Source organism: Alexandromys fortis, unplaced genomic scaffold (genome assembly GCF_014885135.2).
Source record: "Alexandromys fortis isolate MF-2015 unplaced genomic scaffold, M_Fortis_MF-2015_v1.1 scaffold_0, whole genome shotgun sequence".
Taxonomy (NCBI): domain Eukaryota; kingdom Metazoa; phylum Chordata; class Mammalia; order Rodentia; family Cricetidae; genus Alexandromys; species Alexandromys fortis.
Window position 1 is genome coordinate 39,392,822 of NW_026067949.1, and position 72,089 is coordinate 39,464,910.

At 36.7% G+C, this 72,089-nt stretch overlaps 1 protein-coding gene across 1 annotated transcript; it reads right to left on the bottom strand.

Annotated features, from left to right (window-relative positions):
- Positions 1-7,279: 7,279 nt before the first annotated feature.
- LOC126506467 (transmembrane protease serine 11F) lies at positions 7,280-52,491 on the bottom strand. The gene is made up of 10 exons (XM_050150084.1): positions 52,307-52,491; positions 34,010-34,164; positions 31,114-31,232; positions 22,329-22,396; positions 20,897-21,060; positions 17,940-17,978; positions 16,093-16,294; positions 12,697-12,956; positions 11,756-11,898; positions 7,280-9,583 (listed from the first exon to the last, which is right to left on the bottom strand). Exons 1-10 carry the CDS (start codon positions 52,315-52,317, stop codon positions 9,425-9,427), a joined length of 1,320 nt encoding a protein of 439 aa, XP_050006041.1. The 5' UTR covers positions 52,318-52,491; the 3' UTR covers positions 7,280-9,424.
- Between the last annotated feature and the right edge of the window lie 19,598 nt (positions 52,492-72,089).

The window sequence follows — 72,089 nt, forward strand, 5'->3', positions numbered from 1 at the left end:
ACTTGGCTATATCAGCATAAACTTTCTTTGATACTTCTGTGTTTTCATCTCCCTGACACAAACCCTTTTCTTCCAGTGACTCCTTTTCCTGCATAGGGATAATATCTCTTCCTTTTTCTTTTGCTACAATTCACTTAAATTTCACTCACTGTCAGAGTAATCTAATTAGAGCCTGTCTACATGATATCTATGGACTCTGTCATCCTGAACTTCCTCCAGGACAGTCATTCCTGGTATCTTCAGCTCCACCTGATCTAAATAACTGTCCCTCCCCAAGTAAGCATCTAGAGTTAATTTTGTGTGCTCTCAGACTTCTAGGCTACTTCTGATAACAAAGCTCAGAAGGTTAAAACTGTGCTGTATTTCACTGTGCTAAGGAGTCCCTATGTGAGCACCAAGGCATTTAATATTCATTGACCCCTCTTTATTTCAGACAATAATATTCAACACCCATATTTATTTTCTATTCCTTCTTTCATTGTAGAAAAACCAATCTTTGTTTGAATAAGATTGTCCTCTACAGGCTCATATATTTTAATGCTTGTTACTCAGTTGGTGGAACGTATTTGGGAAGGATTGGAAGGTACAGCCTTTTGGAGGTGTATCATGCCATGCAGGGGAGCTTAGAGGTTTCAAAAGCCCATACCATTCCAGTTAGCTCTCTCTTGTTGCCTTGTACTTGCTGTTTCTACCTGTGAGCTCGCACATATTGCTCCAGCTCCATGCCTTTCTGCTTGCTGCTATGCTCCCTGCCATAATGGTGATAAACTAAACCTTTGAAACTGTAAGCATGTTCTCAATAAGTTCTTTTAGCTGGGTGGTGGTGGCACATGCCTTTAATCCTAGCACCTGAGAGGCGGAGGCATGCTCTGTGAGTTAAGGATAGCCTGGTCCAAAGAACAAGTTCCAGGACAGCCAAGGTTACACTGAGAAACCCTGTCTCAAGCAAGGCAAAACAAAGAAATCCTGTCTTGAAAAACAAAGCAAATTCTTCCTATTATAAGTTTTCTTGGTCATGATGTCTCTTCATAGCAGTAGAAGAAAAACTAAGTCACTATAATAAATTGGAAGACAATTAGTTAGAATTAGCATAAAGGCAAATGTTCAAACTGAGACAAAAGCTTCAGAATATTATCAACTTTATATTGCCATGTAACAAGTTATATAAACTTAACTGCTAAAATAGTAACTCTTAGCCATTTGGACTGGTATAAGATGGTATCTCTGAGTCATTTTGATTTGCATTTCCCTGATGGTTAAGGATGTTAAACATTTCCTAAAGTGTCTTTCGGCCATTTGATATTCTTCTGTTGAGAACTCTCTGTTTATTTCTGTAACCAATCTTTTAATTGGATTATTTGGAATTTTAATGTCTAATTTCTTGAATTCGTTATATATTTTGGAGATCAGTCCTCTGTCTGATGTTGGGTGGGTGAAGATCATTTCCCATTCAGTAGGCTGCCTTTTTGCCTTATTGATTGTGTCCTTTAATTTACAGAAGCTTCTCAGTTTCCGGTGCCATTTGTTTATTGTTGCTCTCAGTGTCTGTGCTACTGGTGTTATATTTAGGAAGTGGTCTGCTGTGCCCACGCATTGAAGGCTACTTACCACTTTCTCTTCTATCAGGTTCAATGTGGTCAGATTTATATTGAGGTCTTTAATCCACTTAGCCTTGAGTTTTGTGCATGGAGATAGATATGAATCTATTTTTATTCTTCTACATGTTGTCATCCAGTTATGCCATCACCATTTGTTGAAGATGCTTTCTTTTTTCAATTGCATAATTTTAGCTTCTTTGTCAAAAATCAGGTGTTCATAGGTGTGTGGATTAATATCTAAGTCTTCAATTCTATTCCATTGATCAACCTGTCTGTTTTTATGCCAATATAAGCTGATTTCATTACTGTAGTTCTATAGTAGAGCACAATGTCAGGGATGGTGATACCTCCGGAAGTTCCTTTATTATACAGGATTGTTTTGGCTATCCTGTTTTTTTTTCTTTGAAGCTGATTATTGTTTTTTCAAGGTCTGTGAAGAATTGTGTTGGGATTTTGATGTGGATTGCATAGGATCTACAGATTGATCTTGTTAAGATTGTCATTTATATTATGTTGATCCTACCCAAGAGCATAGGAAGTCTTTTCATTTTCTGGCATCTTTTTCAATTTCTTTCTTCAAAGTCTTAAATTTCTTGTTGAACGGGTCTTTCACTTCTTTGATTAGTACTCCTCCAAGATATTTTGTTATTTGTGGCTATTGTAAAGGGTGATATTTCTCTGATTTTTTTAGCTTCTTTATCACTTGCATATTGGAGAGCTACTTATTTTTTGAGTTGATCTTATATCCTGCCACATTACTGAAGGTATTTATCAGCTGGAGAAGTTCCCTAATAGAGTTTTTTGGGTCATTTATGTATACTATCATATCATCTGTAAATAGCGAAAGTTAGACTTTTTCCTTTCCAATTCGATTCCCATTAATCTCCTTTTGTTGTCTTGTTGCTCTAACAAGAACTTCAAGACTTATGTTGAATAGATATGGAGAGAGTGGACAGCCTTGTCTTGTTCCTAATTTTAGTGGAATCACTTTGAGTTTCTCTCCATTTAATTTTATATTGACTGTCGGCTTGTTGTATTTTTCTTTTATTAAGTTTAGATATGTTCCTTGTATCCCTGATCTCTTCAAAACGTTTATCATGAAGTGGTGTTGGATTTTATCAAATGATTTTAAGCATCGAATAAGATGCCAGTCTACCTCAGGATCCAGCAAGACCACTCTTGGGGGTACACTCAAAAGATGTTCAATCATGCTATAAAGACATTTGTTCAACTATGTTCATAGCAACATTATTTGTAATACCCAGAACCTGGAAACAACCTAGATGCCCCTCAACTGAAGAATGGATAAAGATAATGTGGCACATTTACACATTAGAGCACTACTCAGTGGTTAAAAAAAATGACATCCTGAAATTTGTGTACAAATGGATGAAACTAGAAAAAAAAAACATTTTGAGTAAGGTAACCCAGAAAGATAAATATGGTATGTACTCACTCATAAGTGGATATTATCTGTAAATGAAGGATGTTGAGCCTATAGTTCATGATCCTAAAGAAGCTAAGTAGCAAGGTGTATCCTAAGAAAAACATACACCTGGAAAGGGGAAATAGGCAAAATTGCCTGACAAAATTGGGTGTTGGGGGTGGGGGAAGAAGGGAAGGTGGAAGGGGAGGAGAAGGAGAGAAGAAGAGAAGGGACCAGAACTTGAGGAAATGGGATAGTCGAGATGGAGTAATGACAGAGATGAGATCAAGGAAAGAGATATTTTGATTGAGGGAGCCATTATGGGGCTAGCAAGAAACCTGACACTAGAGAAATTCCCAGGAATCCCCAAAATCCACCCCAGCTAAGACACTAAGCAATAGAGGAGCGGGTGCCTGAACTGGCCTTGCCCTGTAATCAGACTGATGAATATCACCATAGAACCTTCATCTAGTAACAGATAGAAACAGAAGCAGAGACCAGCATCAGAGCACTGAACTGGGCTCCCAAAGTCCAGGTGAAAAGTGAAGGAGTGAGAAAATAAGCAAAAGAGGTCAAGACTATGATGGGGACACACTGAAAGTTTACCAGAGCTAATGGGAACTCACCAACTCCAGCCAGACAAGAAAGGAACCAGCTTAGGTCCAAACTAGACTCTCTGAATGTTGGTGACAGATGTTTGGCTGGGGTAGACTGCGGGGCCACTGGCAGTTGAGACAAGGGTTTAGCCCTACTGTTTGCACTGACTTCTTGGGAAACCATTGTCTTTGGATTGATACCTTGCTCAGTCTAAATATAGTTGGGAGTGCCTTGAACTTTCCCAAAGCAATGTGCCTTACTAAGTAGTGGGTTGAGGAGGGGTGGGAGGTAGGTGGAAGGAATGGGAGGTGGGAACTGGGATTGTTATGTGAAATGAAAAAAGATAGTTTGTTTTCTTTTTTAAAAAAAATAAAATAAATTAAAAAATAAAATAGAAGGAAGTAATGGAAAGGTTACAATTTTCTTAGTAATTCAGAAATTCAGGCAGACTTATGACAATCTATGGCTGTGCTCAATAGGCTCTTGCCTAATTTTAATTTTAAGATATTATGTTTGATGTGGGATGCCTCTTTGTATTCTGTAAATACGTTTTATTACCATTGGTTAATAAGGAAGATGCTTTGGAAAAATAATAACTCTTTATTACATTCTTTTATTCTACAGGCCGAGGTCTAGATGGACTCAACTTTGCTGTAGAAGAGGTAGAATTCTCGATACGTTTACTTCTAACATATTACACTGTGTCCAAAGTGCAACATTTCTTTCTATTATTTCAAAGTCACAGATTAGTGATCACTAAGGTCTGAATCCTTATGTTCTTCAGAGATCCCTATCCTGGAAACCTATCCTGTAAAGTGATGGCATCAGGGATTGTCATAAGCAGTGGATCCACCCAAGGGATGGAGTCCATAAAAGAGCAACCCAGAGAAGTAGTTTAGACATTTCACCATGTGAAGGTCCAATCAAAGGAGCTGTTCAGATACTATATGTGTTGATATGTAAATCTGTTCAGCCTCTAGAACTGTGAGGAAAAATATTTGTTGTTTATAACTCATAATACTCTATTTTCATTATATCAGTCTTCAAATACAAAAAATAAATACCTTTACTAACATCTGAAAAATGTATTTTATGAAGAAATAAGACACAATCATTGTTTTATATATATATCATATATCACATATATACATACACATGTACACACACACATACTCACAGTAGGATTAGGCAAGAAAGTCTTTGCTGACCATTTTAGAATTCTGTTTATCATAATGTCAAAACAAAATGTTACTTTTATTCTCTAAGTGATGTTGTAATCATATATATATATAGTTTAATTTGATGTGTACATATTGTACATGTACTATAAATTGCTTCAGTAATAAGGAAGGAGAGTACCCATACATAAGATGAGGTGGTGCAGGACATATCATCATTTGCTTGACCCTGAAGATGCTTTTTGTAAGAAACCACAATAACTTTGTGTGGCACTCTGGAAGAAAAGTGGCAAGAGAGAAAGAAAGATGACACTCAAAATAGAAAGCAATAAGGGGATGATAATAAGATTTTGTATATCAAGAAATTAGTTTTCTTTTATTACATGTGACAGAGTCTTGATCTCTTTTTGTGCCGTATATGAGGCTATGTTTGGTATCCTAACAAGACTGATAAAGACCATGTATATCTTTGATGATAATGTTTTTAGATGCATAAATAGACTATATAAAATTATAAAGAGGCTCATATATTAATATATTTTGTGAAATTATAATAGTGTTTAATATAATAGGAAATAGGACTTTAATAATTTACAAAATCGGAATTGTGATAGAGTTTGTGTTTATGGAACCATTACTAAACCAAATTTAAAACATCTTTCTTGTGATTGACAACTTCTGCTACTGATTGTCTGCGTATGAGAATCATTTTATAATTGAAAGAAAAACCAAATATCAAATTTCTGTTAAAATAATGCCAATTTATCTTTGAGGTTAAACATTTTTGTTTTAGGAGATAAAAGGTACTTCTGTCTGTTTTATATTGCTTTAACAATAATATAGAATGAACAAGTTATTTTAAAAATTGTATTTATGTCATTATTCTGGAAGTTCTGAAGTCAAATGGGATCAAAGGGGACAGTGTTGGTGTCTATTTAGCATCTGTTGAGGGATTTCTTGCTGCCCTCCCAGTGATGGAAGGTGATAAGAAAAGCAAGACTGTGCAGAAGATGAAACAGCAGGGCTCGGACTTGTCACCACAAGACAATCTACCCTTTTCTTGTGCTAGCATTTATTCATGAACTCTCTACCATGTTGACCTAATAACCCCTTACTAAGCCCCCCCCCTCCAACCACTGATTATTAGGGGATACATTCAAGCTATAGCTGAATAGCTAATGCTATTTGAGATAGAGAGATAGGAGGATAAAGTAGAAGGAGCTCAAGAATGGAGAAGAAAATTCAGAACAGTAACAACAGGAAAGTACAGGAGAGTTTTGGGGATTATCCTCACAGAATTTACTGAGAGCAGCCAGGAAGAGAGCCAAGCCTAATCTAATGCCAAGACCTGTTGGTTAAGGATACAGGCTCTGGAGATACTACTTCCCTCTCCCTTCTTTCCTTTTTTGTATGATGAATGTTGAAAATGTTTAGCAAGTACAGGAAGAAAAGAAGGGAAAGAGAAAGGGCAATGAAAGTGGAATAGAAGGAAGAGGGGAAAAAAGGAAAAAAAGACAGATATAAAGAGAGAGAGAGAGAGAGAGAGAGAGAGAGAGAGAGAGAGAGAGAGAGAGAGAGAGAGAGAGAGAGAGAGAGAAAAGAGAAAAGGGGAGAGAAGGTGGGTAATGAACCTATTTTGTGAGAAGCAGAGACAGTTGAAAAAGCTGGGTTGAACACTAGTGTTTGTCAAAATGTTGCCATGTTGGAACAACCATTAAGAAGATTGTAGCATGGATTTTCAAGAGAAAAGTAAATGACTGTCCAGCATCATTAATGGTTCATCAATGGTACAACTGACATGGGATAGCCTAAATTTCTTTTTGGTGGTGTTACAATGCCTTCTTCCCTGTTGACTTTTTCCTCCTCCTCTTTTCTTCCTCCTCCTCCTCCTCTTTTTCCTCTTTCTCTTCTTTTTTCTTTTCCTCCTTCTCTTCCTCTTCTTATTCACTATATAGGGTTTAATAGGTTCTTTTTCAAGGAAGTAAAAAAAGCGTAATTTGAGCACCTATCAGACTTTTGCTTTTTTCAATAAAAAGTATACTAAAATTACCGTAGTGTTAATACACAGACGGAAAGACCATTTTCTTTTTTGTGTTAGTCATTTTTTTATGTTTTTCAAATAAACAAAGCAATAGAAACCCAACCTTGCAAAGAACGAACACATATTTATAATCTTAATGCATTTTCTGTATCATCTATATTGATGTCTTTTAAAAATAGTATACTTTGTATTTTTGAGATTTTAGATGCTCTTCAACTTTGCAACTTTATTATTTTTCAACACTGCCTCACAGTAACTCCCTGAGCTAGACAGCATAGTAACCCGTATGTCAGATGGAAAACACGAAGTAGATCACTTGACTTCTACGTCATTCAGTCAATAAGTCAGTTATCAAACTTGAAATAAGAAATACAAACACTGCTAAAAAAATGTTTTCCAATTTTTTTAGAATTCTTGTGTTTTTATGTTTATTCTTATTTGCATTAAGTTATTATTAAATTCAATAGAACTAAACTTGGAAATATTTAAATCAGTATACACGGTTTCACAGATACTTATACACAAAAAGTCATCACAGTATTATGCAATATAAATAAAATTACATACAACAAATCTGTTGTTACAGAATTTACAAAGGAAAGAATGAAAATTTTCTGGTAGGCAGATTTGCTTTCACATATCTACCAAAAGAGGAGCTTATCTTAATTTAAAAGAAAAATCCAACATCAATCAAGCCCGACTTTAAGCTTTTACTCTGCATTTTCTGATGTTGTCCCATTAGCCCATAAGGCATGACCTTCTTGCGCTTTTAGCTCATTGAGATGCAAGTTAGAGCAACTCAGAATCTTTGAAAGTTGTGTTTGTCTTGGATACATATGTGGCATATAAACACAGTTATATGTAAACTTAAACCCAGAGCAAGTTTTAGCCGTAATAGGGTGGCTATGCCACAGCTTCTGTCTGCTAAGTCAGAGTAACATATGCAGGTCTCACAGTTGATAGCTGGAGGTGAATACAGATGTATGGCTGGAGTTCTAAGCACGGTGATCATCATCCTATAACCACTTGTCTGCAGCAGACACAGTTCAAATTAAATCCAAGAAATAACATAAAAGCGATTTTGAAAATCTGATACTTCATCTGTTTTTTTAACAATGCAATTTAAAGGATTTTGACATTATTTGTATTTCTTCAAAGAAGTAGGGGCATTTAAAAACATAAATATTGTGTTTTTAAAAGTCCAAAGAACATTAATATTGATAGTAGCTTATTCGTCCTGAGAATTTACTCTGTGCAGTTGCTATTGCAAAAACTTTACCTGTATTAATGCATGTAATCCTCAAAAAATAAAACCATGAGGTAGAATTTTATTCACACTATACAGATGAAAGAGCTAACTGAGAGATATTGGGACATTTGCATAAAATCATATAATTTGCATGTGGCAAAGTACAATGTTCATGATACATTGGTCTATCTCAACCTGTGTTCACTAATACTGTGCCCACCACTAGGCTTTGAACTATAGGTAAACCCCTTTGTTGGGGAATTCACTTACTGTTATTAGTGCTCAGTATATAGTAAGCACTATCCTTCTTTTCATGAGGCCCTCCTCCTCTGACATTTTGATAGACATATAACTTGGCAATGAGTGATGATTTACAAAAGCATTGGTAACCATATGCTCATGTTTGTATTTCAAAATAAGTATTTGGATAATACACTCTATCAAAAGTGCAGTGTGCCCTGCTACTAAACATCTCTTAACTACTTCTGATTTCATCTGCTTCTTTATACTAGTGGGAAAATCCTTATAATGGTTTTATTTTTCTCTTTTCTGGGCTGATTACGATTGATTTGTGGATGGCAAGATTCTGCTAAAGAGTAAGCCAGAAATGCTTCTTAACAATGCAAAATGCTCCCTGAAGCCAGTGCTTTGAGGGTATTCATGGTGTTATGGCAAGTTCATATGCATTTAAATAATGACAATTCCTGTGGTTGAGAATAATGCTCTGCTCTGTCATATACAAACCCAGGTTACAGTTCAAGTTTTACTGCAGGTTCAACGCTCCTTCATTCTAGCAATTGAATGTCCAGTCACGAGTTTTAAAATGCTGACGTCTTAAATTCCCAGCGAAGGTGTTGACTGATGTTTGTAAGATGAATCCTGGGGCTCGATGTATCATTTGAGGTAAGGTTGTAGCAGCCTGGCAGCTTTTATATCCTGAGGGAAGTCATTTGTAAGTGTTTGTCACCTTGAGGAGTCACCCTTATGAGTGAGGCATTGGTGCTACCTGTCATTAGCCATGTCTTCTTCCTTCTTGGTAGAAAGTTTATGTACATAAAAGCCACCTCATGGTATCAGTTAGTCTAGGTCTGACGAGTTCCTTGACATCGGCAGAAGCATTGTTTTAACCCCATGATTCTAAGTAATAATGGACAGTCTGCAGGCATCCTGCTCCATGGGCCGTGACTATATAGCTCACAACACTCAGTAATAATGTACAATGTGCAGGCATTTTGCTCCGTGTACTGTCACTATAACTCACGACTCTAAGAGATAATAGACAATCTGCAGTCATCTTGCTCTGTGAGCCATGGCTATAACTCACAAGAGTCCATTCTAGATGCCAGTCTTGGAGGTTATCCAGTCTCGGTACTTAGTCACTCTTGTGTAGACTCCAGGCTTGTTTGGAAGAGCACAAGATTGTCCCCAACTTACTATGCCCACAATGTACCAGATGTCCCGATTGTCATAAACCAGAGGTCCACCAGAATCACCCTGGAATAGAAACAAGTGTTCCAATTCAAGATAATAATAACCATCTCTTTTCCACAGACCTTGCCTACACACACACACACACACACACACACACACAAATGAAAAATTGTTATATGGATCACAGAAACAGACTGTGAATAGATTTTATGCATCTTTCAATTGAGCTAAAATTTTGTTCTAAACCTTAAAGTATATTTTCTTTTTTAGTAGAAAACAAATATATCTTTCATATATAATGTTTACATTATTTATGGCTTATCATCCTTGTATTTTATTTCTTTAATTAGACAATGTCCTGAATATATGTTATTATAAGACAACATTTTATGCACATAAAATGTCAAATATGAGACTGTTAGTTATAATAGTAAAGAGAAATTTTAAAGGTCACTTGGAAACACTATTGACCTGTTTTGTTACCTGCTCTTGGTCTCCTTTTCTTTTTCTCATCTATTCTAATTTATATTTTCTTAGTGAATTATAAAGGCTCCTTTACCTCTTTTATATGATGAGAGAGATTAAGTAGGCAGATACACTTACAGATGTTGAAATGCCTCAGTTTCAAGCCCAGCTCTGTCAATTATGAGTGACCCTGAGCAAAATATTTTAACTTTCTCTGCTTCTCTCACCTCATTCTTCTATTACTCAACTTACAAAGGTTTATTTGTGTGTGTGTATGTGTGTGTGAAAGAGAGAGAGAGAGAGAGAGAGAGAGAGAGAGAGAGAGAGAGAGAGAGAGAGAGAGAGAGAGAGAGAGAGAGAGAGAGGGAGGGAGGGAGGGAGGGAGAGGGAGAGAACGACACACCTGTGAGTTTGCTCACAGAGCTTGAAGTGTAGATTAAATGGGCTGATATTTAAATAAGTCCCAAACAAAGACTAATCACAACTATGGTAAATGACAGAGGAGCTAGAATAAGAACATTTGATTGGTCAGGATGTACTCTCACAGTACATCCCTTGGAGATGCAATGATGTTGACATGAGAAGGTGGAGCGGTTGGTTGTGCATCAGACAGTGGTGCATAGACTAGTATTGCATTCTAGACAGAGGGAAAAGTTTTGAAAATGCTCTGTGGTGTGAAGGAATCTGGCATATGCAAGGATAAAAAGATGGAGCTAGAGAGGGAAAAAGTATCAGGAGAAGTAGGTCAGAGGTATGGGATAAGACGGGCAAATGGCTCAGGGATTACTGTGAATCCCTGTGAATCCCTGTGGACCTTGCTTAGAATGCTTTGTTTTGTATTTTTAAGAACAAAACGCAGGTGCTGAAATATTTTAAAGAGGTCTTTGACATAACTAGAATAGCATATTACAAATATTGCTAATGTTTATCTGGCAAATGCACTAAAGAAGTACAAGAGAAAAAAAATGGGATGAGGAGCTGAAAGCTATGAGGTGAGAGAAAAGAAGAAAAGAGAGGGAAGAAAATATAGAACTGGTGAAACAGGAGTTATAAAAAGATAAAAAAAATCGAACAGATTCATTCAGCAACTTGATATGGGGTATGAAGAGGAAAACATTCTGGAAATCATTAAAGAATCAAGAGAAGACAATGTTTCAATAAAAGGGGGTAGTAAGCATTAGTAATGCTGTTATGGGCTTTAAAGAAAAGAGCAACATCAAAGATGTCTGCTAGAATTTAACATTGCTGTCACTGGTGAGTCATTAAGGGGAACTATTTGGAGAAAATAATGGGGAAAACCCAATAGTGATGGCTGACAGTGTTAAAGGAAGTGAGAAATAGAGACAATAGGCATAGACATTCTTTCCAAATATTTTATAGCAAAACCACAAAGTAGGGTTCTAGCTGGAGGTATCCATCTAGAGATTTCCCCACAAGACTTTTGAATAACAATAATAAAATGAAATCAGTTGCAAAGTAAATGTTTACTGTAAGTAAGAGACTCAGTCTGTGCTAATGTGAACTTCCCCCCAAAGGCCAGTGAAGACAGGAACTTGAATGGAGAAGGGGGGGATGGAGGGATGGGCCATAGAGAAGAGGTGTTTATATATAAACAACAATTAATAAAATAATAAAAACATTATAGTAAAGGTGCTTTGCTTTGGGTTTGTGAACATTAAGCACTCAGGACAGTTGTTCTATTCTATGCTAATCTCAGAAATTGCTAAGAGAAACTTCCCTCTGAAAGATTGACCTTGGCTTTCAACCTACCTTACATGCATCTACTTTTCCTTCCATGAATCCAGCGCACAGCATGCCCGGAGTTATCAGGCCGTCATACACTTCCTTTCTGTTACACACATCAGTGCCTATGGTTTCCACCCTGGCTTGCCGGAGTTTATTTTGTGTAGGCCCTATTACACAGCACAAATAAACAAAAAAATAATGTGCTTTTGAAATATGGTTGTACCCCTAATACAGACTAGAGCCAAAGCACAAAGTATTTTATGTATATTGGTTTATACTAAATTGTATTTTCTCTAACCCTACTGTCTCCATGAAAGAAATCAACCATACAAGCCTCAGAACTGTATCATATTGGTGGTTCCTCTACAGTATCTTTTAAAACTGCACACAGATGCTAAATGTATACAAGGCTTTTCATGCTAACACACACTGCGGTCTTCACTGAATGCTCAGAGAGTTCAACCACACTAATCTAGTCCAAGTTGCATGACAAATTCACTATTTTTTCCAGCTAATATTAAAGTAGAAATCAGGACACAACACAGAGAATCATTCTTCCTGGTGTCACTTATAGTGTATTCTTTTGGGCGGTGGGGGTGTTGAAACAGGGTTTCTCTGTAGCTTTGGAGCCTGTCCTGGACTTAGCTCTTGTATACCAGGCTGGCCTTGCTGTCCTGGAACTCACTCTTGTTGACCAGGCAGGCCTCAAACTCACAGAGATATGCCTGCCTTCAATCACTGTCACCTAATTTTTTGAGCCATTATTTAAATGTTAGGTCTCTCACTAAATCTGAATTAATTAATTACAGGTGTGAGCCCCACAGTTGGCTTTCATGTGGGTGCTGGGGACCCTAACTCATATCCTTTTGCTAGCACAACACTTTGTCAACTAAGTCTCAGCCCCTGCACCATTATTTTTTTAAAAAAAATATTTTTGTATAAAAAAATAGGATGAAACTACTCACCATCATCTACAATAGACCCGAACCCTGTGACAAACACACTTGTTTTCGGTGGCAGTTTCATAGATGCATCTGGGAGACAGACTCTTTGAACCACGTTTGAAAACTCTACGCGGGTAGTGAGCTGGGCTAGAGCAATGTCATTTTCATTGCTTTCTCTGTGGTAATCTTCATGAATGATAATCTTGCCAACACTTCGCTTCACGGCCGGTGGTGTTATAGTTGTACCAAAAGTAGCAATCCATTTACTTGGGTCTCTGTTTCTACAGAAAATTAAAGGATAAGGTTTGTGATGGTTCATGTTGCTTTCTTTAATAAAAAAGGTCAAAATTATATTTCTGCCTAGCTTTTAGAATGGAGCTCTTGAAAAGTTCCTGTGGTGAGAGAATTGATAGTTGGTGGCACTGTGAAAAAGAGTTTTCCTATGGTTAAAGCAAATAATTGCACATAAGTTATTTAATCATCAGTTTCCATATTTTAAGTTTGTGCCTTGTTAGAGTTCTTTGCATTCCCATTCTTTTCTTTCAAAGAATTGTTCAGGCATTCATTTCCTTTCTTCTAGACAATGAGCACCCTAGTAGGCAAATTCCCTCTCCACCAAAACACCCATCTTGATTTGACAACATGCTTGTTGGCTCTTGTTTACTGTGATCTTTGAAGCTAAGTGGAATGTGTCTAATGTGAAGTTCCTCACACGCACAAAGGTTTTCCTCCACCCATGCCCACACCCCTTCCTGACATTCAAAGGTTAAGCTGCCCTTACTGGAAGCAAGTCTCACACAGTCCTTTGCTGTAGTCTGTTCAGCCTCCCACTTAACCAACTCTCCTTTCACATAGCTGCTTTACTTCCCCGGGGTTACGTCACAAATTACGTCCAGCGCAACCAACTCTTACCTGCTATAATTTTTTTCTCCAAAGTCCATTTCAGTCCCTTTAGAATTATTCATATTACGAATGATTAGACATATACAGAAACCAGATATTGTCTGGATGAAGGGAAATTAGGTAGAAGGAAGTCACAGGTGAGAATTTTAAAAAGGAATTTCCTCGTTTATAAGGGATTACCATGTTGGTCAATCATCAACTCTCTTTTTCTTTTTGAAAATGTTTTTTTTTTATTTGTGAGTTGGAGATTACATGTACATGAGTATAGGTGTCAGTGGGGGCAAGACACATCTGATCTGTTGGAATTTGGGGTGCACGCAGTTGTCCCATACTTAATGTGTCTCCTGGGAATGGAACTTGTGTCTTCTTTGAGAACAGAATGCTTTCTTAACCACAGGGCTATCTCACCGGTCTGTGAACGTTATGTTCATCCTACCTGCTCTGAAGTCAGGGCTCTTCCTTCCTTTCTTCCTTCCTTCCTTCCTTCCTTCCTTCCTTCCTTCCTTCCTTCCTTTCTTTTTTTTTAAGAAAAAGTGTTTCATTTATATTTTGAGATTATAATTACATCATTCCCCCTTCTCTAAATCATCAACTTTTAAGAGTAGTAAAAGGTCATGCATTTTCAAAGTGCACTAGATTGTCCAGGGATGACAAGACAGAATAAGAGCAGAAAAAGAGTTCTTCCCTCATCTGTTTATTCATTGTTTGTTTGTTTGTTTGTTTATGGAACGTTTGTTCAATGTAGACTCATTAGGACTGGGACCATCATTTGGTACCTAGACATTCACTACTAGAATTCTAAGAGTGATAATGACTAACACGATTCCAGGAGTTAAGGAGATTACAAACAATTTGGGATAGCAAAATAGAATGACCATCCCTTTGTGCATCATCAAAGATTCATAACAGGCTCAAACATGCTGCTTTGTGAACAGAGACACTAAGAGATACTCAGACCTTGCTACATCTTGTCTTCCTACATCTTGTCAAAAACTTTTCCTGACTCACATGGTTTCTTAAGACTGAAGCAAACTATGAAAGAAGACTTTCATGAACATGGAATGCTGGGATTGTACTGAAATGCCATTTTTAAATATGCTATTTCTATGCAAAAATTCATTTATTAAAATAGGAATGTTATTTGGATAACTTCTATATTATCTTCAATATATCACTTTATTCCCTTTTTAATAAATGAGCAGTCTCCGTTTACAAGTACCAAATATGCTGCTACATTTGCAATATTAAAAAAATCTTTCTTTGACATTAACTTTCAAATTTCTCTGGCATCTCTCATTTATACACTCCTTTAAAGTAGTTTTAAAGCTACTGCACTTGTTCCTTCAATTATCTTTTAAATACATTCCCATTCTTATCACACTATGGAAAGTTACCTTCTTAAGGTCAATAGTAATTTTTACTTTATCAGCTTCAACATCCAATTTTTATGTATCTCTGTCCATCCCCAGACAGCTCACTGGTCTCATTGAAAGGAGTGTTTATATCATTAATGATATTAAGCTGACATTCTGGTTATTATTTCTATTTTATAAATACTTTCACAAACACATAAAAACAAATTTGGGGTGACTGTAAGGACATGAACATGCCAGAAAGTCTTAGTAAGTAAGTGTTCATCATGAACATGGTACTAGTTACTTTGGGATTCATAGATATGAAATTGTGAGTTTCTTCATCATTGAAAGAGGAAGAGATAACTTCAAATTTATTAGGTCTTTCTCGTTATACTTTGTCTGCAAAGAGACCGCTTAAGTGTCTTAGAATCATTCTGTTTACGTCCTAAAAAAAAAAAAAAAGGATAAAAGGCCTCCAATAGTACCAAGGAAAAGCTGCTTTAGGAGCACACATAGACTGTGTCACTGAGCAAGCAAAGAACTTTCATTTAGAGCCCATCCTGTTTCTTGAGATTCTCTCTGTGCTAATGGCAATCCCCAAGGGAGAAAAGACCAAGTCCCTTAATCTCCAGGCTCTCTAAAGAGCCTATGAATAACTGAGTTTTGAGAGAAACAACCCTGAAAGCCAAGCTGAGAACCTGGACTCTGCTATACAGGACCAAAATATCATGCTACAAGGGCAGAGTGACACCTCTAAAAGCCTTCTGAAACTTCCATGGAGTTTCCTTGAAAATACAGTGAGAAGAGAATGCTCCAAAACAAATTTCAAAGCCTTTTCCCTCATTGTAATGAAATAATCCTGGATATTGATGGTGGGAAATCAATTAATTAACCGGTGGGGAAGCGGGAGAGAAGTGATTAACTTTTCTCTTTGAGGATGTAGAAGACAAGTATATCAGTCTTTATGGTGAATAACTTGTAATATAAGGAAGATAGCACTAGAATCAAACTACACAAACCAAACAGGTATATACCCTATAGAGTGCAGAGAAGGTGCAGACTGGAGGACAAGCTGGTAAGACTGAGCTGTTCCTTTGCATTAAATCAATGGCAAGAGAGGACTAAGGAAACCAAAGCTCCCCATTCCCAGTGAACTTACTTCCAGAAGCAGTGAGCTGCTGTCAGGAGCCATGTGTTGCTAATGAGGGTGGCTCCACACTGATGGCCAGCCCCTATGAGCTGGAGGCTGGCCTGCCATGGCCATTCTCCTTCCATAGCTGTTTCCCTTCCTTGGACAATTCGCTCAGTAGTAGAGGATGCTGGCAATGGCATGTTTGAAGATGACATCCTTATCCCACATCCTGACAAAGAAACACGTAGTAGTTTGTTCTCATTACAAAAGAGGGAAATATCATGACTTGTATTTAGGGAAGTCACTAATAAAATCTTTTTTGCTTCATCAACTCTTTATGCCATTCTTAGCAGTTAATCACTGGTGTGTGTGTGTGTGTGTGTGTGTGTGTGTGTGTGTGTGTATAGTGTTTATTACTCTAAAGTTCAGAAGAAATGAAGAAATACCAATATGCTTAGGCATTTCGTTCTAAAATCAGCTTGTTTCTCTCTATAAAACATTGACACATATTTCTAATCCCAGCATTTGGGATGCCTATACAAAAATTGTCTGTTGCAAACAAACAATATAAACCAATAATATAAATTGAAAATAATAAGTGAGCTTAAATAGAAGCAAAAACAGAAACAACTTTATTGGGTTCAGAATAGATTTGAAAGTTGGAAAGTGCAGTCAGCTAGACATACCACATGTTCTGCCAAGGGAGGGTGGCTTTGGGCTTTTACATCAAGCGTGAGTGTAATAACATGGCATCCTTTGAGGGAGAGAGATGAGATTGGGAAAAGTTCACAGACTACAAACTAATGCAAACTCTGGTGATCATAAATTCTGCAATTCTCTTGGAATGTCTAAGTCAAGGAATAAGCAATAAACTGACCAGTCTTGTGTGCCACATACGTGGTAAGATACAATTAGTCTGGGGAATTCATTCTCTATGATGGATTGAGTTCCTGATAGGAGATATCTTTGTGGTAACTTGCCTATGTCAGCAAGTAATTAAAGTATAGAAAAATATTTGTGTTCTCCTATTGACCATCCTAGAGTCATTCTGTCATTTATTTTTATCAATACATAGGTTATTACTAAACATCAAATTGGCTATATATTCATATGTATGTATGTATGTATGTATGTATGTATGTATGTGTGTGTGTGTATATGCATGCCTTGGAGAGGAACACAAATTGCTGTACATAACCTAGCTAGTGAGTGACGCAGTGGTATATAACATTAGGATAATCCACATCTAAATCAATAGAACTTTACTGTTGAGTGACAACCCATCAGTGAATATAGGTCATGATTTATCCTCCATGTGACAAGTAGAATCAATTTATTATCTTTGATATATTTTACTAATTTTATGCAAATTTTTATTTTCTAAAATATAAGAATAGTTTAGAAAAATTCTTATTTGCTGCTGTCAAATCTTCAACTGATCTAACTTCAAATCAACCTTTGAAAAGCCTTGCAAGTGTTCTTACAGCATCGATAGTAGGCACACATTTACCTACAAGACTCAGAATATATTCAGGTGTGATGAGTGAAGCAGAGAGAAAACCTCAAACACTTGAAAAATGAAAACTTCAACTTGGTCCTCTCTTAAATCATGAGAGAATATTAAAATACTTTAAGAATATTAATATAACATCTAAAATATTACACAACATACATAAAGGATAGAAAATAAAATCACATTGATATATATACCTAATATGTGACATATTAAAAACAGAAATGGAAAGACTAAGTATTTGATTTATGAAGATATAAAAAGAAATAGAAAATCTTGTGATCTGTACAAACATTTTTGTGATTCTTATCCATTCTCTTTATTAAGAAATAAATGGTTAATTGTGGACTTTGGGACTTACGACTATTGAGGAGATTTCTCATCTTTTTGCTGTCAATAGCTGTAAGAAGAGAACACAAGTTAGTTGACATGACAGCACAGTCTCTTTCCTGTGTTATTTTGCTCAAAAGTTTATGAATAGTAATGTTAATTATTTAAAGTATCCATAATTCAGGAAGACATTGAACTTTTCATAGCCAAGTAATATACAACAATCATCTGACTCAATCATTGATTCAAATAATAGAATTTCATTTGATAATCAACTCAGAGCATCTTATTTTATGATTTTTCCTTCAAAAACATGTAAAACAGGAATGAAGGAGCAAGGGTAAATGTGCTGGTAGCTTTTTTTTTTTTTTTTTTTTTTTTTTTTTTTTTTTTTTTTTTTTTNTTTTTTTTTTTTTTTTTTTTTTTTTTTTTTTTTTTTTTTTTTTTTACAGGGCTGTAGCCAAAGTCAAAGAAGTGAGTCTCCAATTTCCATCACGTGGTCAATGATGAAGGCAGACTCTCGGGGCCCAGTTTCAAGGTCCTAATCTAACAAGAACTGGGAATTCTGTCCATGGATCTTGCCGACTTTTCCCTGAGATCCTCTCATATTGAAGTGCCTGAAAAGTTAGTGACTTGACACTAAGAGAAGAGCATGAAGTTCCTTCACTTAAAACCTGTCCAAAAACTCTGTTCATTCACAGTTCTTATCCCACAGTTATGCCCTGTGGAGAGGTAGTTGGAGACTAGCTAGTGGTCCAGTGTGAGCAGATCCTGTCTTATCAGTCTTTTTTTATCCCTGCGATTAGCTTCCCTTCTTCCCCAAACATGGCTGCTCAGGAAAGAAGGTCTTGGGATCTACTGTTGAGTAGTGTTAGAGAATTCATCTATGACCCTTTCTTCACAGAAAGGTAGGTGGTCTCAGACTCCCAGTACCTGGTTTGGAAAAGAGGGATCTAGTTGCTATACCTTCAAGCAGAAGAGAGAAAAGTAAGGAGAGCAAGATCCAGAAAGAAATGTCTTTGAAGGCCCTTAGATTTACTTTAGTTCAAAACACTCCATGCCCAACAACGTATTTTAGGTTATTCTATTGTGTTGCAAAAGTCCAAATAGGCATGTAAGCCCCAGTCTTTACTAGGAATTTCACATACATGTTTTTAATGAATGGTGTGTATGTGATGGAAAATATATGTAAATGAATTTGTTATCAAGTATTGTCTTGGGATATTCTCATTTTGATATAAAAACAGCCTGTATTATAAAAATGTCATTGTATAGGCCAAAAATACTGTTGACAACTGTAAGAAATTCTATAACTATAATATGCAGTGAACTCTGATCATTTACATTTTCCTTTAAGTCTGTGATCATGACTTGAAAATAGCTACATTATCAATAGCCAGGATTTTCTCTGAGGATCCTCTCTACAGAGTGATAAATAGGTTCTAGTTTCTCTTGGAGCAAAATGTTTTAACAATAAAAATAATACATAGTAAATAGCATGATCATCATGTCTAACTACCTATGTAATATACAGTCTAATTTGACTTAAAGATGTCCACGAAGATTCTGAAAGTCTCTTCTCTCATTTATAAGAAATCAAAAGTAACTAAACTTAGAAATTCATGAGCTACAGTGAAGGAGCTGGAAGGCCTACTGGCCTGAGATGTAGACAACTATAAAAGGTACTAAGGAAGTAAATGAAAAAGAGACCAGTCCAATCCTTTCATCATTTAAGACAGTATTTTATTTAAAAAAATATTTTATTCCCTAATTGCATTTTTTCATAGAACAAAAGAATCCCTCCAGATTTCTAATTAGCTCTAAGGGACTTTCCATTTTAATCTCATAAACTATTTGAACTTAATTTTCTTCTCTCTTCTACTTTGGAGAAAACAAGGACTTTACTAATAATTTTTCTTTCTTTTGGAAGTAACAGGGAAATAATGAAAATATTTTGACTAGAAATGTCAGAGGGCCTCTTCATAGTTTATGCCTCTCTTATTTCAGAATCATTCTTTATACACATGATTGTTTCTTTGATATAAAAATTAACTCCAAGGATGTAAAGATGGTTCAGGAATTAAGAGGATTTATTGTTCTTGCAGAAGACTTGGGGGATCTTAGCATCCACACCTGCCTGTAATCCCAACACCAAAGGATCAGGCATCGTCTTCAGGCCTCCATTAGCATCTCCACACACATGCACCTGAAGTTAAACAGGCACACACACACACACACACACTCACTCACACTCACACTCACACAAATAGGGAAAAATTATATAAGACAAACAAACAAACAAACAAACAAAAACTCTCTAAAATGTACCTATAAAATGATTCTGAGATTCATAATATTTCTGTTTAATTTTGGCTACTTTTGCTGATTCTTGTTTCAGGGCCTTGTTTATTGTCCAGCTCCCCACGTAAAATGTTGAAAATAATGTCCACCCTTTGATGGATCTTAAAATATCCAATAAATTTGGTTAAAAAAACTTAGAAACTTCGTCAAAAGTCTCATAAGTATAGAAAAAAGTATAATTCCAAATTTTACCTCACAGTGAGTTTTTATTTTAGGTTTTCTCAATGCTGATATGTTTTCATTTATTTAGTGTGTGTGTGTGTGTGTGTGTGTGTGTTGTATTGAGTTTGTGTGTGTGTGAGTACACACTCATGTGTGAGCATGCACATGCATGCACACACTATGTACATACAGGAGTTCGAGGATATCAGAAGGGTGTCAACTACATTGGAACTTGGAATGCAGGTAACTGTGCACTGGCATGTGGATGCTGCGAAGTGAACCTGAGCTCTTTGCATGAACAGAAAGTGTTCTTAAATTCTGACTCATCTCTCCAGGCCCATTGATATATTTACTAGTGGTGAGTTTGTGAAATGGGAAGATACACGAACCAGATTCCTAAGACAACTGCAGGCGATTGCAATCAAAGGGAATTGGGAAAATGGCAAACAGCAACAAAATACTTACGTGTGAGGCTAAATGATGGTTTATTTATAGTCAGAGGCAGCTGTTTGATCTTCAGACCTTGGTATAAGGTCCTTTCAATTTTTTTCTTGATTCGTTCAGCACTATCAGTAGATGGGTATCGAAACATCAGCACCATAAGAATGTTCACGCCCTGTTCATCTGGACTGGAGCAAAACAGAAAAATGATTCCATCTCTGCACTCTCCATCAACTTAAAGAAACATTGTGGATGATATCTGTGCACACGAGACTTAACATTGCATCCAGATAAGGGAGCAAGATGGAATGCATGACAATAATGAGTGCTGCAAACACTGCAGAAGAGAAAGCAACATAATGCAAACAAGAAGAGTGTTCTCCGTCTTTCCTCAGTTTGGAGAGCTCTGAGAGGGGCCCATGAAACCGTACTTTGTGTTCACTTGAACAGGTTGCTTTTAAAGGCATCTTGAATAAAAGCAGTAAGGTGGCTGAAGTCATTATTCTCCAGCGAAATGTGGCAGAGACAATGTGTGTGCATCACGTCCATTCTTCTTTGCCTTCTGAGCATAGAACTACTGCATTTCTAGCCCCTCTTGGAGTTTACTGAAATGCTCTCCTGAATTCTTCCCTTACTGCCAAGTCTTGTGCTTTTTTTGTATCAGGCAGAAGTGGAAGATCACGTGACAAGGAAATACTGTAATGCCTACTGGCACCCAATCTTTTGCCCCCACTTTTGACTCTTTGAGTTGAGTCGCAATGGATATTGTATTAAAACACTGATATTCTGGCATTTGGCATAAATGTAATCAACAAATTTCTATAGGAAGTAATTTATAAAGATAGAATAATTTGACCAATGATTCAAATACAGAAACGTATGTCATGATTAAGGGATGGAAAGCCTGTAGTAGACTTTAGAGAGTGAATTTATTTAGAAAGGGAAATAAAAGAAGAAAGGGGGACGCACAAAGGAAAAGGCATAAAAAGACTAATTACCACTAAGAAATTAGTCATATATATCCTTCCTATCAGCCACCTGTCTATCATCTCTCTCAGCCACCTATTATCCCCTCTATCTTTTTATCATCTATCTATTTATTTGTATATATATATGTATCATCTATCAATTATCTATCTCATCTACCTATTATCTACTAGATAATAGACTACCTATTTGCCATCTCTATATATCTCTATCATCTATCTAATTATCAAAATAATCAATCACTTCTGTATGTATCTGTCTATCAACTATCTAATTATCACCGATCTGTCATCTCTCCAGCTATCTCAGTGTGAAATCTAGGGCTTTTAAACATCATATTAAAACATACATAGGAGCTCGTGCGATGGCTCAGCAGGGAAGGGTGCTTTCTGCCAAGCCTGATGACTTGAGTTTCATCCCTGGAATCCACATGGTGGAAGCAAAGAACTGACTCCTATAAGTTACATACCTTATCTTGATAACGTGGGACTTGATAAATCGACCCACTCCAGAAGAACGTCGGAATATCCTAGACATCTGATAAGAAAAATAAATAAAAGTGTTAGTCCTGAGAAACATATTATTTTTATTTATCAAGAAATTTTTGGTAAAGAACAGGTTTTTAGTTGATTTTCATGATACATAGTGGCTTTCAACAGTGAGCAGACTAAATCTGTGTTCAAATCCTTATAGGACTGAACAACTTTTTCAAAATGGTCAAATTTACTGAACCTCTGTAAAATGGAAGTGACTGTGATCTGCCTTACAGAGCTGATTTGTGAAATACAATTGGAAGCTGGAAAGGTGGATCAGTGGCTAAGAATCCTTTCCTGAAATCATAAGTATACAGATATGCATCCCAGTACCTGTGAGATAACCCAGGCTTCCTTCTAGAAATTCCAGCTCTTGGGGGCTGCAGAAAGTTGCTGCTTTTAGCCTAGCCCCAAAAACAAGCATCCTGGGTCCAAGGAAAAATGGTGGCTCAAAGAAACAGGTGAAAAATGATATACATAAGAGGATATGTGATATGCTCTCCTGGCTTTGTATATTCACAGAAAGGTGTGCACGTGCACTTACATACATCCCCCCAAACACACACATACGCAGACAAATAGAATTTTAAAAAGTAAATGAAATTACATTATATGTTTGATATCTAGCAAACTACTTATGTAATAATTTCAGTCTTAATTATCAATTCAATTAGAGTGTGGGTTGTTTTTAAGACATCAACCTCCGTTGTAAAAAAAAGCCCAGCATCCTGTTTGCTACACTCTATGGCATCTTTGTCAGTGATTACTGTATCACTTGACCATTTGAATGACGATAACAGCTCTGACACCTCACTGTCTCACTGTGAGTCATTGCTCTGAGGCATGCAGAGCCTAACACCCATGGCACCACACTGTATATCATGAGCGTGACGTTCCTCAATCTTTCCAAACTGAAGCTGTGAAGGACTGGGATGTTCAGAGAACTTATTTCCTAAAGAGCCCTGATTCCCTAAAAGGAGGCATGCTGAAACTTACCCTCAAAGAGCACTGGACTGACCATCAAAGGGAGAAGACACAGGTCTATGTTAACTGAACCAAAGAATACTTATGAGCTAAGTCTCACACTCCAACCCCCAGATACTACACACTTTGGGAACAAGGGGTTCTGTGTTCCTGCTCTATATACTTTCTTCCTCTCCTGGAATCTGCAGAACCAGTACAACACTCAGAAGATTCTACGTTTTAAATAGTGAACCCATTTTCCTTGTTTTAGCCTAGTGGGGGACTATTGTCATCTTCTTAGAACCCTGTGTTATATGATCCTTTTTGTTCCTGCAGTTTACCCCCACAGTGCAAGCAAAACTGACACCTATTAAATAGAAAGATGCATCTATTAAGCTCTTGCTTCCAGACAGTATCTCCCTCAGTGTAAGTGGTATTAGCTTTCTTCTTTGTTGGTCCCATCATCACTCTGCCTTCACTTCAGGCCCACCTCTGTCTGTCTGTGGTTTTATAAAAGATAATATGAACATGTAGACCAATTCCATAAATTGGTTACCATGAGGTATCTATCAGTAAATGAATGAACAAAAAATATGTTGTGGTATAAATGCATAATGGATTTTAAGCCATATGGAAGAATGAAGTTATGTTATTTTTCAAGATAATAAATGGAACTAGAAAGAGCAGAGTAAGAAAAATAAGTTAGACTCAGAAAGACAAATACCATATTCTTTCTCATATGTGAATCCTTGATCTTATGTATAAAATACCTTAAACATATTAAAGTGTGTATTAGTATTAGTATAAGAATCTGAGAAAAGAAAGAGGGTAGGGAAGGTGGGAGGGAGATAAAGGAGACTGTCTTAGAAGTTAATATGTTTAAAGTTCAGGATAAATGTAAATGAAAATATATTTCTAAAATCAATCATTGTGTACATGAATATACAAACAAAATGTTTTCTTTTATTGTAAAGGTACTAGAGAGATGGTATGATTCGGGCATTAAAGGTTAGGCTCACAATAAAAACACCAATTTTTTTTAAAACTTTGTGTGGATTTACCCAGGATACAACTCAAAAAGTCAGTTAGTATAAACTAATAAGTTTCTGAGAAAAAATGAAATAAAGATTGTCATTTATTTTATAGAAAAATTAACTATTTTCTTAGAAGTGATTGTTGTAGTCATTTTTTGAAGAAATTGAATTTTTATTGGTATACTTCCATTGAGAACTCAAAAATATGATATCTAGTATAAACTAATTCATTCAATCTTTAAGTTTTTATGGTTCAACTCTAAACGTAGTTATGGTAATGATTATTTCACTTAAAAATTTTATGTCTAAACAGATGCTAAAATTATTCATTCATCTTAAAACACATCTTTATTGTCTTCCTTGGATTTAATTCCAGCACTAAAAAAGTAAAGTACACTTGAAACAGTGTGTAGGCTCATGGCTGCTCAGTTACTATTTGGATTTTTAATCTTTGTCCTCAGGCAAGCAGCTGTACAAAGACTAAGTTCTTGAGAAAGATCAACTACTCCTGTATAACAAGAGATACCGATGGAGAATTCTTTTTGATGTCTACCTATGAAAATAAGGCAAGTTGCACAGGTATTCTTCTACTATAAAGGTGGCTATAGACCAGTAGAGGGAGAGTACACTGATAGAACGGGCCGCTCCAGAAAAGCCTTCTATGGATTCCACAAGTTTCCTTCCTCTGATCTCCAAAATCCTGATCACTCAAATCACACAATTAGCAGTTATGTACCGAGGTGAAAGCTCTCAGACTGCTCCATTCTGTCATTACTTAATTTTAATTTTGATTTTATTCTTTTCCATGAATTATCTTCCATTAATAATCAAGAGTATAATTTCTTTGCCAGAAGGGACTGTGCTGACCTTGGCATCATTTATAGCTTTGCAGAAAGTATATGTGATTGAGTAATTACATATTCATTAATAATTGACTATCTATAGTAATGGCTCAGCTTAATCAGCATTGTAAAGACAAAACAAAACAAAAAACCCAGATCTTATACTGGATTTTGACTCTTATTATTGCTGTCTTTTTCTTTTATATCACTGAATTATTCATTCAGAACAAACGTAAGTCCCCTGTGTTCAAGGCATTGTAGTAGACACTGGATAAACAGTCCTGAACAAAAATGGTGCCAAGCTTAAATTAAAAATACGGTTAGATAGTAATAAAACAGACATTGATTATCAACACCTGAGAGACTGTAAGAGAAGGGATCTCTAAGTAGATGAGGCTTAAGTGGTATTTCAGATGATGCTGAGATAGTCTTCTATGGGGAAGGAACAGAATGTGCAAAGAATCCGAAAGAAGGCCAATACGGGCAAAGCAAAGTGAGCAAGGCAGAGTGTAGAGAGGGAGCAGTTAGAGCTGAGGCAGGCGAGCAGTTGGGAACTTGGGTGAAGAGCTTAGGTTTTATTTTAAGAATATTTAGAAGCCGTTAAGAAAATGTAAGAAAACAAATACAATATTTCATTTTCAAAAGGTCGTTCTGATTTCTTTGTATATGTGAGATGGATCCTGAGTGGAAGCAGTGATAATTGATGTGAATATGTGAGCTCTTATCCTGGCTAGTCTAGAATGGAGATTATAGATTAGAGGTAGGTAGAGATGTGCCTTGTGACTAGAATAGGCGTGTGGATAATGGAAGTGTAGGTGCTCTGGCAATGAGGTAGACACAATTGTTCATTGAAAATTCATGGTGAAAAAGCACTAGTGGGCACGGTCTTTAAAAAGGGCATTTAAACTAGATAAAATTGAGATGCCTTCAAGTATAAACACTAGGTAGACTATTGAATGAGGGTGAAGCTTTATCTATATAGTTCAAATGGAGCTAAACTTATCTCCTTGACTCACAAGATTGGCAGAATTTAAACATCTTGACTATTCTTTAATTCTAAATTTGGCCAACCAAATATGACTGCTTCTTGAAGCATCCATCTAAGGATGGTCATGGGGAAATGCCCCACTGCTTCAGTTACTAACTTGGAAAAGTACATTAAGCTGGCATTAGCTGTATTTTTCAATGTGAAATAAAATAAGGAACAACACTAGCCCAACCAAGTGAGTCTGTACTTTTTCCCACTGTCTTCATTTTATTTATCTATGTTTTAACTTATGCTTGTTTAATGCGATTTAACCCCGAATGTGTTCTAATGTCAACAGAGGAGAACAGCACTAACAAACAGGAAGAGAAGCAACATCAGACTATCCCTCAGGTGATTTAGAGATGTTGACCAATAAAGATTTACTTTTATAGTTGCTTATCCAACAAATAAAAAATGTCTTATTTTTTTAGAAATTTCTTAAAACAGACTGGAGAGATGGCTCAGTCATTAAAAGTTAAATCAAAAGGACAAGAAATTTCTTAGGTCTTTAGTTTTTTCTTTACATTACAGTGAATTGTGATGAGAAATTTCAGCATGTGAATATTATTCCACAATAAAGTTATGATCGTATTAACTAAATGTAGTTAGTGGATAGATGTACCAGTGTCTGTGAGTGCTGGGTGATAACACCTTGCATCTGTACTTCCTGCAGCCTTGTCCTTGTCTGACCTGGGAAACTTGCCCAGTGATGTCTGGGAAGTTATTCTTTACCTTTTTTAGGCATCACCTCTTGGTGTATGACAAACAGCCCAGCCCCACTATGTCTGCTCGGAATCACCTTTGTGATGTAACCTAAGCCCCAGATCTTCCAGACAAATCAAGCTGAGCCTGGACTTTTGAAACCACATCCTTGCTAATATTCTTCCTGTATACATTCCTTCTGTCTCTACATTCTACATAAAATTTCCTGGAATTATTAGTCCAAAAAATCATTTAATCAGAAATCTTCATTAATATCGGGAACTTCCAGACACAGAATTTGCTTCTTGTGACTCAAAACAGATAAGAATAAGTTCTCTAAAACCAGAGAACACTGTGTCCTCTCCTTGGAAGTTCTGTTATCACTAATTCCCAATTTTTAGATGAGGCTTAGTCTGCAGTGAGGAAAATATTCAGTAAACGTCAGTGGAAAAGTAAGAGTTTGTATCTTGTGCATTTTTGATATTTCAAATGTTATATCCTTGAATAGAAAGATAATGGGAGGAACCTTAATGCAGATCCTCAAGCATTAGTGTTGTTTTAGAATGTTTAAAAACTCCTAAAATGGATTTCAGTGAATGTTCTTACAGCACACAGGATTTGATGGCTATAAAGTGAACAGCTTTAACTGGTCAAACCAGCCAAACTGAGAATGAAACCAATTATAATCTTGTCTTTTTCTTTGGGGGGGAGGAATGTATTTTAATTACAACATTTCTCCCTTCCCTTTTCTCCCTCTATATCCTCCTGAATATCCCTCCCTACTCTTCTTCAAATTCATGTCTTTTATATATTGATAAATACATCATGTTCAGTGCACATACTGCTACCCGTATGCATGTTTTCAGGGTTGATCATTTGCCACTGGGCAACCAACTGATGTGCTTGTTTCTAAGAAAGAGTGCTTTGCCCATCCCCAGCTTTTCATACTTGCTTTTTTTTAATCTGTCTTGACTCTGCCCCAAAGAGCAGAGTATTATACAAGTGATCAAACAGAGAAGTCCACGGCAACCCTAATCATGGTGCAGCCCTGACATCACAGGTTGTTTGTAGACAGAGAAAGGTACTAAGAACAATGACTAACTTTAATATTTCTACTGAGGACCGTGATATAAAGCATTGATTCAAATGTTCATAAATAATTCTATACAGTCATAATGCTTTATTTAGCCAATCTCTTGGCCACTAATGAAAAACAGATTACTATCTATGATCATGATTTGACATAATCTTAGAAAATAGATTCTATAAATATTCACAAAATGGATACAAAAAACAATTTATAATTTTATTGAATAGATAGAAAAATAGGTGAATGAGTCCTAAGCTACAGTTTTTGGTTACCATCGCAAATATGTTTGGAGTGGAAAGAATCAATAACTGGAAAGTTGCAGCTGGCATAAAAGAAAGGTGAGAGAAAAATAATTAAAACTGAGAGACTACGAAATGTTTTCTACATTTCTTAGAAGCACAATAGTTTCTGGTACTCATGAATGAAAACTTGTGGGTTGCTTCTTCTTAAAAGATACTATAATCAATTAGGAAACCCTCATTTGCTTATTGTGTATAAGTCTTTACTGTACAAACACTTTAATTCTGTTTGCTGTCCTTTGAAAAAGTGGATCTAGAATGAGAAATTAGGAAGAAAACAGCAAATAAAATATTCAAAGACAGAAGTAGCATTAAGGAGACACTGACTCCTAAGAACTAGCAATTATGAAAAGGTGAATGTGGACTACATCAAAATGAATGGATTTAGGTTCAAGATGACAGACTTCTCTTTAAAGACCTCACTAAAATTATGTTAGATATAAGAGTAAGGATAAGCTCAAACACTGATAAAAAGTAGGAAAAAGATTTCCTTAATAGATGAGAGATTTATTTCATGTCTTGAACTCAGACAACAAAAGAAAAATAACTGAAGTACGATTAATAAAAACTCAGGGATTGATATTGGGGTTCAACTTGTAGACCCAAAAATCAAAGCAGCCAGTCACTGGCTCGACCTCAGTACAAAATGGCGATCCTGCCTCCAAGAATCTCAGAAGGAGACTGTGTCTGAGAGCTGTTTTCTCCCACTTTATAATCCTCTCTAGCCCTGGGATTAAAGGCGTGCACCACTGGGATTAAAGACAAGCACCACCCAGTTTCTATGGCAACTATGGGATTAAAGGTGTGTGTTACCATTGCCTGGCTGTAAAACTGACCAGTGTGGCCGTTTTACTCTCCCGATCCCCAGGCAAGCTCTATTTATTAAAATACAATTGAAGTGCCACTACAAGTAGCTGGCTAGAGAGATGGCTCAACAATTCAGTATTGGCTGCTCTTCCAAAGTACCTAGGCTCTGTCCAAGCACCCACTTTGGGCAGCTCACAGCCACCTGCCACTCTAACTGCAGGGAAAGCAAGTAATTATTTATTTAGTTTTCCTTTAATCCATGGAATCCAATTAGTGCTGTTTATACTGGAATAAGGTGTAGAGTGTTGAGGAAACGTGGGGATTGGAAGTGAAGTGTAGATATGACCAAGATACATTGTATACATGTATAAAATTTTCAAGCAAGAATACATTTCTAAAAAAAAAAGGTAATACTTTAAAGGAGCAATTTAAAGTTTTAATGAAATACATCAAAGAAGTCCTAAATTAGTTACTTATTTTGTGTGGCCCTCTACATTTGAAGCATGTTAAATCAAATCCTAACATGGAAATGTGTGTCTCTGTGTGTGTCTCTGTGTTGTGTGTATGTATGTGTGTCTGTGTGGGGGTCTCTGTGTGTGCATGCCTGTGTGTGTGTGTCTGTATGTGTGTCTATGTGTATGTCTGTGTTTTTGTGTTTGTATGTGTCTATGTGTGTGTATGTTTGTGTGTATGTATGTTTGATACAGAAAAGCAAAAATGCAATATTTTCCAAGATAAACTCAAAGAAGACTAGAATGCTAGATGTATTGGATGTACTGAATGTACATTCTGGAGAATATATGAGTTCATAAATCAGTAAATATGGTATTATTAAGCTATTTATCTTAAAATGAGAGATCTGAAGATAGATTGCTCTGGAGGGCATTAAATTCAATATTTAAAAGTCTCATAAGAATGAAAAACTATAGAGAAATGAGGAGGAAGACCTTGTGAAGAAGAAGACAGATATAGATTTCACTGTTTGCAGCAACAGATGAAGGGACTCTTGGAGTAGCCGGAGGCTGAAATAGATAAGGATAATTCTTTGCCATAGCCTTTCCTGGCACAGCTGACACTTGGTTCTCCTACTTTTGCCTTTTAAAACAGTTAAAGAAAAAGAATATTCTATTGCTTTAAACCACACAGTTTTGTGGTAATTTTCTATGGTAGCCCCAACAAACTAATGTCACAAAGATCAACACTCACTGTTGATTTATATAATGACACAGCAGATGCTCGTCCTCATCAACTTAGACCATGAAACCCAATATGGACAAGTTCAACAGAACCGCCATATATGGGCTGCCCATGCATGCACCTCAGATGCTACTTATAGAGTGAAAAATAGTTTGAGCAATGGAAGATGTTATACACCTCAGTTAGCGGGCTGAAACTGCATTTGTGGAGGAGCTGGTCTGACAGGTAAGCATGGGACTGACTATTGTACCATAGTAGTCCTAAGAACACTGACTTTTATTTTTGGAAAAAATGATTTGGTTATTTAATTCAAACATGCACGTGACTCAGTTACATATAGCATAATTTTTAAATGCAAAAGGCAAAGCCAGGGTCTTAAAAGGTAATTATATTGAATCAGCGTGTTTTCTCATGCAAATACAAATGGTACTGATTAGAAAATAATATCAATAATATTTTAAAGTTTATATCACCTGTCCATATAAATATAGTATAACAGTAAAAAAATTGCAAAGAACAAATGTATAAAGGTTATTTTCAATATATATTACTGATAAAAGTTTATATATAAAAGAGCAAAATCATTAACAACACTAACAGAAAAGAAATGTACACAGCAGATAACCATTGTGATATTTAATTAATAAATAGGGAAATGAAAATTAATTCCTTAGTGAGATACAGCCTGCTAGCATGACAAATCTGAAGAGTCAGATTGTTAAATTTTAAGGACTAGATCAAGATTTCTCATTGAGCTTACCATTCTCTCAATCTGATGACTTCTTTCTATAAACTCTCTTGATGACCTCACCCCATAATTTTCTTTGTATTTGATGTTTGTGACTTGAAAAGAGGCGAGGTAATAGAATGACTTATCATCTGAAAGGCAAGCATGGAAGATGCTGGGTTACATGTGCTGTGTTCCTTGTTCCCACCCCTGATAAATCTATTTCCATTTAAAACAAAAGTTATTGTAGAACTCAAAAATCCCAGCTTGTAATTTCATCATATCATTGCAGTCAGCCAAAACAGAAAACTCAGCTCCAAAAGAACGCTGACTGATACACACGCACATGCACATCAAAATTATCCTACATTTGACATGCAACATATAATGAAAAATCAATATCAAAAGAAATCATAAAAGTCGTGTGCTTTATTCCTTTGAACTGTTAATATAGACTTATCACATGCAGGATTTTGATGACACAATGGCCCAAATTTTAAAAATCTATTCTCTTAATAAATTCCCCTATCACCAGCAATCCAGTTTGTGCTTTTGTCATCAAGACAATACATACTTCTTGTGAGTACCCCTGCCTTTTCTCCCATTCCCCACACAGTAGCCTGTTCTGTGGAGAGCTGTCCTCGTGACTGCCAATTTGGTGATATAACTTGCTTACCTAAAGCCTTTCCTTTTTTGCATTATCATGGGAAGGAGTCTTCTTTTCTACATACTTAGATTTTGTGTTGAAGCAACAGCAAAACTGTGCTTTTCTTTCTTTAGCATCTCCCTCAAGATTTTGTTTCTACTGTTACTTTCCCTAGAAATCTCTTCCATAGGGTGTTCTCTACTGTTTCATCCTATTCTTGACGTTACCTCTTTTCAAGATGGTATTGAAAGCACTCGCACTGAGCCAGCAACCACAACTAAAACGCTATACTACACTTTGAAGAGCGCCTATTGTGGTATTCTAAAAGTTTATGCTTTTTTTTTTTCAATAGGAGGCCAAATTCTGGAGAGGAACTTTGAACTACTTTTCATTCAAAGAGGCAGAAACATTTCCGATAATATTAGGAAAAGAATCCAGAACCATAATTGTCCTAAGCTTTTTTTTAAATAAAGTACTGAATTAAGAAATAGCTATTTCAATACTCTGTACTTACAAATTACACAGCATTTCATGTTAAAATTCCCATTTTAATTTAATTACAGTTTCATTTGAGAACATTTTTAGATCAAAAATTATATCAAAGATCTGGAATTAGTAAGAATTACATTTATAAGAGAATAAACATAGCCTAATACTAATACCTACAAGTACTTAATGTTACTATTTGGTTTATTTTTTCTGTTTAAACTGTTGTTTAATCTAGTTGAGATGGAATACCACCACAATTTTATATCTTTTTGTTGTTTATGAGTTAATTCTAAGAAATTTTTCTGTTTTTTTCTTTTTCTTTCCTTTTTTTTTTAATGGTCTCTCTAAAAAATTCTGGCTGTTCTGGAACTCACTCTGCTAACCAGGCTGGCCTCAGACTCACCGAGATTGCCTGTCTCTGCTTTCAGGGTGCTGGGACTAGAGGTATGCACCACCATGCCAGCCAGTATTTTGTTTCTTATTGCTCACTTAAAAGTTGAAAAAGATGCATAACCAATTATTTTTACCTAAATAATTTATGCTGCATTTGATTGTATATATGGTTTCACTTTTATGATCACGGCTTAATTCTTTTTCATGCATGTAGATGAATGAGCCGATATTTGTCAAGTTTGTAGCAGACACCACGTTCTAATCAATCACTTTTTACATGCAGTGTCTTAATGGATCCAGACTGTATCTCAATGCATATCGTCACAAGATTATATAACTGAGTTATTTTATAAGAGCTTCTATTATTTTCTTCAGTGACAGGTATTTTTAAGGGATGTTTATATCTATTTATATCTCAATACATTTTAGTATATTAAAACATCAAAAAATAAAAAGGACTTATGGGAGTCACTAAATATTTAAACAAAGTATCAGTCATTTATGTTTATAAATATGCTAAGACAAATGTAAGTGGATCTTAGCTGTGTGTCATGTGACTTTTCCTGATACTATTTTCAATACAGTTAGAATTAATTCTGAGTTTTCCTTTCTCCCCCAGTCATGATATAATTTTTCTTTCAAACATAATGTTGGCTTTGGCTTCTTCAAGATATTTTTGGGGTAACATTTTTATATAATAAGCTGTTACTTTCTCCTTTCTTCCCCTCCTTTTTTTTTATTTCCCTTCTCCTTTGTTCTAACCCCTCTTCCTTCCTTCTTTCCTTCCTTTCTTCCTTCCTTCCTTCCTTCTTTCCTTCCTTCCTTTCTTCCTTCTTACTTTTATTTCTTTTCATGTCTTTATTTCTTTGTGGTATGGGGGATCTGAATCCACAACCTAGCACCTCCTAGGCAGTTGCACTTCTACTGAACAATATTCTCGGCATTCTTTACTTTTAATCTTGAGATAGCCTGTTCATTGGAGGTGGCTGACCTTGACTTCAGTCTGTAACTCAGGCAGTCCTTGAACTTGTAATTCTCCTGCTGCAGTTTCTTGGATACTGGGACTACTAGCTAAGACTACTGAGTCCTTTCTATCACAAGCTTTCTATAGGAGATTCAGAAATGTCTTGATTCTGAGAAGAGTACTCAACTTGATGTTATTCGTCCTTACTTTGAAAATATTTTTTGTTTTTTTTTTAATTCTTAGTGTTTCATTTACATGTGCCTATCAGTGTAGTCTTTATTTAAACTTTTAATATTCAGAAATGTGTAATGTAGACTTTCTGTTCTTAGCAAACTATACTTTTACATGAATGAAAACTATATTTACAATGTTATCAAGATGTCAAATTTTATGCAACAGAGTCACTTGTACACTCAAGACATGACCTGAAGACTTACCTTCAACAACGAAATGAGTGACAATGCCGATTGTGATTCCTATGATTGCTACAATTGCCAACGTAAACAGAGAGAGTCGAATAGGGTCCCAAAATTGTTGCTCTCTTCTTTGGTACTCAATTCGTGGGTATTCAGTTTCTGAAAATTCAACTGGTCTGAGATAAGACAATAAAAAATAGTAGCAATTCATTAGACTTCATCATGGTTCTTTCTCATGGGCATTTCCTTCTTTCTTTTTTTCTTTCTTTCTTTCTTTCTTTCTTTCTTTCTTTCTTTCTTTCTTTCTTTCTTCCTTTAATTGAAAATAGATTCAGTGGGGAAAGAGTATAAATTAGAGATCCCCATCGGGTCCCTCAGAAGTCAGGGAACCCTGCAGAAGGAAGGGAAAAGGATTGCAGGAGTCAGAGGAGACGGAGGACAACAGGAGGACATGACCGCAGAAACTTCCACATTTTTTTCTTTTTCATTGCTAAATTCTTTTTTCTTTATTTTATTTTTTAAAAGAAAACAAACTATCTTTTTTCATTTTGCATACCAATCCCAGTTCCCACTCCCATTTCCTCCACCTTCCCACAGACCCCACCACCCCATCCACTCCTCAGAGAGGGGAAGGTACATTGTTTTGGGGAAGGTCATATCTAGGCTGAGAAAGGTATCCATCCTAAGAGAATAGGTTCCCAAAAAGCCAGTACTAGCAGCAGGGACAAATCCTGCCCCAGCCATGCAACTGTCAACCACATTCTGAGAGCCTAGTTTGAGTCTATGCTGGTTCCTTCCCTGTCCAGCTGGTGTTGGTGAGCTCCCATTAGCTCAGGTACACTGTTTCGGTGGGTGTGCCCATGATAGTCTTGACATCTTTCCTTATATTCTCTCTTCCAACTCTTCAACTGGACTTTGGGAGCTTAGTCCAGTTCTCTGATGCAGGTCTCTGTCTCTGAAACAGGTGCATTTCTTACATTCATTTCCTTGCCAAACAATTTGCCTTGCTAAGTAGCACTGGGTTCCTTGAATCTCAGCGAGAACACGATAGTGTGCATACCCTCCCCAAACCACAAGCACAGCACATATTATAGCTAACTTCTATCAATGGGACGATTCCTTTGCACTGATTTTTGTGTGGCATACTGGAAATTTAAATACTTGATAGTGAAATATAAAAATCATATTCAAAATTTTATACTTTGTAAGATATATTTTATGTCATTTAAAGAAGGAAGATTTTAAGCACAACTTTGCATGGTTCCATCGGTTACAATTGATTAAAAATAAAAGACTTTAAGACTTAAAATAATCTTAAGAAATTCTTAACTTTTAAAGTAACCATATGGGGGGAGGGAGAAAGAGAGAGAGAGAGAGAGAGAGAGAGAGAGAGAGAGAGAGAGAGAGAGAGATCAGAGGTTAAGAACATTTGCTGCTCTTCCAGACGACCTAGATTTGATTTCCAGTACCCTCATGGTGACTCACAATCTGTATCTCCAGTTCCCGGGTACCACCTCCCTCCCTCTTCTGGCCTGTGCAGGTACTGCATTCATGTGGTGCACAGATACGCATGTAAGCAAAACACCCATACACATAAATAAAATAACATAAATACAAAACAGTTTTCAGAAAAGTAGAAGCATCACTTTCACATGACCAGGGTTCATTGTATTTTATTGGCATCTCCAACAAAATCTCACAGCTTGTGAGTTGTGTTCAGGGCACCTAAGACATGTCCCATGTGTTCATTTGTCCCAGATTCCCCAGTGCACTACTTCTTCTAGGAACAGCACGTCGTTGAGACCACCATTTTCCCACATAAAAGCTGCTATGTACTTAATTTCTGATTCCTCAAATAGCATTCAGTGATATGTTTTTGCTTTTCATGAAAACTTTTGGCAAATATGAAATGAAAGTGTTCACTAATTCAAAAGCAATCTTCGTGTTGTTACCTGTGACATTAAAATACATCACAAATCACCATAGTACCTAAAGGTTTTGATATGTGCTTTGCCTTTAGCATCTTTGTGCATTAGTAGAGGAGACAGATACGGAAACAAGATGCTGCAACTCAGTTTTTCAAAGGTTACATAAGAAAAAATTACCCCTTTGGAGGAGGTATAAGGTGGGAGATTTTTATCAAGAAGGCTACAGTGTGTGTGTGTGTGTGTGTGTGTGTGAGAGAGAGAGAGAGAGAGAGAGAGAGAGAGAGAGAGAGAGAGAGTTTCATCATTTGTTTATTGAGACACATACTCACTAAATAGCCCTGACTGACTTGTAACTCACTCTGTAAATAAGATTGGTTGATCCGTGCCTCTGACTTGAGGGCTCTTGGATTAAAGGGATGTGCTTCTGTACCCAGCTTAGGCTACACTATTAAAAGTTTGAGGAATAAAAGTTCACTAGATATTAAAAAAAGAAAAAGAGCCAAGAAAACAGAGTGTAAAAAAGATAGAAAGGGCAAGATGTGAAAAAGTGTTCACTACTCATAATTGGTACCTTTTGACTTAAGGAACTTATGTTCTGTAAAATGCTTGCAGACAGGAAGCCATTCCGATACCACAGTACTAAAACGGGACAGAGTAGAATAGGTTGTAAACTGTAAACTCAGAAGTGAGGTTTACGATCCCAAAGAGAGGTGGAAATTTCCCTGCGGGAGCCGGGCAACCAAAGTTTTAATCAGATAGGATAAATCACACAGATGGGAATAGTGGTAGGGATTAGTGACAGGTGGAGGTCATGTTGAAGACTCAAGAGAGAGGTGGAGGTCATGTTGAAGACTCAAGAGAGAGGTGGAGGTCATGTTGAAGACTCAAGAGAGAGGTGGCAAATGCCTGGATTGAGGTCGCAATGTGGGAAGGAAAGGAACACACTGATCTAGCTCTAATCTTTGAGTCTTACGGAGTGATTGACTGGGTCTGGGGCAAAGAATGATTAGCAGCTCACTCTTGGGGATGTCCAGGCAAATTATTGTTATTAAGGATAATTAACAGAAAAGAAAGAGCTTCCAAGTAGGCATCAATAATGCAGATATAGTGGTTACCTTGAGCCAGCTGGAAACAATGTCTTTATTTTTCTAACATCACCAATACCTATGTATATTTCAATGAGAACAGCTCTTAAGGTTGAAGACAACCCAACGCAGAAGAAAAATGGCTGCGTTTCCATGAGCAGTGCTTTCTTTCTCACCCACAACACACCTATTCTCAAAATTCATGCTGGTAAGTATTCCTGATTGCTTGTGTATGTGCCTAGTATTCTCATTCATTTGTATTCCTTGTTCCCCTTTCTCCATGTTTTCTTGAGTTCATTCCTGCAACCTGACTCTTTCAAAAATCAGGAGAATCAAATTTTACCAAATTTCTTGTGGTGATAGCTAAGCATCGCATCATAAGAAGCACCATTGTAAAGGAGACTTGTTTCTCTTCTATCACAGCCATTTTTGATTTTGAAACAAATTTCTTCTGTTGTTGACAACTTGTTTTCAGTCTAATAGGACTCAAGTAAGAAATTCTCTCTCATAAAAGTTGAAAGGAGTTTTGCCTAATATGTGTGTGCTGTGAAGTACAGCCTACAGGAACAGAGGGAAGATGCCACCCAATCACTTAGGAAGCAATGGTTGTCATCTGCCAGAGGCCGTGGAAATATACAGCAGTTGACAACTAGGATTTGACAGGTCGAGCCACCAGATGAAAAACTCTCTGATGGGGAACCTCACTGGGAAAAGACCGTGGGGCCACTGACTGTACAGGACTGTAATTTGTCTCAACTAAGAACAGCTATGGGTATTTCCCCCACCGCTTGTGAGATATATATATATTCCATTCTACTGTGCACACATATAGCTGTGTATAGTCAGGAAGACGATTTCTGCTTAACTTTATAACTCTGATAAATAGAAATAATGCTAGGACAAAGACAGCCTTTTACACATTTAACTGATTTTAGACTTCAGAACAAATTCAAAGCAAACTGGTTGCCCCTGGAGACAAATACACAAGGTCAGTTTCCCTGGTGTTTATTGTTGATTCAAGATCAATACATAAAGCAACTTGAGTAGGCATAACTTTCTCAGCCATGGACCTTCTGCACATACTCGAAACCTCAAGGTTCGTCCAACCAACTTGTTATTGTTTAAGGTCTGAATTACAATGTCCCTTTATGTCTGGGAACCCTGACCACTCAGAGCTGTGTGCTTACTTTACTCACTGACTGGTCAGCGTTACCTCTCTAGCCTGAGAGAAACTGTGTGATCAGTTTGGCTGTTTCTTATTGTTTACTCAAGAAGCTGACTGACCCTGAAAATGTGATGCATATTTGTGCAAACATTTTGTCTGTGAGAAGAAGCAGAAGAGGTGTAGGGGGAATTAGGAGAGAAATGCGAGAGAGGTGTGTATGTGTGTGTGATGGTAGGGAGATGTAGCCAAATGTGCAGGGAGAGGAGTGTGAGGGAAGAGTAGGAGAGATGAGGTGTGTGTGTGTGTGTGTGTGTGTGTGTGTGTGTATCGAAAGAAATTGCAGAGAGAGAATTAGGAGAAAGATGTGAGAGAAGGTATGTGTGAGTACTGAAAAGGAGATGTGGCTGAATGTGCAGAGAGAAAGAATTGTGAACAGATGCATCTGGGTGGCTAAAGAGATACAGAAGATGTGACTGTATAGAAGAGAGACGTATGTGTAGAAAAAAGTATATGACTGTGTGGAGAGAGATGTGACTATGTAAAGAAGAAACATAAAACTGTATAGAGAATTGTGAAAATAGATGCAACTCTTTATAGAGATGCACGGCATGTAGAAGATAGATGTAGCTGGAGAAAGAGATATAACTGTGTGAAAAGAGATGTAACTGTGTGCACAAATGTATGGCTGTGCAGAAGAAAGATGTATGTAAGGAGAGATGGGTAACTGTATGTAAACAGATGTAACTGTGCGAAGAGATTGCCAAGAAAATGAGATCATTCAAGATGAAGTAAAAGATAAAGTTATCCCAAGAAAATTTGTGCTTCCTTATCTACTCCTCAGATAGAAAAGCCTGGCTCTTGCTGCATTTGTGTGTTTTTTTTTTTTTTTGCATACCCTGGAGGTGGCCTTAGAGCTGGCTTTCAAAAAGGCTGCAGGTATAGTTCCTTGCTGCTCTGAGAAAGCATTCTTTTCACTACCCTGGATGCAAACCTTGGAGCTGGCATCACCATGCTGCAACATTATCTTATGGTTTTGGTATGAATTACTTCCTCAAGCGGTCTGTGTGTTGGAGACTTGGTTCCCCGATGGTGGTGTGTCAAGAAGAAAACATTCCTTGCCATGACATTGAGTCACAATGTTACCATCAACACATTCTAAGAACAAGGAAGCAAGTCCACTTCGGGCAGACACCTCTGGAACCATGAGTCCATGTAAATCTTCCTGTAAGTTATTTATCTCAGACATCCTTTTCATATCAGTGAAAAAGGCATAGGACACTCCAAAGAGGGAAATCTTCACAAAAACTCCAGCAAAGTAGTACTCAGAAGAGTTGACCCTACACCTCACCAATCCCACCACTCTGGAGAACGGACCCGGCACCTCCCCACGCACCTGAAAGGTCTCTGATAGCAGAGGTGTAGGTGCGCCAGCCTTAAATACACAAGAGTGGTAGAGCTGGCCTCACAGTCTGCTATGTGGTGACATGGGCAAGGGAGAGATAGCACCATGTTCCTCGCCCCTCGTCACCTACTGCAGGTGGGAAAAGCTGGTTTTGGGACCATGTGACTGAGAGAACTGACCCTACCCCTCAGCAGCTGCAGCCCTTGCTAGAGCAGACCCTGCATCTAGCCCAGGCAGCATAAGAGAGTTGACCCCATTGATGGAGGCACATGAGATCTGGTACCCTCGAAAGTACTTGGGAGATCTGGTCCCACAGTTCACCTACCATGTTATGGAGTGAGCCAGGAAGAGACGACCTCTCTCCTTCCTCACCCCTCACTGCCTATGGTGAGAGTTGTCCCTGAGGTCACGAGAGTGGGAGAATGGACACTACTCCACAATGGCAACAGCACCTTGGAAAGCAGGCCCTGCCCCTTGCCTAGGCAGCACAATAGAGCCGGCCCTGTTGGCAGGAGTGGGCCTGGGGGTATGAGAGCAGAATGACTGCCCGCACTCCCCTCTCCTGCCATGTGGTGGCGTGAGTGAGAAACAATTGCCCTCCCTCCCCTTGCCCCCTGTGGCAAGCGGGAGAACTAGTCCTGAGGCCATGAGAATGGGTGAACTGGTTTTGCCCTCACCAGCTGAAGCACATGTAAGAGTGGGCACTCTTGGCACCTGCTGACCTAGGCAGCGTACTAAAACTGACCCTGTTGTGTTAGTGAGGGTACAGGTGAGCTGGGCTTTTGAGCATGAAAGCAGAAGAGCTGCCTCATGTGCCGTGGACTGGCAAGGGTAAGGGAGGTACGCCCTCCCCTACCTGTTGCCACCTGAGACAGGTGGGAGAGCCAATCTTGGAGACATGAAAAGGAAGAGCTTGTTCTGACCTCACCATGTTCAGACATATGGAGAGAGTTCTTTGCTTTACAGTAGAACTAGCCATGGTGGTGTTGAGTGTAGGTGAGCACACAGTAGAGCTAGCCATGGTGGTGTGAGTGTGGGTGAGCATGACGCAAAGGCGTGAGACAAGAGAACTGGCCCTGTTTCTTGCTGTCTACTACATTGGATGAGCTAGTCAAGGCAGTGCTGGAGAGCTTGCCTGGGTGGTGATGATTAGGAAAAACTGGCAGGCTGACCCAGCTACCGCCCAGGCCCAGAACCAAGACTATGAGGTAGCCCATCTCAGCATCTGCCTCATCTATGAAGCACTGGAGCTTGTGAAGGGGCCAGACCTTCAGATCCAAAGCTACAGGATCTCTACCACCTAAGTCAATAATAAAATATCCAAGAGGAGTCCCAGTGAGGGCCCAGTTTCAGTACTGTAGCAGAAGCCAGAGGCCTTCAGTCAGGCCAACAACTCGTTGCAATGAACATTTACAAGTAAAGATGTAGGGACTAAAGGGTATATGGTGTAACTCACCGGGCCACACTACATCTTCCATGCTCAGATTTTTGTTTGTTAATTAGGGGAGATTTGCTTGTATTGATTGCTCCAATACCACCAATAGAGTCTGATCTCAGTTCAGAGGGCAAGATCCACATTCAGCTGGCTGGGGAAGACCATATTGCTCCCTGGTAGACTCAGAGGGAGATAGAGGGTACTTGATGGAGGAAAAGAAGGAGATAAGGGGTAGGGTAGTTATTTCAATCAGAGAAAGAGGAGGGTGATCATCTCTGTGTAACTCCATGGATCTCTCAGGTTTATTCTCTAGTATTTATTCTAAAGTTTTATTTTTTAAAATAAAATGATAAAATAAATCACAATATCAGGCCCACAATATATGGTGCCACACACAGGACACCATTTATAGATGGATTTTTTCTTTGGGCCACCTTCTCGCAAAAAATTACACTGAGATTGACAATTATGAAAGCTTGGTCTATAGGTTTAAATTAACCAAAAGGAGGCAGAGTCAGAGAGACGCCGTGGAGCCACCGGAGTCAGACAAGCCAAATCTTTGCTGGTAAGCCACTGCCATATGGCGATATATAGATTAATAGAAATGGGTTAAATTAATATAAGAGTTAGCCAATAAGAAACTAGAGCTAATGGGCCAAGCAGTGTTTTAATTAATAAAATTTCTGTATGATTATATCGATTCTGGGTGGCCAGGATGAACAAGAAGCTCCTCCTTCTACACTTGGGTTACATACACTCAAAGGATTCTACATCCTACTATAGAGAGACTTGCATATCTATGCTTATAACTGTTCTTTTCAAAATAGCAAGGAACAAGAACCAGCCTAAATGTCCATTAACAGATAAATGGATAATGACAATATGGTGCATATACACAATGCATTTTCATTCACTTATAGGGAATACTTGAAATTATAAAATTTGTAGGCAAATAGAATTGGAAGATATTAAGTAAACCAATCAAGGTTCTTTCACAAGGACTCGGTCTCTAATGTAAAGATATGCCAATGAAAATAAACATAGATAACAGCTAGAAAACTACAAAAGGGGACCTTGTGACTAGAAAAGAAAAAAGAGCTTTGAGAGAGAGAAGTAGGAAGAAAAAAGAACAATGTGAAAGAAGAGAATACTGCCAAAGGATAAGGTCACAAGAAGAGGAGGGAGGGTAAGGAGTTAATGTGAAAATCAAGCAAAATGAAGTAGGCATAAAAAGTCTACTGCTTTGTAAGCTAATTCATCTTTAATTAACAAAACAGTATCTCTCTCAATTAGAAACAAAGCCAAAGATGTGTATCAAATAGATGTGGATGTTAGTTTGACTCAGCATTACAAATGAAAGAAAAATTGCCAAGGATTTAAGGACATATGAGAAGATACCTTTGAAGTCTGTTTAAATATACTTTAACTGTCTGTGACAATATTATCTAAATCTTTTTGATCATTGTTATATGACTTTCTCAATGAGCTTATTTCTGTTTATTTCTAGTGCTATTAAAACATTACAAGGAAATACAATACAATTAACTTGAACCTTGTAAATCGAATGAATCAGATAAAAATTCAATCAAGATGAAGATTTAAATATTTAACTCTCCTGAGCACTAATGAAATGCAGATAACCAGATGTAAATTAAATGTGATACAGTCTTCTATGTGCAGCATAAATATTTATGCACTAATCAAATGTTCTCACAACAGTCACCCAGAGGGGAGATTCTTCCAGCGTCTTACACATGTTCTAACATATTTTTATTCAAGTTGGAGCACAGATAAACATTAGAGATTCTGCTTGGGCACAAGCCATTCTACTTCTTGCCAAAAACCCATCATTTCTGGGCATGCCCATGAATCTATCTCTTTATTAGTATCTCTTTTGCATGAGTTAATCAAGGTTAATGACCCTCCTTAACACATATATCTTCATACACATAGTGATACACATGGAGATCAGTGAACTATAGCAGGAGATAAAATATGCGATATTCACTTTAAGGGCAATTTTGAACACTCAAAGGGAAAAGCGAATCTCAGCAAAACCAACAGGCGGATTCTTTCTAGGGCAAATAACATTGCAGTTTATTAAATTGTGCTGGTTTTTCTTTCAATTCTAACTTAAACACCCCAGCTTCCACTGACCTTCCTGAGGCTTTTACTTTGGATAGACTAAAAGTGTTTTTAAGAAGTTAGGAGGTCAATTGTCCCTTGCCTCTTCCCTCTCTCCACCTCTTCTTTCTGGTGTAGCATTTAATCTCAAAAATCACTAAGTCAAATAACAGCCTGAGTGACAAAATTACACACATAGGGACTAACTTCATGATAGGATTCTAAGTATGTGTATCATCACTTACCTATATGTACGATCACAGTATAAAATATTTTATAATTCAAGTTATCTTGTGTCCCTTGTTCTCGCCTAAGTAATTATTTATCAACTATTAAAATGCTTAGGTCTGAGGTTTTGCATCACAAGTCTCTTCCTTTTTTCTGTTTTTCTAATTCCTTTTGTTTTTGAGACAAGATCTTGCTGTGTATCTTGGACTGACCTAGGTCTTGTGCATACATATATGAAATTGGCAAAAAACAAACTTAACTAACGAAAACCAAAAAACACTGATATATACTTAATTATGATGAAAATTGGTATAGAAAGTGAGGACACACATATTCCTATAACAGGGAAACCTTATCTCGTGTTTAGGATCAGGTATGGCTTCTCTAAAAACAAATAAACAAGGCAGCCTGAAAATTCATCTCACTGAACCAGAAAAAGCAGAAGCAGAGGGGCAAGCATGCTCCAAAAAAAAAAACATCTCAGGATTCAAAAGTTGAACTGCAGTGTCTGGGAAAGTTAAGTATATACACAGACACACAAACACAAACTCACACGTGCACACACATATACACACATACAAACACACACACAGGCATATACATGCACATACCCGCACACATTTAAAATGCAGTCCTTTTCCATGAACAGTGATGTTTTGCACTTAGCTTTCTACATGGTTTTCAGGTGAAGAGATTTGTATTTGGCAATCTAGTACAGAAGGAGGAGCTGTGATTAAGATATAAGTGCCCTAGATAAAGGAGATCAGCAGTGTTCTCATTTACAATTCACATAATCTGCATATTCAATAAACAAAATTAACATGTCCTAGAATTTCTCTGTCCCATGACAGAACGTTCACGTGTGAGATAATGATTAGGTTAGAAGGCTGCATGCAGAGACATCGAAGAGCTTGTCATTCTTATCATTTTCCCTTCAAAACTGTGCCTTCCTTATTTTTTATTGTTTTGTCTTTAATACATCCCTATCTCAGTTTCCCTTCCCTCTGCTCTCCTCCGCCTCCCTTCTCACCCAGATCTACTCCTCTGGAATTTCCCTTCGGAAAAGAGCCGGTCTCTCAGGGATAGCAACTGAATACAGCATAACAAGATACAAAAAGATCAGGTACAAACCCTCAGATCAAAGCTGGGCAAAGTCTTGCAATTCAAACTAAATTTTATAAAATTTATATTTTTTAAAAAGATAAGTTTTGCATTTAGAAGCTCACTGATACTTAATAAAGTCGCCTAATCTATACAAGTTTTAGGAAATTGTGCCGTGTAATTCTGGAATAACAATAAGGTAGTTGAATTTCGAGTTTTTAAATTTTAAATATTACTTACAAACTGTGTTTTGTTTAAGGGTTAAAATTAAATTTTGTCTTTGTGAGAATGCCAGAAATTTTTATTATTGGTTTCATATTCAGATAACTCCTACCTGTATTTCCATATATAAATCCATATATAAATTACATATATAAATGACATTGCTTTCCTATTCTTTTGAAAAGCTATTAATCAACTACTTTCCCTGCATTTTGCTCAACGCAGAAAGCAGCAAAACATTACAGATGCAACATTAATTTTCCAAACATTACCATGTGAATAAATGAAAAGGCAATTCCAATGAACTGATTCTATTCTAACTAATATTTATGTAATTATTCTAATGTTTGGGTAACACATAACATATGCAGGAACCTCAGTTCTGGGCTCCAAGAACAATTTAATAGATGCCTTGTTTGATGTGTAATATGTTAAATAGCTTCCAAGAAGACACTCAGGAAAATAGTACACTTTTTATTAATTTAGCTAAAGGGGAATCTCAGCGAATCCTGAATTCTTGGTTCAGTTAAAAACATTTTTTTAATGTGTCTGGAATGTAGAATGATGGCCAAGTTTGAGCTAAGATGCATAGATATCAGAAACACCTAGCTGGGCTTGTTCATGTTAATAACGGCTGATTCCTCCATGTTTCTGAATCTCTCTGCTAATTGTCCAAATTTTGAACTAGAGAGCACTGTGAAAGTTAGAGGAAACACATTTCTCACCACCCGAAGCTTGACTAATTTTGTAAACACAGCAGAGGGCAGTGAATAGACCATTTCTCACACATTGTCATATTAGAACAACTTATCTGCAAATAGTGTTTGATGTTCTTTCAACAGCTTCTGTCAGGATAAAAAGATGGCCAAGCGAGTTAAAATGTGATAAGATTGATGACTGGTTAATTTTGAAAGAGTAGTAAATAAATACTAGCTGAATTCTCGCTGTTATGATTGGGCCAAGGAGTGAAAAACATTAGCAATTCCCAGGAAAAATATTAATGGAAGGCAAGGAATCCAGTTCTATGTCCTCCCCCACAGAGGACGTACTTCTCAAGTTAACTTTACAGAAATGTTTCTGCAAATTCTGCTGAAGGTGTTTGCCTCAATGATCTCATCCAACACCCCTCGCACTCAACCGAAATGACTCATTGCTTAATATATATTGATAATGTTTTTTTAGAATATGATATGGCACATAAGCCGTGAAAATAACAACTGATTGATTATTCCTTTACCTATAAGACATATAAGCTACAGAAATAAGATTAATCATTCCCTTACTTGTCAGAATGGTGGCAAAGGATATTAAAGCAGTTGAAGATCGGGGTCAAAAATACAGGTACAATCCAGAACATACAGCTGCCTGGGAGTAGCCTGACATGGAAGGGGGAATGACAGGGAAGGGAAGACAGGCAAGAAGGTCATTGGCAGTGGAGCAGGAAATGTCACATCGGTGTAGTAGAGTTAAGGTGATACTTTTCAAGGAGTTTCGAGGCGGTAGCTATGCTGATGCATCAGGCCCCGGAATTCTCTTCAGGTTTATGTATATGACTGAAATGTGTTCAGAGTGAGAGATGAGAGCCAGCTTAATGACCTGATTCTTAATCTATTTATAAATACGTTCATCAAGATAAAAGTGCCTCCTCCTTTTCTCTTTCTCCCTCTACTCCTCCTATCCCCTCTTCTCCTCCTCTCCTCCTTTTCTCCTCCTTTCTTTCCTATTCCTGCCCCAATGCTCCCCTTCCTCTTTCTCATCCTTCTTTTCTTTTTTATTCCTCTTTGTCTTATTTTAGTTTATATTGCTTTTCTGATGGTTTGATATCGGTGTATGCTCTAAGTCCTCTACCTGTTTATTCACCTGATTAGTAAGAGAAGGAAATAAGAAAGAAAGAAAGAAAGAAAGAAAGAAAGAAAGAAAGAAAGAAAGAAAGAAGAAAGACAGACAGGAAGAAAGAAAAAGAAAAGAGGGATGGAGGGAGGGAGAGAAAGAGGGAGGAAGGGAGAACGAAAGGGATATGAAAGAAAGAAAAAAAGGAAACTACTCCAAGAGCAAATACAAAAATTCTCCAATGATGCTCTCGGGTGAGAAGAGTCAAGGCAGTTGTTTGCTGCCATGTAGATAAAAGGATTTACCTGTTTTTATTTTCCTTACAGTGCCTACATGAACACTACACTCTCCTTCACAGGTTTTTTTTTTCTATTCTTAGGACTTACGTCTTGCCAAAATTCCTCATCTTATCTCATTTGTTGGAACGTATCTTCAAGACTGTTTTACATACCAGTATTTAAGCCAACATTTTAAAACACTGCATACTACTGAAACACACATTCTGAACATTGCATTAGACACTCCAAATACTACCCTCAAAAAAAAAATAAAATAAAACAGGAGCAGGAAAATACTTAACAAAATTGAGCTATATGAAATTGCTAGTTTATAATGATTTTAACCTACAAATGGGGTAATTAGTTTAATTTTCTTGCAATCTTTAATTATACTATACATTTTCAAAAGTTGTAGTGCTTCATTTTTAGTTTATAATATAAAAGATACCCCAAATATGGACTGCTTTCTAAGTTTATTGTAATGTCATATAAAATAATGATTGCCTCAAAGTTACTTGTTTCAAAATTTGAGCAATAAGGAAGGAGAACATGAGCAAGGAAGTCAGGACCGCGAGGGGTGTGCTCACCCACTGAGATGGTGGGGCTGATATAATGGGAGCTCACCAAGGCCAGCTGGACTGGGACTAAAAAAGCATGGGATAAAACCGGACTCTCTGAACGTGGCGGACAATGAGGGCTGCTGAGAAGCCAAGGACAATGGCACTGGGTTTTGATCCTACTTCATGTTCTGGCTTTGTGGGAGCCTAGCCTGTTTGGATGCCCACCTTTCTAGACCTGGATGGAGGAGGGAGGACCTTGGACTTCCCACAGGGCAGGGAACCCTGACTGCTCTTTGGACTGGAGATGGAGGAGGAGGGGAGTAGGGGGAGGGGGAAGGAAATGGGAGGCGGGGAGAAGGCGGAAATTTTTAATAAAAAAATAAATAAATAAAAAGAATAAAAAGATGAGCCAGAAAAAAATGAGCAATCAATTATAACACTTAAACTCTGTAAAAATAAAAAGGCTCTACATTTTAAACATGCTCAATGACAGGAATTTTTCAAGGAAGATTTTTTTTTTATCATGCACACAATTGAGACGATATAAAAGTGACTGTTTCAAGAAACAGTTCTTCCCAACCCAGATCCTGTTTCTACATTCTTTGTCTCCATTTCTTGAATACCACTAAAAAATGCTTTTTAGATCTTTCCAACTCTCATGTGGGCAAAGTAATAGATGACAGCAATATGTAACGTTTTTGAACAACATTTCAAAACTTTGATCTTGATTAGTTGGCAAAATAAATGAAAAATACAAGATAGAACAGTGGTTCTCAACCTGTGGGTCTTGACCCCTTTCAAGGTCACATGATCCTTTCACAAGGGTCACCTAAGACCATAGCATATATTAGATATTTACACTGTGATTTATAACAATAGCAAATCACTGTTATGAAGTAACAATGAAAATAATTGGGGAGGGGGTCACCTCAACTTGAGAAACTATTTAAAGGGTTGCAACGTTAAAAAGGTTGAGAACCACTCTCATAGACTATTAACATATAACCCGAAAGTTGATTTTAGAAGGTAAATAAATAAAGTGAATTGGAAATTTTTCATGGGAAAAGGTATGCAACCTTCATCTCACAGGTATGATGTTCATAACTCACTTTAGTTTGGTTGTTATCGTATTTCTTTCTTAGAATTGAAATACCAGAAAACATATTTTCTACAAAGTATATATATGCATATTTATTCTTTATTTTGATTTTGTATTTATATGTGTGCACATATGATGGATACACACAGCATATATGTGTAGAGAATTTAGGTATCCATATAATGTGTATATATTGTATTACTAGTATACTATAATCTATATTTGTTGAATTATGAATGAAATCAAAATCTAGTTAATCAACATTTATCTGATGCCGTCTTCTCTTCAATGATAAGTTTCCATCAGCAGAACAACACAGGTTTACATAGAATAAAATATCTCTATTTTTAAGCTTTTTATATATCTTCAGAATTGCTTTGTTATGAATATTTCATTTGCATTGTTAATCAGTTATGAATCAGAAACCGGCATGTTTCATTTACCCTTAACCTTTCCTACTTTAATCGTTCTTTAGCTTTAGTACATGTAGTCATGAATACCATACAAATATTGAGGGTCTGCAATGAGACAGGAAATATACTTAGCACTGGGAATGCAGAAAACATCCTGTTTACCTGGAGAGATATGATTGGGGGCAATTAAATACATAGAGAGATACATATCGATTGGCAGATGCTCAGTATGTCTGCGGTGAATGGCTGGGCTTCAGAAATGACAATTTTAGCAGCTTAAAGGAAAGCAATATCCCAGCAAATTTCATTTGTATCATGAAGGAGGACCGTGGGGGTGTCACTAAATGTGGGAAGGTGCATTCCTTATAGGTGAGGAAATGATGCCTGAGCAGGTGGAACCCCACCTCTCCGCTTATCAAGTTTTGCTGCTGCAGCCGACTAACAATAGAGTCACTAGGTGAGCAGGTTCCCGTAGAGCTCTAAAGAGCAAATTTCTTCATTCCTTCCTCACATTTTTATCAGACTTTCATAATGAACTTTAGAGATATTTAATCTGAAACAAAGACCCTCCCTAACCTGGTCTGATGAGGGAGGGGGACCTAATTGGGGGAGGGGGAGGGAAATGGGAGGCGGTGGCGGGTAGTAGGCAGAAATCTTTAATAAATAAATAAATTTTTAAAAAAAGACCCTTCCTAGACCAATGATCTTAATTTAACTAGATAATTCCCAGGGTCTCCTGGGAAATGTGTTTAAAGTCTCACGCCTTTGAATGACTGACTTAGTCCAGAATATACGCTTATTTCCCTCCAACTAATTTCTACATGTTTTTTTTATAAACAACCATCATTTCCTACATATTTAGAGATCCTTTAAAGAGATTGGGCAGACAGATTCATTACAACCTCTGTATGCTTCTTATTTTTACATATATCACATCTAACCATCCAGGTACAGTTTATTAAGTTGTCTCTCGGCACCACTTTCTACTTTCTGGTAACAGTAGCTCCTGTCACTGCCTCACTTGTAGGGGGTACCACATGAAGTGACTGATGAAATGAAACAAAAATAGACAGCTATACTCTGGGATGATTTAAAATATCACTTATACTTTAAGGAAGTTACTGTTCTCAATGCTAACTAGCTGTTAGCTCTTTGATATTACAGAATAAAATTATTTATATGGAATTTAGGATTGTTTGACTTATTGATTTAGAAATACTTTTGACCAAGACCCAGAAAATAAAAACATAAAATGCTGTCCGTCAAAAACTCACACACCGTAAACATGTCCACAGTGAAAAGCTTACTACTTAAAATGCAGACTATATGAAATAGTACCTCATTATTATTTAAGTAAAACTAATAATGTCAAAATTAAACCAGTAACGAACTCCCAAAATAGCTTTGTATTCATTTTTAAAGATAATCACAAATTCTGTTGATGGTTATGCCCTCTCAGCCCTTCTGTTTTATTATCACCCCCTCCTAACTTTTATGTTTAACGTGAAGTCTTGAGTGATAAAGGATTTTCCCAGAAAGTTGAGTGGAAACCTGGCTCTAAAACATATGCAAATAAATAATTCCTTTCCTTCTTCTCTTCAATATATGAGCCAGGGACTTTTCTAAGAAGCATGGCTTTCTCACTTATTTACTATCTGAAATGAGATCCCTTGGTCAAAGTACCTTTGCTAATGAATTTATTGAATCCACTAACTAGCCTCATACTGTCTTCATGATTTATTCACAGTATGGGGTAGGATATCTGCGCTAAAAATGCTTTTCAGCCACAGTTCCTTCCCATCTTCTGTCAGGTTCCACAAGCTCTGCCTAATGTTTCTTTGTGGGTCTCTGTATTTGCTCTCACAGCTGCCTGAGGAAGACTCTCTAATGACAGCCTGGCTAAGCACAGACAGATTTGTGTCTAGTCGTACTGCATCTTGTTATTCCAACTTCAGTTGATAACCTTGGGAGGGCTGCTCTTGTCTGCAGGGACGTGAAAGAGCAGTGGATATTGGGGAGAAGGGAGTTGGGGTAGGAACTGAGAGGAGTGGAGGGAGTTGAGGCTTCGGTCGGCATGTATTGTATGAGAGAAGAATAAATAAAAAGAAAAGGCAACTCTTGTCTAAACACCAATACTCAGAACTATTCATTCTGAATCAAATTTGAGGAAGCGTTAATGTAACATAATATAATAAAATGGTCAGAGAAGAAGAAGATATTAATAAAAGGTATAATAAAAAAAATCCCGAGTAGAAAAAGACTATAATAATAGAACAGAGTTGGGAAGTAGATATAGATGATGCCATAAATTGAGAGGGAAAGAGAGTCAGGATTTTAGAGAGGCATGCCATTGAATTCTGAGATAAAGGTGGATGAAGACTTCAGGTCCTTTGATATGCCTTTTTAAATTGAAATTGTTAACATATCATATTCACTTCTGTACATTTTATTTTGCTAAGTAATATACTTTCTTATACTTAAAAGTATGGGTATTGTGGTGGGTTATATTATTAGGACAGGATCTGTCTAGGTCAACCTTATGCATGAAATGGACTGTCTTCCTCAGGCTCATGCTGGTATTGGTAAGTTAAGGAATGTAAAAAATACTTATTTAAGAATATGATAGTTCATATGCTTAATGTATTATGTTTCATTGAAGACAAGCTCAAAACTAAACAATCACAAGAATCACAAAATCAGAATTATGTTTAACACATTGATCAAAGGAAACATGGGAAATTTATAGAGAGAGACACCAAGCGCCTATTTGAGAGATAAAATAGCAAATTTGGGCTAAATAGGAGTTTGAAAGAAATCATTGATCCCATATGAATTATCCTTTCAGTTTAAATCAATAACACAAACATTGCTGTATAAAATTAATAATTTTAATAAAAAATCAAGTAAGTGATTATTTACTTTGAAGTTCAAGTTTTTGCTAACTCATTAATTGTTTACACATAAGGATTTTAATTTAACCATTTTATTTATGTGATATAAATGATATATATTCATATATATATTAGTTGTAGTCATCCTTTTTCTTGGAATTAAACAAATAAAAAAATTAATATTCTTCCTTATTCAATTTGTATTTTGTTGTCCTATAATATACTTCATTAAAGACTATACTATTAAAAACATATCATGTTGAGCATAGTAAGAAATCAAATAAACTGTGTTTAATATTTTACTCACCACAGCATAGCTTTTTCTGAATGTTAAAATATAATACTGTTAATATATTGGATTTAATTTCTATTTAGAAAGAAAACATCACATTGGTCCCTTCTGTTTCATTCAAAAACCAATGAGACAAAACTTCAACACAAAATATAATCTCATAGAGTTAAAATAACTTCTACCAGTCAGAATCTGCATAGCCTGTCCCAGGTGATGTAAATATCTGTCCCCATTGTCAGCTCACTGAGAAAAGCTGAGTACTTACGCGTACATCATGGACCCAAGACTGGGAAGGCTTCTTCTATCCAGTCACCATCTGATCTCTATCAGCCAGGTCAGGGCTGGGAGGCTGGAAAATAATGACAGTCACTGGGGACAAGAAAGGAAACAAGCCCAACAGGTTTACTGACTGAGGTTTGCTGGCTTCATGTAGCCTGATAGGAGCACGGTCTATTTGGTGCCAGCCATTGCCACACAATGAAGTAATTGTCAATGCCTGCACAGAGAAGCTCCAAGCAGTAGAGGGCCCGGGTGCGCACAACCAGTGATGATTCAGAGGTTGCACTTTTCCAGTCGGGGAGGTATGATTAGAATTGAGGTGTGGACTTGGGTTTTTTGCTTGTGTTTTCTTAAGCAAAACAAAACACTAGAATACAATGACACCACTTCTTCCTTTGTTGTCCAGATCTTCCATCTCTTCCCTTTGAGGGAGAGCAGAGTGGTCCTGAGTTCTAGACCAGAGCACCTGTGCCTGTATCCTTGGTGGTATGACCATGGACAGTCAGAATAGCTATTGAAGCTGACTTTCCCCGCAAGCAAAATAGTAAAATTAACTTTACCTAACAGTAGCCACTTTAGTTCTAAAAATAAAAACAAACCACCCAAAACTGAAATGTAAAACAAACAAACATCCCATTTCTCTTTCTTCGTTGCCAAAAACATTTATAGATTTCAGAGGCATTATATAACCCAGTATTCAAAAATAGTCCTCTTACATAATTGCATTCTTGGAGGGTTTAGAATGTATGAATTTCTCATAGAATTATATAAAGTTACAAGGTACATATTACAATTTTAAGGTCTACCTTTAAAGATTCAAACCAAGCTAGGCCTAGTGGTGTGGGTCTGTAACCACGGTTGTTCAGAAGGCAGATGCAGAAGGATTTTACCTTCATTGCTTAGAGCAGTGGTTCTCACCCTGTGGGTTTTAACTGCTTTGGAGGCCACATTTCAGATAGCCTGCATATCTGATATTTATATCACGATTCACAACAGTAACAAAATAACAGTTATGAAATAGCAATGCAATAACTTTATGGTTGGGGGATCACAATATCACAAAGGACTATATTAAAGGGTCCTAGCATTAGTAAGATTGAGAATCAGTGATTTTGTTTGATGCTTGTATATAGCTTTTATTACATCAGCTACATTCCTTCCTCTCCTCATCTCTTCTGGAGGGCTGTTGGATTATGACAAAGACTTTTTTCCTTCATCTGTTCAGGCAGTTATGAAATTTCTGTCTGTGAGTTCATTTGTGTTGCGTTTTACATTTATAGATTTGTTTTTGAGGAGCAATTCTTTTATATCTGGGATAAAAACAACTTGACAGTGATGAATGATCTTTTGAATATGTTCTTGAATTGAGTTTGAAAATATTGAATGAGTATTTTCGCGTCTATGTTCTTCAAGGAGATCAGTCTGTAATTTGTGTGTGTGTATGTGTGCGCGCGTGCGTGCGTGTGTATCTGGTTTAGTTATTAGGATAAAAGAAAGTGTGAAAACATTCCTTTTATCTGTTTTACATAATGGTCTGAGAAATCTGTGGGTTTTTTAAATGGGTCATATTTTAAATGTGATTTCATCTGCGCTTTGACTTTTTTAGTTGGGAGGGTTATTTTTGTTTTGTTTTTCAAATTACTTATTTAACTTCACTGCTTGCTGCAAATCTGTTTAAATTCCTTTGTCACATCTCAGTTTACGTTTATCAGGCTATATATGTATATATATATATATATATGGATTATATATATGTGAATTGGATATATATATTCTTCTGGAATGGATGAAATTCATCCATTTCTTCTGGATTTCCCAACATAAAGAGATAATTTCATTGATATTTATTGCAATGTCCCCCTTTCCTTCCCATTTTAGAATATTATTTTAAGATGTGTTACATGTTTTTATGCTGTGGAACATTTGTTTAAGGATGCAAAGATGTGTTGCATTATTTTATGTTGCATTTATTTAATCCGATAAAGTTGTGTTTCTTTGCCTGAATGATCTAGTAAAGAACTGAACCATCGTTAGCAAGGCAGGAGACAGGATAGGCAGGTCTAGCAGTCCAAGAAAATAAATAGGAGGAGAAATCTGGGAGTAAGAGATCCAGGAGTGAAAGAAGGAGAAGGACCCCAGGGGTCAGCCATCCAGCTACACAGTAAGAAGGAAAGAAAAGATATGCAGAAATAAAGAAAGGTAAAATCCCAAAGGCAAAAGATAGATGGGATAATTTAAGAAAGGCTGACTAGAAATAAGTCAAGCTAAGGCCGGGCCTAAATAGGTATGAATACGTTTCCATGTGTTTATTTGGAAGCTGGGAAGTGGGCCTACAAACACTATAAAGAGTAAAAGAGTTAAAAAAAAAAAAAAAACAACTACAACCTCCAATTTTATTAATTTCTGGCTCCTTTCTCTTCACTAATTTGGCTAAACTTTAGCAGTATTGTTTATCTTTTTATTGTTGTTTTGTTTCTCAAAACAGGGTTTCTCTGTGCAACTCTGGATATCCTGGAACTCACTCTGTAGACCAGGCTGGCCTTGAACTCATAGAGATCCACCTGCCTGTCATGTGAGTGCTGGGACTAAAGACGTGTATTGTTTATCTTTTCAATGAACCACTCTTCATTTCATTGGCTTTCTTGGACATTAGCTTGTTTCTATTTTATTAATTTTGACCCTGATCTTAACTCACCAATCTCAATGAATTGATGTCAATTCGTTTTATACTTTGTGATCCAGTTAAATGTAGGAACGTGTCAGGTATGAAAGAAATGGTGATTGTGCCAAAAGGAATAGAATGCATACAGCAGTACTGAAAATCTGTTTCCATTATTCAAAACTCATTTGTTTTCACTCTTTTAATTATCCTACAGAAAATATTCTGTATATTGTATTTAACTAAAGTTTGAAAACAGTAACTTCTACTGTGATATAATAGCCTATGAGCTGCTAGTCCAATTTCTAAAAATCCCTTCATTATACTCTCGGGATCTTGACAGTTTACAGATGGGTTGTCTTCATAAGAAGCTCTCTGTAGTTCGCAAAAAGGGAATGGCCAGATGGAACAAGAGCTTAGTAACACCTGTTATCTTTGATTTATATGGCTTTTGAAGTGAAAGAATGTGTTTTGTGAGTTACGTATGGATAGTCTGCGTCTATTGTTTGATTTATGATTATACTCCTCAAAAAGGAAAACATCTTGAGCCTAGTATTCAGCAGTTAGAATGTTTCCAGGTAGGACAGAAACAAACAAACAAACAAAAGAATGGAAGTAGGAAAAATTCTTAATGGCATGGCTCCTTTCCAAAATATGGTTTTCATATATTCTCTCTAACTAGAATGAAGTCACTGTGGGGGTGAGTTTTGAGGTCTCCTATGCTCAAGCTACTCTCAGTGTAACAGACAATTTCTTGATGCCTATAAATCAAGATGTAGGAATCTCAGCTCATCCACAACACCATGTATGCCTGCATACCATCAAGTCTCATGATGATGATAATGGACTGAAACTCTGAAAATGTAAGCCAAACCAATGAAAAGTTTTCTTTTATATGAGTTGTCATGGTCATGGTATCTCTTCACAGCAATAGCAACTTTAACTAAGACAAATGGATAGATAGGCAGACAGAAAGATAGATTAGATAGAGTCCTCATAGGTTTTATTTTGTCAGCTTGACACAAGCTAGAGTCATTTGGGTAAGAGGAAATGTCAATTTTAAAAAATACACCCAATGATTGGATAGTGAGCAAATCTGTAAACCTGTATGAGATTGTCTTGATTAATGATTGATGTGAAAGTGGTGCTAACTTAATGCAGTTGGTTCTAAATAATAGAAGGAAGCAATCTCAGTGAGAACCTAGGGAGCAAGCTGGTAAGCAGTGTTCCTCTATGGTGTCTGCTTCAGTTCCCACCTTTGTATTCTTGTTCTAAGTTTCTACCCTGACTTTCCTTATGACTGACTACAATTGTAAGCTGAAATAAACCCTGTCCTACCTACATTGCTTTTGATCGTGGTGTTTTATCATAGTAATATAAATCAAATTAAGGCGAACAGATAGATTATAGACAGACAGATAAATAGATAGATATAAAATAAGTAGATCATAGAAGAGTGATCATTTCAGGACTTCAATTGGACTGGGTTCTATTGATGTGTTCCTACCAGATTTACCAATATTAAATTTTTTATTTGTACATCCAAATTTTCTAAAAAATTTCATTTTCATCAGTCTACTGATAGATTTTATGAAATAAAAATGATCAAAATCTATTGATAAAGAGATGTAAGTTGATTAGATTCTATTACCTTATACATGGGCCCACCCCATCAATAACATGAAGCTCTTTATTCCTTATTCACCTTCCAGCTTGTTCTTCTCTTAAAACCCCAGAGGGAAAGTTTGCAGGTAAGGTTACCCCAAGATAAGTGGAAAAATTTCTAAATTTTCCAAAGTCTTGATGCCACATGCTGCCTTTCAACATATTTACATTTTATCTTTCTTTTTCATTTTTCTATTTTGTTTTATTCTGCACACACAACTGCACTACTTTGTGAGTTAAAAAAAATGAGTCATACCTTAGAAAAGGAATTTAGAGAAGAGGTAGGATAATGAGAAATTCAAGCAATGGAAGGAGAAGCAGAACAAGAAATAATAAAATTAAGAGTAAGGAGAAAGGCAAGCCCATCTTGAAACAGAAGGAAATGACAAGGCAGAATAAAATGTGAAGAGAGCAGAGAAAAGAGAGAGATTACAAGTCAGATTACAACAGACATATTCTCTTGACCATAAAGCTAAGGTTTACATGATTCATGATGAAAACATATAACATACATATATATACATATTATGTATACATACATATATATGTATACATATATACATATATATTGCGTGTACATAGTTCTTAGATGGCTGCATGTTTTTATTTTTAAATTACTGCGAAGTTATATGTATGGTTCTTACTACAAAATGTATACTCATTAAAAATAATCAAATAACCTGGTTGTCTTTAAACTTTCTTAAATCAAGAATATTTTTAGATGTTGTCCTCAAACTTTCATTTGTTGATGTACACAGTCATTAAGTATTATGTGTTGGACACCTGCTGCATGTCAAGTAGTAAGCTAATTTCAGAGCAAAAGAGAGCAAGCAATAGTCATGCCTGTCTAAAACAACCTTACAGTTGATAGAAGAAAGCAACATCAAGCAGGTAATCCTACAGGTCTGTATTGGCAGTGGAAGTACAAGATGCTAAAAGAAGCATGCTTGACTCTTACAGTCAAGACTCTGGGATTCACAGAAACCAAGCAAGCTCCATGTTCTGTCAGTGCAGAGCCATATAGTTTTACTCCATTATTTATTTGAAACTAGCTTAAACATTGTTAGTCTTATATTCCAGTATGCCAAATAAGAATTTTTATATCTAAAAAGCCACATGATGCAGATACAAATAGAGTCTACGGAATGTTTTACAAAATATCTAGTTCATAACAGATATAATTAATTAGGTTCAATCCTACCAAGAGAGATAGCAGAAAATATAGAGGAGTTTTCAACCCAATTCTCTGTTTTATGTACTACAAAGAGAAACATGAACTTGTGTCTGAAAGCATAATTTCAGTTTTCTATTTTCAATTCATATTTACAGCCTAAAATTAGACATTCTCCCCATTCAGTCTCTCAATTCATGGTTGTTTAATGTTTATTTAGATAACATAGTATCTTAGGTTTGATAGTTCTAATAACTAATAACAACTATGATAAATTTATTTGAGCTCAAAGTTTAACTATCTGGCAGAAAAAAAAACCTTGATTTTATTTTTAACTCCTCAAATTATACAGGGAGAAGGTGTCATTATGAGAGATTAATGTTGATGCTAGAATCTTTCAAACCATTCAGACAAGACATTTGAAAAGTGTCTTTGATAAGATTTTCAGGTGAAGAAATAGTTTTATCCTTTAAAAACTTTCCGAGGTTGTAATTACATTATTCCTCATCCCTTTCCTCCTTCCAAACTGCCCCATGTGTACACCACAGTCAATGAAATAGTCTGTCTCAAGGAGTACTGAGCTGAGAGAGAGAGCAGGATGGCCCACATCATTCTCTGGCCTCTTTCTCTCTATTCACACACATGCACACACGCCGCCGAATAAAATTTTTACTACTACAAGTACTTTCTTCCAAAGATGATGATAACAGTTACTTTACTCACATGATGAAGTGCTATGTAGATGCAAAGCATAGGTAAATGTGCTGGCCCATCCCATCTGTTCATCCTTATATCACTTGTGCTCTACTATCTCTCCTCCCTTAAGGCCTTTCTTTCCCCTCAGTATCAATGGTCCCTTCCTCGTTTCCTAGATTCTCCAGCACTCTAAAATAAATACACACACATCTAAAGATTTGGCACTAAGGTCTACATGGGATGCCCTGGGTTACCTCACCTATATAATGTTTTCCAGCACCATTCGTTTATTTACATTTTTTTCTTTACATCTGAGGAAAACTTAATAGTTGGGAGGGAATTTTTGGTTGAGAGAAGGATGCAAGGGCAGGTCAGAAGAAAGGGACAACTAATACTAATAAATTGAAAAAGACATAGGGAAACCTATCACTTTCATAAGTGTCATACAAGATTTTATATATTAAATAAATATGTTAATATAAAATGTTTGAATTGCAATTGCCCTATTCAGGGGATTATGCCATAGTTTGCCAAAATAAAGAGCCCTGTGCCAGATATAGGATACCTTCCCCCAAGTTGTTGGACAGAGATGCCCCAGATATCTCCCCAAACAATGCAAGCTATTGGCAATGCTCCAGGCTGTCTAGGAGAACTTGGTGGTAGTGCCCTATTGCACACTTTGGAAACCTGACAGGAGAAATCAAGCTTGTATCAATCAGGAAGCTTCCTCCATGCTGACTACTATCTTTCATAGTACTGGGGGATGCTGGGAAGGCTTCTAGGTGGGAGCAGGAGTCATGGTCATTCTTGCTCAACTTTGAACTACAATAATGACTAGTGTGACAAGCAAAATATGCTCATGGGTGAAATAGCGGCATGGATGGTATGGGGATAACCAAGCATTTTCTGAATGGATTTAAGGCCAACTCCATAGGAGGAAACACATGCAAATATGGCCAGTATCCCCATGGTTGGGGAGCTCTAGGGCCCCAGGGAAGAAGCTCTTATAATTACTCTGCCAAACGGTGATAGTATCAAACCGCCCTCTACATTCCTACTGTCTACCCTTAGACTGGTGCAGCTCTGAGACCTCACTGTGAAGTACCTTTGTGTACTGGATGGTAGTCAGTGAAGAAATACAGGTCATGAATTGCAAGAAATTAGTAATTGTGAGTACTCACCCTGAAATGGGACATCAATATCAATCACTACATGCACCAAGGCCTAGAATCTATCGTGGAAGAGGGTAAGGGAAGCATTTGAGAGTCAGAGGCTCAGAAAGAACACGCCCTTTGGATATGACAAGACCGTTGTGCTCATAAACTCACTGCAGCAGTAGCTGCCTGCACTGACCTGCACAACACTGAGCCAATAAACCTTCTACCACGGAAGTTGAAAAGATTCGTGAGCCCTAAACCACTACCTGAGGAGCTTTTTGTATATAATGACTTCTTGAGGAGAGAATCAGTTTTTAAAAAAGAACATGGAATTTGGGTGGGAGTAAATAGGGGTGTATCTGGGAAGACTTGGGGGAAATATGAGTGTGACTATGATCAAATCATATTGCATAAAATTCTCAGAGAATTAATTAAAGTATTTTAAGAACTATGGTGGCCCAAAGAAACTTGCTGGTCAATTATATTCCTCTCAGATACTATTAACATATTGATATAATGTCTGATGCATTGGCTTATATGAACTAACTTGTTATGTTAGCATAATTTTTTTTTATTTTCAAGACAGGGTTTCTCCGTAGCTTTTTTTTTTTTGTTCCTGTCCTGGAACTAGCTCTTGTAGACCTCGAACTCACAGAGATCCACCTGCCTCTGCCTCCCGAGTGCTGGGATTAAAGGCATGCGCCACCACTGCCCGGCAGCATAAATGTTTTTAACTATTAGAATTTTGCAAATTTTTTGGAGGTAGAGAGATGTATTCTTTAAAATCCTTAAATAAAACCTCAACTTGCAAAAGCTGAATGCTTTCTCATTATAGAGAAGGGATACAATCAGATCTAATTTAGAGATGCTGATATATTTCACAAAGCATATAAACATTTGAAGAATGGATTATTTTTGCCTTTCTTACCAGAGCAAAGCATAAAAGTGGTCTTAATGGAGTTGTTTGCAAACTTTATATTTATAAAAATGGCAGCTTCTAAGACTGTGAAGCTTGAAATTTTGTGATTAAGGTGGAAATATTTAAAACTTCAATTATTAGGGAAACATTATTTTATGGGTGTAATTTTTATATTAACACCCAGAATATATCCTTACTAATTGTGTCCCCTAAATATGGTGAATGTTTTATTCAGTGTTTAATTCCTATTTATATTTAGAATATTTTTGTACAAGATCCAGATTTATTTTGCTTAAGGTATTTATACTATCACGAGGTTGTAAATAATTTTCTAAGACTGTTTTAATGTGCTCTACAATTATCCTAAAATATTTTTATTGAGGCATCTTTTTAAAAAGCATAAAGACTTTCTTCAAAGAACTAAACCAATGCAGCATTACTACAGCTCTCTATAAAGCTAATACCACAGTAAAGTTGCCTTGCCTTTCAAAAGGGATGAAGCTGATCCTTGCATGAAAATTTTTATATCTCATCATTTTGTAAACTGCATTTATGTAGACTTTAAGTTATATTAAAGCATATTAATGTAGTAACATATGGAGATAATTTAAAATTAACAGGCAGAAATTTGGGATTCATACCAAAAATTACTTTACTGATGAAACATAGCAAATACATTTAGAGGTAGTGATTTTTTATTTTCAAAATAAACTTCTTATGTATTGCTGACCTTTATGTTTTTAACACAACTTTTTTAACATAAAGGGGTTTGTTCCTTTTGACATATTCCAAAAGTGAATATTTTTAATTTAGAAGTATGTGGCTGTTACATTTGACAAACTTTCTTTGCCCTTTGTTCCACAGGCAGGAATTGGTTATGACGATCTTCACTAACCATATATACATGAAATGTGCTCTACAAAGTTCCTCTCAGAAGCAAGTACAGATTGATAAAGGCAGAGTGTGTTTGCTAGTCATACATTAGTTTCATCATTTAATAGATAATTTAATCAAATGAAGGTATATATATTGCCCCTAATAAAAAGAACAGAATAGTAATCATTCACCAAAAAACAAATGTATATTATAGCATATATATTTTTATATTATATATTCAAGAAGGTGTATATTTAGTCACTACTATCTAAAGTGGTGTGACACATGACCTAAAGTTGTATGACACATTGCCTAATGGTATTATTTTCGCTCCTTTGAGCTCGCTGCTTTATTATTTCTGTCTTGATCCCTTTGATTTCGTTTGCAGTTGGCAAATAGCTTTCATGCATTTTGATTCGATCCTCTAACATCTCAAAGACTGGAGATCCTCTTACTCTCCTGGAGTCCTTGTCTATTCTGTCAGCTGTGTCTTCAACCCCTTGAGGTATATGTTTCTGTACTAGAGGATCTGGGTATTTATATTCTGGTTCAATCTTTCACAATTGAATCCATTCTCAGGACTCTGTAGAATATTCTTCTACTCGGGGAACCCCAAAATTTTTATCTCCCCTCACCTGTGATTTTAGTCTTACAGATACCTGGTAGTCTTTGTTCCATTATCTTGCCACAGTCTTGTTCAACTGTATTTCAAATCAATTTTAATCATCTTTAAATACCTGACACTGTGCACGGCAGGGTACAAAGGTCTATATGTTAAATATGTCGCCACACTGTGATTAAAGAATGCAGTCTTTGCCCCTTCATGCCTTTTCTGTCTTGGTCAGTGACACGACACTGAGTTTCAGTTACCAGCTTTTAAAATTCATAGCGCATGCTTGATTCACAGTGCAGTTTCATTCTTTGCATCCAGCCAAAATTTTGACAATCATCCCTTTGTATCGTTTTGCTCAGTTTCTTTCCAAACTAGTTCATAATTTTAAAGCAGTATTAAAGCTCAACACCATGACCAGTGTGCTTTTCTCCTTCCAATACAACTTACGCTAATCCAAAATCAAGTGCCTGTAAGCTTGCACATGCGCTATCGCCAGAGTATTAAAAACAGCTGTCTTTAATGACGTGACCTTTTATAGGCCAACCACACTCCAGGGCAGGCTCCGTTCTCAGGAATAGTTGGGCAAAACAATGAGAGAGGTGGGAAAAAAGTCAAATAGGGTGATGAGGGATGTGTAGGTAGAGTGGACATGGAAGGAGTTGGAGGGACAGTGAATAAGGCCAAGGTACCTCATATGAAATTCTCAAAAAGGCAACAAGAACATTCTTTAGTATATATATTGGCTGGCTTTTGGGAACCTATCTCTCATATTCGGTTGCCTTTCCCAGCCTTAATACAAGGGGAGGTGCTCAGTCCTGCCACAACTTAATATGCCATGCTTTGTTAATGCCCACAGGAGGCTGCGCTTTCTGAACAGAAACAGAGGAGGAGTGGATTGCGGGGAGCAGAGGGAGTGGGGGAGGGAATAAGAAGAAACTAGATATATGTATAATTTTATTTATTAATTGGGTTTTATTTTTTAGACAGGGTTTCTCTGTGTAACAGCTCTGGATGTCCTGGAACTTGCTTTGTAGACTAGGTTGGTCTCAAACTCACAGAGATCCACCTGCCTCTTTAAGATATTTTCATGAATCCTTATTTTCTACCTTCCGGGCAATGGTGGTGCACGCCTTTAATCCCAGCACTCGGGAGGCAGAGGCAGGTGGATCTCTGTGAGTTCAAGACCAGCCTGGTCTACAGAGCTAGTGCCAGGACAGGCTCCAAAGCCACAGAGAAACCCTGTCTCGAAAAACCAAAAAAAAANGCCACAGAGAAACCCTGTCTCGAAAAACCAAAAAAAAAAAAAAAAAAAAAAAAAAAAGAATTTGGTTGGTTTGGCTTGAATAAAAACTTTTGCTAGGGGTTTGGATATTATAATTTGGTCTCTGACTGATGGTAGTATTTTTGATGCCCTGGAAACTGTGGTAAAAGTAAGTCATGAGGGTAATGGGTATCTTGCCGGGGCCCTTTCTCTTTCTCCTGGCTTCCTGTCTTCCATGAAGTGAAAAAGCTCTTCCACCACATGCTGCTCCCACTGTAATGTTCTGCCAAAACGCATGGGGCCATGGTCTCTAAAATCATGACCTCTAAAACCATGACCTAAAGTCAACCCTTTTCCCTTATGTTGCTTCTGTCAAGTACTTTGTTCCAGCAACAATAATCTAACAATACATGCCTGAACAGAATTCAAAGTCCTCTGAAAAGCAAATTCTTCCCAACCCATTTCCCAAGATACAGTCACCATGAACTTTCAAGTCTTAGTATACTTTGTTATGCTTCAATCATGTAGTGCACGTTTTAACCTTGTAATTATTTTCTGTTATCAGTCTCCGTTCTCTTGGGGTGCTCTCTATGATTTTGCCTCATTTAAATACACGTCTGTAAAACCACAGCTTAATCACCACTTCTTAACTTAAACCTCCAAAGCTTGGGTTGCAGTTTAAGTGAGGTCGTTGGCTGCACACACACTTTGATTCAAGTCGTTGTTCTGCCATTAATCTTGTTCTGCCTACTAAGGCACTTGATCTTTCTGTGCCTCCGTGTTTCTTCTTCACCCATATAAGATGAAAATATCATCTGTCTTTGGAACAGCTTGCGGAACAAATGAAGTAATGAGTGAAGGCTAATTTGAAATATTATCCCCAAATCAATCACTCAATAATCCTTGCAGCAGTAGCAGTAATTTAGCAATGACAATATATTCCTCCACAACTCTAACCCACTCTTCTGGTAGACTATTCTGTCATCTATAAAAAAAAAAAAAAGACAGAATTTGAGTCTTAATGAACTTCTGTCGCTGGCATCATCCTATGGTATTCTTTTTTTTTTAATTTATTTATTTATTTATTTATTAAAGATTTCTGTCTCTTCCCCACCGCCGCCTCCCCCTTAAGTTGTCTCTTGAACACAACTTAAAAACCCCAAAGAAGAGAAACTAGATCTTTTAATTTTTGCTTTTCATCTAGTATGAATTTCAGACCCAACGTGGGATGTCCTTAATCAGTAAGTGGCTGAGCTACTCCCATTCTGCTTCCACACTGTTGTTCATGGTTACTCTGCGTGTAAGTTCTAAAGCTTGAGGAAGGATCAGCCCCTTCATTTTTACCGTGACCTAGGAAGTAAAAACATAACTTTCTACAAATTAAATTAAACTGTTATCTCTTTATAACTATTTCAATAATTATTATTCTTTCTTTACTGAGGAATCCAGGAATGAGATTACAAATTAGGCTTAAAACAAAGCCAGGATAATCCTTTCTTCTAAATACTTTTCTTGTTTTATTACTAACTGCTAAAGATTTTGTAGTGGCTTATCTAAATATTCAGAATTGGTTAAAGAAATCAACTCTGGTATAAAATAACGTGGGACATGTATTGCTGCTATAAAGCACTGTGATGCTTTATAGATATACATATATGCATTTATGTTAATACGGATGTATGAATGCATGTACACATATAAATATATGGATATACATATATGTATGTGTGTGTTCATGTAAATATAAGATTAGTACCAGGTGTAATACAAGCAGACTGTTCTATATAAAAGGAAATCAGGGTATATATAATCTTTAAAGAATTGAAAAAATAAGGAAACCAATTAAAGTTGGTGTGGCAACTATCTCTATACACCAACAATGCTAAGCAGCATCACTGATAAAGTATTCCTCCCTACTGGAGGTGAACTGCTCCCACTGACACCCACAAACATGCTGTCTCTCACATCAGTGTTCAAAGTTTGTCCGAACAGAAAGTGGACCTTTACTGGTCCCTACAAGCATTCAGAAACATCTTAGAACAATTTTAAAAATAAAACAAACAAAAAATATTCATCACCTTTATGTGCACACACGTGTATGTGGAGGTCAGAGTACAGTTTGTAGAAGTCAGTTCTCTCCTCCCACTATGTGGGTTCCAGGGATTAACATAAGCCATCAGACTTGGTGGCAAGTGACTTTACCTGTGGGGCCATCCTGTCAGACCAGCTTTTAGTGCTATGTTCCAACATAAAAGTACACTCCACCGCACAGCACAGTGTGTAAGATACAATTATATATTTCATAAAACAGTCATATTTTGTACTACTAGTTTGTGATGCTGAGTTTGAAAAACACTGCTCTGATATGGTGCTTAGTCACCCAGATGGAAATCATAAAGAAAGACCTGTAGGATGAATTAGGTTGTTGCCATGGGCCATTGTCAAGGAGTTTTAATTCCAATTAGAAATCAACCAGACTCTCTGGTGAGGGAAGAAGCTGAGGCTTTGTCTCCTTTGATGGAGGAGACACAGGAAGCAGGGATAGTCGAACACAGAAACCAAAAGGCATGTTGAGGAGTAAAATCACCCAGTGATGCTCCATGGTTGTTCTTCTGGGTTTTCTTCTCCGTGCCTAACACTGCCCTGAGTACCATCTCTCAAGCCCTCCTTGACTCCTACTCTATCAACAACCCACTCACTTCTCTCATTGAATTCTGGCCACTTTCATTGTCAATTCCAAACACACAGAACACTGAAGCTTATTTATCTCTATCCTTTTCCAAAACTTGCTTTTTGTTTCCTTTGTCTCCAGTGAGTGTAGTAATTCCTTGGTTATCTCTCTCACTGTCTATGCATAATTCAGGGTGCCTGTCACTGGAGGTGTTACTCTGTGCCCGTAACTTATGAATGAAACCAGCAATGATGCAACTTCTGCTGGTCAGGATTTCCTTTTGAAAGCTATAGTTACATGCCCAATTAACAGCAAGATGAGAGGTTTAAACTTCATGACACATATCAAGTATTACAAATTATTCTCTCTTATCTAGACTTTGACTTAGGATAGATACCAGTTGAAGACATGAACAGTCATTATCATTTCCAGAATGTTATTACAAGCAACTAAAAGTTTGTCATCTAACCTTAGGCAATGGTTTGAAGGAGGATGAGTTAGTTGGTCTTGGTTCTGCATAGTCATACAAACATTTCATGTCAAATGAAGTGAAGCTGAACTTATTTCCATAGGGACAGTATGGAATAATCACAGATAAATATGTGGTCTTCTTTTTTTAATAGGTTATGTTGACACTGACTTCTGTTTTTAACAGTTTATGTTTCTTAACGATGCTATAATATGGCACAAGAGCACAAGAATACATTCATTGATTGAAGAACTGATGAAAAAGTATACTATTTGCAGGATTTGTGATTTTCCACATGGACATTTGATTATGAGAAAGCTGTCAAGCTGGTTAAACATTTCAAAGTGACTTGATGCAACATAAAAACTACTAAACTTAATCATTTTGCCAGTAGTTGCTTTTTCAGAAGAAATGTTACAAAGGGGACATATTAATTCAAGCTCATATGTTATTCTATATGTGAAAGGTAGTAAAACATATCATTTAAACACTATAATATTTTAATGTAAAGTTCATATTAGCTTTAAAAAAGGAAAGTAGGTGAGTAGTGTAAAAATAGTAAAAAGAAAAATAAATTGAATGGAAAATAATGGCAGAAAACAAAAAGGAATCTAAGAATTCTACTGAGTATAAAGCTCATATCTTCCTTTTGGTATAAATTTCAGAATGTTTTCATACAAAATATCCACCTACTGCTTTGTTTGTCATCCCTTTGAGTCACCAGATGAAATGTCAGTATTATCTAAATAAACATTACAAATATATGTATATGTTTATCTGGTTTTATGTTGAAGTCTTTGATCCACTTGGAGTTGAGTTTTGTGCAGGATGGTGTTTATAGATCTATTTGCATTCTTCTACATGCAGACATCCAGTTAGAGCAGCATCATTTGTTGAAGATGCTCTCTTTGTTTTCCATTGTGGATTTCTGGTGTATTGCAGTACAACTTGAAATCAGGACTGCGATATCACCAACAGTTCTTTTATTGTCCAGATATATCCATCAATGAGGGAAGCAAAATAATGGAAACCTAAACTAAGCTTTCCAATCTGACTTTCAACATCATATTTGCCAATCTCTAATTTAACGCCTTAAAAAAAAACATTGATTTAATAAGATGAAACCCTCTTGGCATTCTGAAAAAGTAGGCAAAAGTTTCAAAGATTGCTGTTTTAGATTTGTATAAATGTTGTGGATAATCCTTCAAAATTTGTCCTCACGATTGAACACTGTACACACCAGTGTGTGGATCAATAGAGAATGAAGGACAATACAGTTGAGAGAGCTTTTGCAGAGAAAACTCAACAATCCCTGAGTTAGCATGAAACACACTGTGTTATCTATCTGCCTCTGGGTCTCTTATTCCATCTTTAACATGAGCAAGTTCGCACTACATTATTCCTGAAATCCTTTTCTATTCTAAAATACTTATACTTCAGTGATAAACTGATCTAGGAAAAGCACAGCACTGCTCTTACTTGGGTCAAAACTCTGCTACCCAGAGAGTACATATTGTTACAGGTTAGTACAATTATGGAAATGACTAAAATGTACAGTGCCTGTAGAGAGACATCAACATTCATTACAGAGAGAATGCAATCCTGGCACACAGCATTATAGCCTTTGAAGCTACTGGTCTGCATAGTCATCAGGTGCATCACTGGGTTGCTGAATACCAGATGGGCTGAGTCACAGAGTGAAAAAGAATAGTAGTACTTTTGTGGGCTTATATATTTTTTTAATCTAGCTGTAAGAGTAACAAATCAACACCCTATCATTATATGATTATTTTATGGCTGACTTTTCTTTTGTAAAATTAAGTCCAACTTTTTCACACACTTTGGCATTAATACTACTAATTTTTATCCAATTCATTGAGAAACGAGGGCTTATATGAACCATCAACATTCACTATATTAGCAATTTAAACAAGGAAATTACAGGACCAATTTATTTTTAAATTATGCTAATAAACTGTTTATAAATTTCTCTTTTATTTTTTGAAAATTAAGTTTTCCAAAACCAAATGGATCCCATTTTCAAATTATAGGCATCCTTTGGTTCTCCCCATAATTTGAAACATATTCATTTCTTAATAGTTATTGGTGGCATAGAATATGTTTTTCTACTGTATTATTCCAAAACTTACTGGTTCTGTGCACCTGGTTAGATCCTTTACTATGCACAGTTTTATAATATTCACTTAGGGGTACAAGCATACCTAAATATTGACATATTTCATCATATGAGAACTATTATTGAACATTAGCACCAAATTTATCATATAAAATTCTGTGTTGAGGAACAGTCAAATTCAGAAAGCTTTAAATTTTCTAATTTTTTGCTTCAGAGTTTGAGCTTTATCACTAATTAAAATGGGACACTTACTTCACCGACTTTAAATAGTCTTATACAAATGTAAGTCTAAATATCCACACCATGTCAGTTTTCCTTTGTTTACTCATTGTGCTTCAGTTTATACCAGAAGACTCAACCCATGCTTTTTATTTTGTTATCCAGGTCTAAAACTGTGGTCTATTATTAATAAATTAACAATCTGACTGCTCTGTGCATAGCAGTCAGTCCTCAGGAAAGCTGATTTTGTTTTTGTTTGTTTGTTTGTTTGATGTCCCTGTTCTGATTCTGACACAGTATCAGTGTTTTTATTCATTGTTGTTTTTGCTAACCCAGTAAAGACAGAGAATAACATTTTTGTGAAATGCTTTTGACTTCAGCAACTCATGAGAGTCTTGGGGCTGCTCTAATTTGAGAAGAACCAGATTAAACACTTTAAACAGTTTAAGTATCATCAAAAACTTTCCATATACTTCCAAATTTATTTAAAGTAAATTTGACAATTTTTAAACATACACTCACTCACTTAATGTTTCAGTAGAAAAAAATTTGAACAAAAGAACACTTTAAAGTTATTCTAAGAATTTCTAAAATCACACCCATGACATTAATACACATACGACAGAAAACACAAGCAAATATTAGAATATGTATTGTTTTCCATACCTCTTGACTTATTACCTTTGAATTTGTTCCTTCCTTACATAGCATGTGTTTCTTTGGTTGGCTGTTCTTGAAAATGATGCTGGGATGAAAACTCTGGAATCTTCTCGCCGAGATACAAAACAGATGAAAGACAGACACTCACCCTCCTGTTCCTAAGATTTAACCCTTTACCTCTGACTCAGCCATAGACTACAGCGTCAATCAAAAAGGCTCTTGCCTGGAAGTTAGTCGCATGTCATCTTTCCTTAGCCAATCAAAAGGCATGATACAAACAACAGCTGCTCAACTGAGACATTAATCTAGTAACCTGAAGTACCACTGTCAGTACTTGTGGCTCTTTGCCAGATGGATCCAGAACAGAAAATAACCCGTCTAGTAACTTGTACGTCCCACTGTCATTACTTGTGGCCCTTTGCCACATGGATCCAGAATAGAAAATAACCTATCAGGTTTTACAACTTGAAAACATTGTACTCATTTTGGTGGGTTATATAATTTGTCCAGTCCTGAAGCTCATCAAAAGCAAAACTGATCAAAGTGAGAAAAAGTGTCTTTATCTCTGGAAATATTTTTGTTCTCTTTTTATATGTCCTTATGTTCCTAAAGAGAATCAGCAAGGTAGCTATGAGATGCAGCACCTTGATATTGGCTACATTTTATTTTTTTATAAATTTTCTTTACTCTTGAGAATTTAATATATGCATACAATGAAGCCTAATCAAATCCATCCCCTTCTTCCCTATAAAACTCCCACATATCATCCCACTATGTCTCCTCCCCAACTTCATGTCTTTTATACCTTCTTAGTAACTCACTAAATTCAATTAGTGTTGTCCATGTGTGCATGGTGGTCGATCCATCCACTGGAGCACAGAAAATCTACCTGCAGCCACACTCTTTGCCATTGGGCATCTATTTATAACAATGAGCAATAAGTTTCTTCCTTTATGAACAGTTCAGTCTGTGGCATGGCACAGACCACCATGAGCACCAACAACTTGTAGGCTTGAGACGATATTTGCTTTACATAAATTAAATGAATTTGATTTGGCATCTACTTCAAAAGGACATTAAACCAATATCCCAAGGGAAAATGTGACTAGACCTTGACTTTAAATTTAGCTAATTACCAATGAAGATAATCTTAAAGTATGGTCTACCATATCATCAGTGTCTCTCTTGTAATGGTGATTTAGCTAGTACTTGAAAGATGAAAGAGATGAGTCATAAGACACCCCAAATTTTTCATTATGGTGCAGCCCTTGAAGATCTTTGCCAATCCTCCATCTCTGCCCTCCTATGAAATCTTGCAAACTTTCTGGTTATGGCTTTCATGTATCTGCTTTGTCACATTTTGTCCAGTCCACTTTCCTTGTTTAAAGTGTCATCTGTATGTTTGTGATTATCAGACAACCATTTTCAATCCTGATGTCTCCCCGGGCTCTAGGCTTGAATAGCTAAATTTCACACTACATTTCCACTTGTGTTTCAAATTGTACCTTGTAATTCATGACACTGATTTAATAGTTAATTATTGTCTCTGGCAATCTCACTTCTTTCCCCTCCCGCTTCCCAGTTTCAGGAAATTACACTTTCCTTTCCCATTGGCCATAGCAAGAGAATCTCCTGTCATGTGGGTGGAGAATCTCTGCAAGAGGTTATCTCAGTGATGGAGAAAAAACATTTTCACATGCGGCCAGTAAAAGGACAGACTCTTCCCCAAGACTTCTAAGCTTTAAAGGTGACATAAATCTCTGTAAAGCCTGTTCTTCCTCCTTTTATTGTATATTTCCTTCCTTCCATCTCACACAATTCACTCCAAAATGCATTAATTACTTGGTGCTAATAACAGTAGCTATATATATGAGGCAGCCTAGAGTCTGCAGGATAAGTAAGGCATCTACACAGAAGATGGAAATAAATATGTGCATGCATACATAATGATATATATATATATGTGGCTAGATTGCATTATTTAATTCTATTCACTGAGAGGGCTTTAGAGCCAGAGAACCACAGCATGTAACACTTGTTTTTTTTTTTAAACATTTCTTTCCACCAGAGTTCTTTGAAGATAAAAGTTCATTCTAAGGATGAATCAAAAATTACAAATGAACCTGGAACATTTTTTTCTGCTATGGAAACAATTAGGCAATTTGTCAAAAATGCTTTATCATAAAGGGATTATCACTGAATAGTTTCTATATCAATGTAAACAATAATACCATATTGTTATCTATTATATAAAACTAGGAACCAGAAAAGAATATTGATATAACTAACAACTGAATAAAGAAATGGGGAAATGTGCAAAGGGAATGGTACAATTAGAAAAACCAAGTCCTGGCATCCATTTAACCAAAATTGCTTTAGATACACAGCATTATTGAATGCTACAGAAGGCAAATTAGATGTCTGGAGATAACTGATTACTCAAATAGGCTCAATCCCACACAAAAATACTTGTCGACCTTTAAATGTTATAAAGGAGAAATGTGGCAGGCTACCTTCTTTAAAAAATGATACAAATCATCAGCCCCAGAAATGGGGCAAGATGAATAGTGCCTTAGGGTGTAAAGAAAAGATGGTG

Bases quoted from the DNA above. Each gene is read 5' to 3' on its own strand.
- LOC126506467 (XM_050150084.1), bottom strand. The intron at 21,061-22,328 runs GTATGTAACTTA...GTTTTGCTCCAG, and splicing joins TCCCACGTTATCAAGATAAG to TCCAGATGAACAGGGCGTGA. The intron at 17,979-20,896 runs GTAAGTATTTTG...CTCTTCTTACAG, and splicing joins ACCATCATTTAGCCTCACAC to CTATTGACAGCAAAAAGATG.